This window comes from Sapajus apella, unplaced genomic scaffold, assembly GCF_009761245.1.
Source record: "Sapajus apella isolate SASKATOON/1434 unplaced genomic scaffold, GSC_monkey_1.0 scaffold74, whole genome shotgun sequence".
In the NCBI taxonomy this organism is placed as follows: domain Eukaryota; kingdom Metazoa; phylum Chordata; class Mammalia; order Primates; family Cebidae; genus Sapajus; species Sapajus apella.
Window position 1 is genome coordinate 7,602,906 of NW_022437014.1, and position 70,205 is coordinate 7,673,110.

The following is a 70,205-nucleotide window of genomic DNA, read 5'->3' on the forward strand; positions in this document are numbered from 1 at the left end:
AAATCCACAGTTGCATGCATGAAACTTCTAAAAGTTTAAGATATAAAGTAATTGCTAAAATTTGTGAACTACTCAGAGGATTCAGTGACCTGACATGTAGGGGATTGATCACTGTGATGTTTAGGCCAAGATTTCTCATGATTGTATATGGTTATTGATAATTTTTAAGGGGCCGAACCTGCTGCCTTTATACTTTTGACACTTCTTTCCCTCCCTCCAAATTGTGGCTGTAACAGTGACTCTGCACAGTCAGCATTATACTTGATTTCTTTGTGAATGCAAATAAAATAAAATTTGTAAGTCCACCAAATATTAACTAGGTAAATGTAAATTGATTTCAAATTTGTCTTTGGCCAAGTCTACTTAATAGCTTATGATAATTTGGAAAGAGAGTACATAAATATGGTTGTGAGCATTGTGTGTAAGTCATTGTGGGATTTTTTTTTCACATTAGGAATTAATAATGAACGTTCAAAGTTTATCCTGATGATAGTGGGCAAGTTTCTTAATTTCTCTGAGCTTTTAATGATAACTACCTGATGAGCTAATTGTGAAGAATAAGTGAGATAATTTATATAAATTATCTTAATGCCTAGTAGCCTAGTACATAGTAAACAAATGATAACTATTAATGGTATATATAATGTAGTAATTTATATACAATTTTGTATTTTGCCTATTGAGTTTTATAGCATTATTTAAATGACAGAAGTTACCTAGGTATTTTATTAGATCTTACAAAAATAGCCCATACTGTAGCAAATGAAGAGAAAAATCTTTGCATTTCTAGTATGGCAAATATTAAAATAAGTAGATAGAAGTATGATGAACTCTCCATATACGTATCAATCAGGCCCAATGCCATGGCTAGTCTGGCCCTGTTCATCTCCACCCACTGCATATGATTTTAAAACAAATCCCAGAGATTATATTTATCCATAAGTATGTCAGTACTTATCTCAAATAGTAAAATCTCATTAAAAAAAATCATCTCACACAAATCCTTAATCATATAACCAGTTAATGCTTCAATTTCTAGGAAATTATTTTTAATAACATTGGGATACATTCATGGAGAGTAAATATAATGAATACACAGGAGTGAGTCAAAAATGAAAGATTTCTGTTGCAAGGACAGTAGATCGTAAGTTTAGAGGTACAGACAGATGATTAAAGGAAATGATCAAGTGGAAAAGCAGAGGTGAGGTTGAGAGTAGGGGCTGTGTCCTGCATATCCCAAGTACCTAATGTTTTCCCTTGGATATAATACGTTTTGTTGGGAGAAAAATGGAGCTGATAAATATGGCAACATTACCAACAGTGACTCAAGAATGACTTTTAGGAGAGAGGTGGTTGTGTTTTGAAATATAATCAGCAAGGTATGGCAGAAAAGATAATGGGGTGAGTCAAAGAGAAAAAGGTGGTAATATATCAACAAAGTTTTAACAGAGATGATTAAGCAAGTGAAGACAGTTTAGGTGAAAACCAGGATGCAGCAAAGATAAACACCCTATCATCAAATACTCCAATTACCATGGTCAGAAGGGAATCAGTAGAGGATAATTCAGAATAATTTTACTACAAACATTATCTGAATTTAAAAAGAAATCCGAGGCCCGGTGCAGTGGCTCATGCCTGCAATCCCAACACTTTGGGAGGCCGAGGTGGGCAGATCATGAGGTCAGGCATTTGCCTGGCCAACGTGGTGAAACCCCATTTCTACTAAAATACCAAAAAATTAGCTGGGTGTGGTGGCATGCACCTGTAATCCCAGCTACTCAGGAGTCTGAGGCAGGAGAATCACTTGAATCGGTGAGGCAGAGGAGTTTGCAGTGAGCCGAGATCATACCACTGCACTCTAGCCTGGGCGGCAGAAAAAATCCGAAACCATGCGGCTGACTAGAGTTTCCAGAAATGAATAAAATTAAGACATGATTTTATGAGTTCATTGTACTGCAGCTACACAAAATATATTGAGTATGAGTCATAGTGTCATTCTCAAACTAGTGAGCCCAGTTTTCTTTTTTGTTTATAAAAGCACCCAACTAGAGATGCAGAACACCTTTGTATCACCCACTAGGAGGAGGAGTTCACTGTGATCTGGCCTGATTGCATGCTTGCAGTTCTTGGGATGTTAGCTCCTCAGTTTGGGGTGGTGAGACCTCTAAGTTTCTGTGTCACCAGAAGGGGTAACCACACAGTGAGATTGCCTTCTTACAGTTTTCAAGGTACTTTAACCTGCCTTTGTTCAGTCTTTAAATGGATCTTTAGAGATGGAACGATACTTTCATTTCACAGATTAAAAACGATACTCAAAGTATTTAAATGACACCTTTAAGGTCACACATCAGTGATGTGACCTGAATCCAGCCCTCCGGAGTCTCCTAGATCTAGTTTTCTTGCACACATAGTGCTTGATGAAACCCAAGGAAGATAGAGCCCAATATGTTTTGTTGGGTAAATTAAGACTTTAATAAATCCTATGAAATTATTTAAATATGGTTTTATTCAGCATAAAATTTAAATGCTTTCCAAAATATTTAATACGTCTAATTTGTAAAATCTGTTAAGTGATTTTTCTTAACATCTAATTGATTTCCAATGGTTAGGTCTATAATATCTTTCAAGGAGACTGGGATTTGTTTCTTTTTCAGAATAAACTTTCCTTGTGTATTGTCTTGTTCTGTGAAAGTTGAAATGAATAATCTTTATTAAATCATTTATATTTAATTTTAAATTTATAAATATTGTACTCTAGCATGTAGCATCATTTTTTAAAATTTTACTTGGCCAAATTTCAAGTAAGCCCATGGAAATACATTTATAAGGGAAAGAAAAGAGTTATATGGTGGGGCCGGGGGGACCTATCTTGACTGTTAATCATATCTGAAGTATAATTAAAATATATAACAATAATTAACACGATGCAAAATCAGGTCATATTAACATCTTTCTAATAGGCCTATAAACGTATACACAGGAAACATATATGTGTATATGTGTGGGTGTGAATATATTTATACATATATATTTTTTATTTTTTGAGACTGAGTTTTGCTCTTGTTGCCCAGGCTGGAGTGCAATGGCGCGATCTTGGCTCGCTGCAACTTCTGCCTACGCAGTTCAAGCGATTCTCCTGTCTCAGCCTCCAGAGTAGCTGGGATTATAGGTGTCACACTGATGCTTGACTAATTTTTTGTCTTTTTAGTAGAGATGGGGTTTCACCATGTTGGTCAGGCTGGTCTCAAACTCCTGACCTCAGGTGATCCACCGGCTTCGGCTTCCCAAAGTGTTGGGATTACAGGCGTGAGCCACCATGTCTGGTCATATATATTTAAAAAAAAATTTTTTTTTTTTTGAGACAGAGTCTCACTTTGTCACCCAAACAGGAATGCAGGATGCAATCTCAGCTCACTGCCACCTATGCCTCCTGGATTCAAGCGATTCTTCTGTGCCAGCCTCCCAAGTAGCTTGCCTATAGGCACATGCCACCATGACCACCCAATTATTGTGTTTTTATTAGAGAGAGGGTTTCACCATGTTGGTCAGGCTGGTCTTGAACTTCTGACCATAGGTGATTCGCCCACCTCGGCCTCGCAAAGTGCTGGGATTTCTAATCCCATAATGGCCTGAGCCAATGTGCCCAGCTGTATATAATTTTTTAATGGGCTCTTTCCCTGGTGGTGAAAACTTTTTAGAATATCAACTGGTGGTGATACAATGTTAAATTATTGGATTGATCTTCTATAATTATAGCTGACTTCAGTCAGAGTAGGCATATGCAAAGCCTGTGCCACTTAACCACTGGATAGGCAGGGATCTCAAGCATACTATGAGAGAAAAACTTTATCATTTACCTACTCATAAAAATGAACGTCGGATCAATATTTGTCTTTTAGGATCGTGATGTAGATTCGCTGGAGAATAACTCCATGACAATAGGGAAATTGTTCATGGCTGTATGTGTTCACTGTCCAGAACAGTGCCTGGAATATATTAGGCATAAAACAAGTACATTGATTTTATGCAGACAAAATCATTTTATGATGCAGAATGCTGTTAAGGTGAACAACAGAAAGGAGTTCTTAGACTTAAAATTCTTCGAGGTATCAAAGGTATTGACTGGCAATCTCCATATCACCCTTCTTTTCTTTCTCCCTTTTTCCCTGTGTTATTCATGAACGTACACATCTTCTGCTAATGTTCTTTACATCACAAGATCATAAGAGATTATTTTCTGCCATGAGGTAGTTTTGTTCAGTTATTTATTAAACAATTATTGAGTCCCTGCTCTGGACCAGGCACCTGTGCTAGGCACTAAGAAAACAAAACTTGATGAATGGCTGCTGTGGGGCTCACGGATCTACCTGAAGCTTGATGTGATATGCAGAGGTGGTCACGAAATTGTTTTTTAGGAACGGAGCGATGTTGGCATGACAAAAACTTGGGAGAATTACTAAGAAAGATGTTTTCCTTTCTGAATACTTTTCTGACATTTAAAACAATTTTGTGACTTTTTTTTTAAAGAAACAAGAAAAGATTCCCCATATTTGTTATGAATATAAAGATTTAAAAAATCATGTCAGACATTTAATTGCTCAGACACATAAAATCCAAATTCAATTAAATAACACTGATATATAAAAATTAGACCTAAGAATTTGAGTAATAAAGCTTTACAGAAATTGAGATGTTTATTTTTTTCCCAGACAAAATCATTTTTTTATGAACATAGTGCAGCTGGACACTTACTTTATTTTACAATCTATTTGTACATACCTTTAATTATGCGGTGTAACTTCAGTGCTTTTAAAAGTTTGCAGTGTCCATCCTCACGTTTTATTAATCTGTAAACTAAATTCTCTGATTCCTTGACCACCTGATACTCCACTTCTCTCTCCCCCACCCAAGGAACCTTGCCAAGGTAGCTATAAAGTTAATTTACTGGCAAAGCCAAGAACATGAACACACTTTTCAGTCAGAGTAGCCTACTGACAGTAGTGAGAATCTAGGCCAAAAAGCAGGGCCATTTTAAAATGAAGGCAAATTGAGGCAAAGAGACTCCAACTAGCTCGGGCTGAGTTTGGTTATTTAAACAGGCAGAGGAGGTGAAGAAATATTAGCAGAAATTTTGTGAATTGAAGGAGGGGCTTCTGAATCTTGGTCTAGAATAATTTCATTTTTACAAAGAGCAGTTTTTAAATATAAAGATATTACCTTCAATGATAGGTAGCTTTTTTGCAAAGTTTAATTTGCCTTTACCAAGGGGGGGGATTATGGTTGGGGTGTGTGTGTGTGTGTGTGTGTGTGTGTGTGTGTGTGTGTGTGTGTGTAATTGCAAAATATTGGATTCTCATTGAAGAATTATATAACTGTGTAAGCCTCACCTTTTTTTGCCCCTCAAGGATTGAACTAAATTAACTACCAGATTATGTATTTGGATATCTGGGCAGAGGGATGCCTGAGAAGTGATCTTAATCCTTTTGGTTCTAAGTCAGCATAACTTCTGGAAAATGTTTTGGGTAGACAATGGGAAACCACAGCACAAATACTGGAAATGTTTGTCAGCATCAAAGGATAAGTTTAAATTCCTAACAGGAAGACACCATTTAGTGTCTTCTCATTAGTCAGCTCACTGACTGATACTTATTGAGCACTTACGTGCCAGATGTTACACGTGGCACTGTAGGAGAAAACAGATACCTCGACTCTTGTAGCATCAGTCTCTGAGGTCCAAGACCGCAGAAGTTTAGGGAAGCGAAGATAAACTGCTCATTGAAGACCTGTGAAGCCTTGGAGATTACTGTGTTCTGTGAGCAGACAGCAGTCCGAATTATATTGTGAACTTGGGAACACTTAAATAAGTATTCAGATGTGTGGTGAGTCAGAACTATCAAAGGCAAATTTTGAAAGATGAGTTAAAATGCAGGGGATAGTTGGTCTTCCTAGTAAGCAGTTTAAAACTACTTAACTGCATAATAAAAGTAATGCAAATGTGATTAGGTCTTTTCAGCAGCCTAATTTTCTCTTTTCAGATCATAGTATTTTGTAGCATCTTTCTGTCCCTTCTCTTAAAAATGTTCTAAGAGGCATTGGTGAGTGCCGTGGATTTTACGTGTGTGTGTGTGAGAGAGAGATCCCCTTCAAATAGCCTGTCCCCCCCTGCAGGAATGAAGGCCTTAAAATCTGCCCACTGCTGGTATGGGAGTGCTACGGGCAGACAGTCCTCAGACATCAGTCCCTTTAGAAAGTACACCGGCCAATGACAGCTCCTTTGCTCAATGTTGTGCAAGTCCAGGCCTGGTTGATGTGGATGTGTAAAGGCTTGGCTCCCCCACGAATCTGAAGGGCCATCCAGTGCCAGAACTCCCCAAGGGATTGGCTGAACCTTCACTGAGACTACATCTCGGCTTAGCTTCCCTTTCTTCTCTACCCTGTTTCCTATGAGTACTTCCTACCAAAACCGAGTGCATGCTGATCTTCATCTCAGAGTCAGCTTCCCAAGGAGCCCCTCTTGCACCATATAGCATACCCGGAAGATATAAGGGATTTGTAGAGACGAGGAGGCCCTTTGTACGAGTAGCTTAGATAAGAACTATCTTTGCATCTCTTTCCATCAGGGACTGACGGGATATAGGAGGACTGTGGCAGGTAAACTAGAGTGGCTGTCAGGGTCTAGGCTTAGGACGAGGGCAATGAAAGGTCTTCGCCACATCAAAACTAAGACTTAGGGTTAAAAGCACTACTTGGGACTCAGAGAGATTTGAGTTCAAATCATGTCTGACTTTTGGATGAGTTATTTAAATACTTTAAGCCTCAATGTTCTCATCTGTAAAATAGGAGTAACAAAAGTTACTTCATATATTTGTGGTGATGATTAAGTAGCCTTTGTTATGACATGATTAAGTGCTCAAATTTATCTTCATTGTCATTATTATTATTCAAAGCTTGTATATTCAGAGCCTATTTCACACAGCAACCAAGAGAAGACCTTCGAGATGGCATCCCCCTGTCCAGCTCTGGGTTGTGAGAATACAAGGGCAGAACCTAAATACAAGAAAACACAGCAGTGGCTGCCACTTGGGCTGAGAAACCTATCCTGGCATCCTGTTAGACCTTGGCCCCTATTCTTTCTTCTTTGAATCAAATGTGGCTACCAAAGTTGGGCCACCAGGGCCTGGATGAAAATGTTCTACAGCTGGGAAAAGTCCTGTATGTTCTTTCTTTTTTCTTTTTTTGAGACAGAGTCTTGCTCTGTCGCCCAGGGCAAGGAGTGTCACCCAGGCTGGAATGCAGTGATGTAGTCTTGGCTCACTGCAACCTCCACCCCTGCTGCCATCCCCCCACCACCTAGGTTCAAGCCATTCTTGTGCCTCAGCCTCCTGAATACTTGGAATTGCAGGCATAAGCCACCTAGCCCAGACCTGCTTTCAAGTTCAACAACTATTTCTTCACTACCGTCTTAGGCAAGAGTGGAGAATTTGTAGGGTCTAAAAGGTTTCTCAAAAAGCAGTGCTGAGTAGAAGATCCTAGAGATGGAGCCTAAGCTGTGTGCCCAGCAAGTCTAGAGGGCAGGCTGAGGGGTCTGTGACCTTTGTATCAAAGACCGTGGACCCTCATGGAAAATAACATCCCAGGAGAGTAGAGAGTGTGGTCAGTTACGATATCTGGTCTAAGAACCAGTGGTGGAGGAGGGTCACCTGATTTCAACACAGCATTATCATGTGGTCCTTCTCCAACTTTTCCAAAAATGGGGTTATGATCCACAGAGCAGAGGAAATAGAAGGAAACTACATCAAGCATATAATTTCTTCTGTCTCTTGTATTTAACAACTAGCCATTATCTATGTGATTTTTGCATTCTTCTTGATATGTCATAATCATTTACCGTTTAAATGGCTTAACTATTGCACTGTTGCCCTCAAATCTAGTAAAATGTAGGCTCCAGAAGTTTTGCCATCTATACCCATGTCTTTCTCTCCCCAGCAGCACACCATCTTGAATCCTTGGGGAAGCAAATGCTCCAGTTTGAAATGCACAGACTTAGTGCACACTCTTACTCATTGTTCTCAGTCTTGCTCTTGTGAACTTGCGTCCAGGAAAGAGAAATGGGATGGATTATTTGCATAAAAGAGCTGTTTCACCAAAGCATCCGTTTCTTAAACTGAAGGCACAAGGGCTTGGCAACAAGTCGCACTACTGTGTTGGTGCAGGAAAGGGTTCTCGTTCCATATCACCACGAAAAGTTATAGACCACAGGATGGAGAGGCAGAAGAAAGTGGTGATGGCAATGCAGGCCATCTGGAAGCGCAAGCAAGATACTCTGGGAAACCCATCATTTTTACAGGGAGTAATTCAGAAGGGATTTGGAGCTAGAGTTCATGCTGCAGATTTTAAGGATGAGCCAGAGAGAGCCTGTTTTGTGAGCTGTTCTGGTGATCCTTTGTGCCTGCCCTCTCCCCAGGATGTTAGGACTTGAGCACGTAGCACCCTCAAGCTCTTGGATGTTTCCAATTTGTTTCAGTGGACACTATTCAAGAGCATCTATTTGACATATTCACAAATTCAATTTAGGAAGAAAGCTTGTTGATTAACCAAAAATCTCAATGTGACTGTCTTTCAAACATAGCAGCAACTAAATGTTGGAATATAGGATGGCAGTAACAGAGCCCAGTGTAATGGCAGGCCTTCTACTTCCTGTTTGGGGGAATTGTGGGAGCAGATAAGGGATCTTAAAGACAGTGGCTTCCCAAGCCCTGTTCACCACATTCTAGTTCTCATCATTCCTGTCTCACAGCTGACAAGGGAGAAGACAGACTCTATAAGTGTAAATTCTTGGACTGGAATGATGCCTGCCTCTGCTACCCTTCTCTCAGATCTACTATGGTGCGATTTAGGTAAAATGAAATAATTGCAATAGAAGAGGGGAAAATGGAATAGCCCTAAAAGGAGGCAACAATCAAATTTAACCTATGGGTAGGAATGGCAGCGTAGGCCTGTAATCCCAGCACTTTGGGAGGCTAAAGTGGGAGAATCAGTTACTTGAGGCCAGGAGCTCACTAGCCTGGGCAACACAGCAATACCCCATCTCTACAGAAAAAAATTAAATAAATAAATAAAAAGGAATAATTTATCCTAGAATATATACAAATAACATATATCTCTTTAGAGGTACTTGTGACTTGTCACTGTTAATAATTGACACATAAAGTTTATAAGTGTTTACTAGAGTCAACAGCATCCCTGTAATAATGTCACTTGAGCTGACTTGATTCTGATAGCCTTTCCTATTTAAAAGAGAATGGATAAGGTTCCAGCTGATCCTCCAGAAACTGAGCGAGGGAGTATGTCACACCACAGGGATCATCCATTGAATATTGAAGCAGGAAATATTCCTGAGAGCCCCTGGGACAGAACTAGGAAGCAAGGATCATGATTTTTTCTTCTACTTTGGTCCTGGCTCTTAGATGCTCCTATTTTATTTTTGGAAATATTGTTCAGGAGTAGCTGTTTGACATATTTTAAAATTCAATTGAGGAAGAAAGAATATTGATTGAGTCAGGAATTTCTCATTAAAAACATAAAGGAAAATTAAAGTTGGAGATTCGTATTTTTCAGCGTCTCTTCTAAACAACCTATTCCTTCTGCCTTTTAATCAAAAGAACAAATAAAGATAATGAAACACGAGTTTGCCACAACAGTGAGGCAATCAAGGGCAGTAAGCAACACGATGTGAGTCAAAACGATGGCCCAAGGTATCTTTTATTGGTAGAGCAGTTCTGTCTTTCTTGGGTTTGTATTTAGATGGCTACCTTAAATGGTTTTTGATTTGGGGACCTCAGAATTTTTTTTAACTGACATGGTGTATTTATTACAGGATTTTGACCCTACATTATTACTATATGCCAGAGGCTAGAAGGAACCACAGAATGTGGAAGCATAGTGCAGCATCTTATATAGTAGTTAATTAATTAATTACGTAGGCTTTTGCATTGGAAAGCCTTGGTTCAAACTGCGGTGCAGTCACTTAACAGCTTTGTGATCCTGGAGAGTTTAATTGCTCAGAGCACTGGTTGTCTTATCTATAAAATTAAGAGAATAATAACTGTCCTTACTTCTTAGGAAAATGGAGATGATTAAATAAAACAGTGCAAGTAATAGAAGATCCGATCCAGAGTGAGTACTTAATACATGTGGGTTGCTTGTATTACTGTTATAAGTGGAAAATATCAGCACTTTTATTTTGCAAAATAAAAGGACAAGGACCATTATTTGAACTTGAAGACCTGAACATTATGTTAATTTCCAAAATAGGATAGGGATAAGAAAATTGGACTTTGGACATGAGGTCATCTTTGCAATGGATAGCAACTGCAGAGCTTTTAGCCGGCGTGGTTACTTTGCACTCTCAGCCTGAGATCTCCTGTCTGACAGGAAGGGCTGCATTTCTTACTGAAGAGCTCTAAGGATCCTGGATAACACCCTTGCTTCACCTGGGTTGAGTCACTAACGTTCCTTCCAGGGCCCTCTTCCTCAAGTCAGATGCTTACTACTCACTTATTTATGGAAATGAAGCCTTTCCTTCTACATTTAATTTGCCCTTCAGAGTTAGCACCTCTTTAATAAAGCAAATGGCTGGCAGCATTTTTTAAAAATTAAATTTCTAATTTATGAGGATGGAGTGTGTATATCTTTTAAAATTTTTTACTTTAAAGTAATTTCAAATCTACAAAAAATTTGCAAAAATAATACAAAGAACTATATATTCTTCACTGAGATTTCTCTATTGTTAACTTTACCACTTTTGCTTTATCATTCTTTCTCTCTCTCTCTAATTTTTTTCTGAAACATTTGAAAGTTATAGACATGACACACATTGCCCCAATACTTCAGTGTGTATTTCCTAAAACTAAAGACTCTGTTACATAACCATAGGAAAGTAATGTTGAACAATACTATTACCTAATCCATAGATCACGTTAAAATTTGTCCTAACAATACCTTTTATAGGTCCAAAATCCAATCTAGCATCATAGGTTACATTAAAATGTCATTTCTCTTTAGTCTCCCTCATTTTTGTCGTATCTTATATGACATTGACAGCCTTTAAAATTTGCTGTGTAAAATATTTTTCAATTTGAAATGCAAATCAAAACCACAATGAGATACCATCTTACACTAGCTAGAACCGCTATTATTCAAAAGTCAAAAACCAACAGATGCTGGTGAGGCTGTGGAAAAAAGGGAACATTTATGCCTTGTTGGTGAGAGTGTAAATTATTAGTTCAGCCTCTTGTGGAAAGCAGTTCAGAGAGTTCTACACTTAAAAATAACCAAGCGCAGTGGCTCACGCCTGTAATCCCAGCATTTTGGGAAGCTAAGATAGGAGGATCACTCGAGCCCAGGATTTCAAAACCAGCCTAGTCTGGGCAACAAAGTGAGACCCCCACACCCACCACTGTATTTAAAAAAAAAAAAAAAAAAGAAAGGAAAAAAATAAGCAGGCATGGTGACATGCACCTGTAGTCCCCGCTACTTGGAAGGCTGAGGTGGGAGGATTGCTTGAGGTCAAGGCTGCAGTGAGCCATGATCGTGCCACTACACTCCAGCCTGGGCAGTAAAGTGAGACCCTGTCTCAAAAAATAAATAAATAAAGCAGAACTACCATTCAACCCAGCAATCTCACCCAAAGGAGTATAACTCATGCCACCATAAAGAAACTTGCATATGTTCATTGCAGTAGTATTCACAATCGCAAAGACGTGGAATCGACTTAGGAGTCTGTCAGTGGTGGACTGAAAATGTGGTATACATACACCACAAAATACTATGCTGTCATAAAAAAGAACAAAGTCATGTTCTTTGCAGCAACGTGGATCAAGCTGGAGGCCATTATTGTAAGCGAATTAATAAAGGAATAGAAAGGCAAATACTGCACGTGTTTATTTATAAGTGGGAGCTAAACACTGAGTACTCGTGGAGATGGTGACAGTATAAACTGGGGACTACTGGTTGAGGAGGGGGAGAGGAGAGCAAAGGTTGAAAAACTACTGAGGACTATAATCAGTACATAGGTGACAGGATCATTGATACTCCAGACCTCAGCATCATGCAGTATACCCAGGAATCCTACCTGCACATGTACCTCCTGAATCTAAGATAGAAAAAAACAAGGGTGGAAATAACGAAAATAAAGTATTCCTCAATTTGAGTTTGTCTGATATTTTCTGATGATTAGATTCAGATTGTGCATTACTGGCAGAAATACTACAGAAATGATGTGCTTTTCTCAATACGTAATATTAGGAGGCACATGATATTCGTCCTTCTGTTGTTCACTTTTATTACTTGGTTAAGATGATGTCTGCCAAATTATTCTAATATAAAATTAATCAGTAACAATTATGTATATATTTATTAATAAGCAATGAGTAAATATATTGTGGAGAGATTCTTTAAGATTATATAAATATTCTGCTCCTCATCAAATTTTCACTCATTAGTTTTAGCATCCATTGATGGTTCATGACTGAATCAATTATTACCATGAAAGTTGCTAAATGGTAATTTTGTGTGTGTGTGTGTGTGTGTGTGTGTGTGTGTGTGAGCAACATGACTGTTTATTCACCTGGGTCAGGTGGGCTAAGGCCAAAAAGGGCATTAGCAAAGGGCAGTGGGATAGGAGTTGGTTTTATAGGTTTGGGTAGTTTTTTGGGGAGCAGGGGTGTTGCAGAGTAAGTTCAGCTACAATGGCAGAGTTAACGGTGAGAGGTATTTACATTATCATAAGAACAGTTAAGATGGCATGGTTGGGTGAGGGGCTGACGTGACCTTCCAAACAGGCTTTGTGTGAGCAACATGGCTGTTTATTCACCTGGGTGCAGGTGGGCTAAGGCTGAAAAGGGCATTAGCCAATGGTAATTTTTTAATTCCCACATTATGATTTGGCCTTTTGTCGTAAGGTAGAGTTTTCATTTTCCTCCCATTTCATGACATTTTAATTCATGTATTAATATAAATGTGGACTCATGGATTTTTATTTTGTTCAATGTTTGTTACTTGTTAGTATTATTTATTAGCCTCTTCAAGCTGGCTCACATGTTCCCACTATTCTTTGAGTACTTCTTTCTGGTAAAACAAGAAGTTCTAGGCTTATTGGCTATTTCCCTATCAAAGCCCTGGATTCAGTCTTTTCTTTAGAGTTCTGGCTCTTTTCAGTGAAGAACGTTATTTATAAACCACGATCTCAGTGTTCATTGCTGTTAGGGTGTCATTGCTTTTAGGCCTTCTCAGTAGACTAGAAAATATGTTTATACACACACACTCACACACATTCACATATATACACACATACACATCTTTCTGTATCAATCTGTCTATATTAAAAATTACCATCCAACATCACAGGGTTTATCTTAGCCTCTTTTACCTACTTGTAACTTCCTTACTCCACAGTGAAAAATCTGGCTCCCATTAGCTGCAAAAAATTCATTTAGATGGCTGGTACCCATGTCCCGAGCATGCAGGCTGCCTCTTTGGCTCCAGCCCCACTGACCATGCTAGATATGCTGGCCAAATTTTTGCCCCTGACTAAGGGAAATGGAAGGGAAAAAGATGGTATATATGTTTTTCTGTAATTGAGGCTGAAATGGAAGTTCTGCAACTCAGTGTAATGTAAAGTGTTTTTCCTACTTACCTCCAATTCAAAGTTCAAAACAGACAAGTAAAACACCAAAGTGAGATGTTCACATTCAATTGTTTTTTATTATTATTATTTTATATCTATATATTATTGCATTGTATGTTTTGGGGTACATGTGAAGAACATGTATGATTGTTGCATAGGTACACACATGGCAGTGTGGTTTGCTGCCTTCCTCCCCATCACCTATGTCTGGCATTTCTCCGCATGTTATCCCTCCCCAACTCCCCATCCCCCGCTGTCCCTCCCCTAGTTCTCCCCCTCTGATCCCAGTGTCTGATGCTCCCCTCCCGTGTCTACGTGTTCTCATCGTTCTACACCCACCTATGAGTGAGAACATGCGGTGTTTGATTTTCTGTTCTTGTGGCAGTTTGCTGAGAATGATGGTTTCCAGGTTCATCCATGTCCCTACAAAGGACATGAACTCATCATTTCTGATGGCTGCATAGTATTCCATGGTGTATATGTGCCACATTTTCCCTGTCCAGTCTATCATCGATGGGCATTTGGGTTGGTTCCAGGTCTTTGCTATTGTAAACAGTGCCACAGTGAACATTCATGTGCGTGTGTCCTTATAATAGAATGATTTATAATCCTTTGGATATATACCCAGTAATGGGATTGCTGAGTCAAATGGAATTTCTATTTCTAGGTCCTTGAGGAATCACCACACTGTCTTCTACAATGGTTGAACTAATTTATACTCCCACCAACAGTGTAAAAGTGTTCCTATTTCTCCACATCCTCTCCAGCATCTGTTGTGTCCAGATTTTTTAATGATCGCCATTCTAACTGGCATGAGATGGTATCTCAATGTAGTTTTGATTTGCATTTCTCTAATGACCAGTGATGATGAGCATTTTTTCATATGTTTCTTGACCTCATGTATGTCTTTTTTTTTTTTTTTTTTTTTTTTTTTTTTTTTTTTTGAGGCGGGGTTTTGCTCTTGTTACCCAGGCTGGAGTGCAATGGCACGATCTCGGCTCACCGCAACCTCCGCCTCCTGGGTTCAGGCAATTCTCCTGCCTCAGCCTCCTGAGTAGCTGGGATTACAGGCATGTGCCACCATGCCCAGCTAATGTTTTGTATTTTTAGTAGAGACAGGGTTTCACCATGTTGACCAGGATGGTCTCGATCTCTTGACCTCGTGATCCACCCGCCTCAGCCTCCCAAAGTGCTGGGATTATAGGCGTGAGCCACCTTGCCCGGCCTCTCATGTATGTCTTATTTTGTAAAGTGTCTTTCATATCCTTTGCCCACTTTTGAATGGGCTTGTTTGTTTTTTTCTTGTAAATCTGTTTTAGTTCTTTGTAGATTCTGGATATTAGCCTTTAGTCAGATGGGTAGATTGCAAAAATTTTTTCTCATTCTGTTGGTTACTGATTCACTCTAATGACTGTTTCTTTTGCTGTGAAGAAGCTCTGGAGGTTGATTAGGTCCCATTTGCCTATTTTGGCTTTTGTTGCCAATGCTTTTGGTGTTTTAGTCATGAAGTCCTTGCTTATGCCTATGTCCTGAATGGTTTTGCCTAGATTTTCTTTTAGGGTTTTTATGGTGTTAGGTCTTATGTTTAAGTTTTTAATCCATCTGGTCAATTGTTATAGCTAGTGATTGACTTGGCAAATGATTACTGTGCTTATTCTTATTATCAGAGACTAATGTAATACCTACTCTACTGAAGCCATTAAAGTCAGGCATTTTATTGCACAATGAACAGATATATCTATTTTAGTGCAACCAATGCACTTGATTAATGTGGGTACTTCCCTGATGACTTGTGATATAGGAAAAAAAATTTTTTTTTAAATGTGGATAGAAATCCAAAGATCAAATTTTAAAGTCTTTTGCCACAGTTTACAGTTCTTAGATTGCACTGCTTTTTAAAAATCATAACTAATATTTAAGAATTAAGCATTTCAATATACTTAAACATTGTCCTGGATGGAAGTATTACCTCTTGTATATAGTCCTTGAAAGCTTTAAGAGTTTGGATGATAACCTTGAATTTGCTCAACCAGCCCTCACTTTTGTGATCATCAAAAATCCTGTGGTGCTTGTTAACAGTGCTGATGTCTGGGCTCACCCCAAAATTCTGATTAAGTAGCTCTGGGGAAAGTCTGCATTTTAATGAGATACCCAGGAGGTTCAGGAGCAAGTGGCCAAGGGACCACAGCAAGAAACACTGGGTTAACATGTTTTCATTCAAGCCTAGAAGAGTTCCCAAGCTGTGGTCAGTCATTTTTGGTCATATGCAAGTTTGAATTGGTCATTAAGACCCAACAAAGCTGTTAAAATCTAGAAAATCACGTATTGACCCTTGGCTGCCAACGCCTGTAATTATAGGACAGATGTGTTGGTTTGCTTATCAACATTCATTTGTCAAGTCTGTGCTAGTGTGACTTAAAGGGATGGCAGCAAAGTTAGAACTCTGGTAGACCAGACAGAGCTAGTAGCAAGCTGTTTCCCAGGATGCCAACCGGATGGGCCAGGCCTTCGAGCAGAAACATATTTGGATTTGGCTGGCTAGTATGCTTATTAAGTAGGACTGAGAAGTGACTAGGGACAGACTGAGGATGTGTGCGCCCCAATTGCTGGTGAAAGTCTGTTTTCTTCTTCATAGGATAAGGACAGATGACTGAATAAATTATACTCTTCAGCAGAAAGAAAGCCAATGATTAGTCAGCACTTATTTAATCAGCTATGCCAAGTGCTTTCACAGAGTATTGCATTCGATCGTTGTAAATTACGTGGTGGATAGGTGCCTTTATCATCACATTCCACAGATGAGGAAAGGGGAGGGTGGAGCAAGATGGAGAAAGAGAAGGCTCCACAGATTGTCCCCCACCCCCTCTGCAAGGACACCAATTTAACAACTATCTATACACATACACACACACGCGCACACACACACACACACACACACGCACACACACCCCTTTATAAGAACCAAAAATCAGGTGACCACTCACAATACCTAGTTTTGGTTTGTATCACTGGAAGAGGCACTGAAGAGGTGGAGAAAACAGCCTTGAATCACCAATGCCACCTCTTCCCCATCCTCTGCGGTGACTGCATGTGCGGAGAGCATCTCTGGGTACCTGGAAAGGAGAGCACAGCAACTGTGAGGCATTGAACTCAGTTCTGTCCTGTTACAGCAGACGGGAAAACCGGATCAACCTTAGCTGATGCCTGCCCATAGACGGCTTGTTTAAACTAGCCCAAGCCAGGGGGCATTGTTGATCCCAACGGAGGAACTTGAGTTCTCACAAACCTTGCCACCAAGGTCTAAAGTGCTTAGGGGCTGTAAATAAACTTGAAAATTAGTCTGAGCCACAAGAACTGCAACTTTTATATGAGTCTTAGTGCTGAACTGGGCCCAGAACCAGAGGACTGAGGGGGCATGTGACCTACTGAGACATCAGCTGCAGTGTCTAAGGGAGTGCTGGCATCACCCCTCCCCAATCCCAGGCTGCATAGCTCCCAGCTCCAAAAGAGACCCCTTCCTTCTGCCTGAGGAGAGGAGAGGTAGAGTGGGGAGGACTTTGTCTTTCAACTTGGGTACCAGCTATGCCACAGCAGGATAGAGGCACCGATTAAAGTTGTGAGGCCCCCATTCCAGGCTCTAGCCCCTGGACTACATTTCTAGACATACCCTGGGCCAGAAGGGAATCCACTGCTTTGAACAAAAGGACCTAGTTCTGGCAATTTTGGAGAAACAGGGATAGGTGATTTTTTAGACAGAGAATTCAAAATAGCCATTTTGAGGAAACTTGAAGAAATTCAAGATACCACAGATAAGGAAAGGGAAATGAGTGTATGACATTTCCATATGATCACACAGCTCATAAGCATCATGAAGAGTTTGGCCCTTGGTCTTTTGTCTTTAAATTCAGTCCTTTGTGCAATAAACACTATACGGGGCAACATCTTGTATTTTGACTTTGTTTTTCCTCCCCAGAGGTAGCTATTCAGGAAAACATAGACACTATCTTACATGAAAGTGTAAAGCTAGGAAGACCTGCGACATAAGCCTAACAATAGCTTCACCCCTTCCATGACTTTTGCCACAACTTAAATATAATCCCATTGAGATATCGATTCACAATATTCTTCTGCCTTGTTTCCGATACAGAGGGACAAGATTGTCAATAAACTGCATGTATTAAAGCAAAATGGTGAGTTATAGATACTACATGTATCCTTACATTGCTGCAGAAAAATCATACATACCAATAACAGAGGGTCTCAGACTCCAGGTAGGAAATTCTTCTGAATTAAATTTTTATTGAATAATCTTACTCCATGGGGTTGAGAAGATGAATGAGATAATCCATCATGCTTGGCATGATGGCTGGTGCAGATTGAGTAATTGACACTAATATTATCAACAGTAATGTTATCAATGTTAATTTTAGCCATAGTTGTTTTTAACACATTATTATTGTGAAAGAATGTAAAAATACATTATACATTATTTGGTTTACTAAAAATGTTTCTTTTTAAGTTTTCATTTTTGTGCATACATAGCAGGTGTATATACTTATGGGGAACATGAGGTATTTTGATACAAGCATACAATGCATAATAATCACATCAGGATAAATGGAGTGCTCATCTCAAGTATTTATCCTTTGTGTTATAAACAATCGAATTACATTCTTTTAGTTATTTAAAAATATACAATGAAATTATCATTGACTACAGTCACCCTGTTTTGCTATCAAATACTAGATCTTATTCATTTTTTAACTATTTTTTTGTACCCATTAGTCATTCTCACTTCCCCTGGACCCCCCACCCTTCTCAGCCTCTTATAACCATCATTCTACTCTCCCTCCATGAGTTCAGTTGTTTTAGCTTTTAGCTCCCGAAAATAAGTGAGAACACACAAAGTTTGTTTTTCTGTGCCTGGCTTATTTCACTTAACATGATGACCTCAAGTTCCATCCATGTTGTTGCAAATGACAGGATATCATTCTTTTTTATGGCTGAATAGTATCCTATTGTGTATATGTACCATGTTTTCTTTATCCATTCATCAGTTGATGGACACTGAAGCTGCTTCCAAATCATAGCCATTGTGAAAAGTTCTGTAATAAACGTGGGAGTGCAGCTATCTCTTCAATATGCTGATTTTCTTTCTTTTGGGTATATACCTAGGAGTGGGATTGCTGAATCACATGGTAGCTCTATTTTTAGTTTTTTGAGGAACCTCCAAACTGTTCTTCATAGTGGTTGTACTAATTTATATTCCCAACAACAGTGTGCAAGGGTTCCCTTTTCTTCACATTCTTGCCAGCATTTGTTATTGCCTGTCTTTTGGATAAAAGTCATTTTAGCTGGGGTGAGATAATATTTCATTGTAGTTTTGATTTGCCATTTCTCTGATGATCAGTGATGTTGAGCACCTTTTTATATGCCTGTTTGCCAATTGTTTGTCTTCTGAGAAATGTCTATTCAGATGATTTTTTTTTTTTTAGCCTACTGATTTTTGAATGCTGAACCAGTCTTGCATACCTGGGATAGATCCCAGTTGGTCATGAAGTATAATTATTTTTATGCATTGTTGGATTCAATTTGATAATGGATTATTGAGAATTTTTGCATCTGTAATCATGAGAGATATTGCTCTGTAGTTTTCTTGTAATGTCTTAGTGTGGTTTTGGCATTAGGGTAATGATGGCCTCATAGGATGAGTTAAGAAGTATTCTCTTTGATTCTATCTTCTGAAAGATATTGTAGACAATTGATGTAATATCTCTCTTAAATGTTTGGTAGAATTCACAAGTAAACCTATCTGAGTCTTCTGCTGTTTTGGGGTTTACTAATTAGTGTTTCAATTAGTTTAATAGAAATAGTGCTATTCAAATAGCCTATTTCTTTTCTTTTTCTTTTTTTTTTTTTTTTGAGATAGAGTCTCACTCTGGTTCCCCGGCTGGAGTGCACTGGCATGATCTTGGCTCACTGCAACCTCCTCCTTCTGGGCTCAAGTGATTCTCTTGCTTCAGCCTCTCTCAAGTATCTGGGATTACAGGTGCCCACCACCATGCCTGGCTAAATTTTTTGTATTTTCAGTAGAGACAGGGTTTTACCATGTTGGCCAGGCTGGACTCAAACTCCTGACCTCAAGTGATCCACTCCCCTTGGCCTCCCAAAGTGCTGGGCTTACAGATGTGAGCCAGTGTGCCTGGCCTCAGATACTCTATTTCTTATGTTAGTTTTGACTTATTGTGTCTTCAAAGGAATTTGTGAATTTCAGTTAGGTTATCAAATTTGTAGGCATAGAATTGTGTATATTATTATTTTTTCTCCTTTTAATGTCTGTGATTTGCAGTGATTTCTCCTCTTTTGTGATATTATCAAACCTGTGTCCTCTCTTTTTTTTCTTTTTGCTTAGACAGGCTTATCAATTTCATTTATTTTTTCAAAGAACTTGCTTTTGGTTTTATTGATCATTGACTTTAGATTTTTCTCCTTTTCTAATATATACATTTAATGCTAGACATTTTCCTCATGGCATTCCCCAAATTTTGATATATTGTGTTTTTATTTTTATTTAGTTCAAAATATTTAAAAAAAATTGAAGTATTTTTCCCCATGTGTTATTTAGAAGTGTGCTGCTTAATTTGCAAATATTCTGGGATTTTCCAACTATTATTTTATCAACTTCTAGTTCAATTCCATTATGGTCTGAGAGCATGCATTGTATAGCTTCTATCCTTTTAAATTTGTTGTGTTTTATCACCCAGAATGTGTTCTATTTTAGTGAATGTTTCATGTGAGCTTCTATGTATTTTGCTGTTGTTGGATGAAGTAATCTTACATGTTCACTGTATCCTATTGATTTATGGTGCTGTTGAGTTAATTATGTCCTTGCTGATTTTCTGCTTCCTGGATCTGTCCATTTATGATATAGGGGTGCTGAAGTCTTCAATGGCAATAGTGGATTCATCTACTTCTTGAAGTTCCATCATTTTTTGCCTCATGTATTTTGACACTCTGTTGTTAGGCAGATGCATATTAAGAATTGTTATGTCTTCTTGGAGAATTGACCCCTTTATCATTGTGTAATGCCCTTTTTTGTCCCTGATAATTTTCCTTGCTCTGCAATTTCCTTTTACTGAAATTAATATAACTACTACTTTTAAAAATTAATGTTAGCATAGTATATTTTTCTTCATCCATTTATTTTTAATCTATCTGTCTTTATATTTAAAGTCTGTTTCTTGTAGGCAACATATAATTGGATCTTTTTTATGATCCACTCTGACAATCTCTGTTGTTTAATTTGTCCATTTAGACCATTGACATTCAAGGGGATATAGTTGGGTTAAGATATACTATATTGTGACTGTTTTTTATTTGTTGCTATTATTCTTTGTTCCTATTTTGACTCCTTTTCTTTTTCCAACTTTTGTAGTTTTCAACTGAGCATTTTATGATTCTATTTTCTTTGCTTTCTTAGCCTATCAGTTATATGCCTTTTTTCACTTTTTTAAGTGGTTGCCCTAAAGTTTGCAATATACATTTATAACTAATCCAAGTCTACTTTAAAATAGTACTCTCTACTTTTTTAAATGTATTATGAGTATTTGATAAGAACAAAATAATTCTAATTCCTTCTTCATGTCCCATGTGTCATTACTGCTGTTTATTTTACTTACACATATACATAAACATACATATGCATAGCTATCTATCTATTTATCTATCTATCTATGCAAGTAATCAAATACATTGATGCTTTCATTAGTTTGGACAAACTGTTTTCATTTAGATTAATTAAGAATAAGAAAAATCGATGGTTCTATTTTCTATTCATTCTTTGATGCCCTTGCTTTCTTTATGTAGACCCAAATTTCTAACCTGTGTCATTTTTCTTCTCTCTGAAAAACTTTTTTTTTTTTTTTTTTTTTTGAGACGGAGTTTCGCTCTTGTTACCCAGGCTGGAGTGCAATGGCGCGATCTCGGCTCACTGCAACCTCCGCCTCCTGGGTTCAGGCAATTCTCCTGCCCCAGCCTCCTGAGCAGCTGGGACTACAGGCACGCGCCACCATGCCCAGCTAATTTTTTGTATTTTTAGTAGAGACGGGGTTTCACCATGTTGACCAGGATGGTCTCGATCTCTTGACCTCGTGATCCACCTGCCTTGGCCTCCCAAAGTGCTGGGATTACAGGCGTGAGCCACCGCGCCCGGCCTGAAAAACTTTTAAACATATTTTTGCAAGGTATGTCTACTGGCAACAAATTCCTTCCAAGTTTGTTGGTGTGAGAAGGTTTTTATTTCTCCTTAACTTTTGAAGGATAATTTCAGAGTATAGAATTCTAGACTGGTGGTGTTTTTTTCTCAGCACTTTAAATATTTCATTCCATTCCCTTCTTCCTTTCATGGCTTCTGAGAAGACATTGGATATAATTCTTATCTATGCTACTCTATACATAGGTAGGTAAGGTCTATTTTTTCTTGGTGTAGGGTTTTTTTTTGTTGTTGTTGTTTTTGCATTTATCCTGCTTGGTGTTCTCTGAGCTTCCTGAATCTGTGGTTTTGTGTTTGGCACTGATTTGGGGGAAAGTCTCAGTCATTATTGCTTCAAACATTTCTCAGTTTCTTTGTTGCTTTCTTCTCCTTTTGGTATTCTCATTACATATACTTTCATCTTTCCTCCTGTGCCTTTTTGTTTTTCTCCTCTTGTTCATGAACTTCTCTGTGAAGCAGAAGTTAAAATTGGTGTTGAGTGGTTAAGAAAAAGGAAAACTACCTCCAGCTTCTTTTTCTAGTTTTTCAATATCCACATTATATTGGCCAAGCTACTTAATCTCTGAGGCTGATTTTTCACCTATAAAAAGTAGGGGAAAATTTTAGAAATAGAAAAAATAGCTACTTCTTCATAGAATTTTGAGAAGTAAATTACATACATGTCATGCCTTGGTATATGTGACGGGATGGTTCTAGGACTTCCCCTCGACTCCCACGTATACCCAAATCCCCATATGGTCAAGTCTCTCAGCCCTGTGGAAGGAGTTTATTGGAAAATCAGCCCTCCAGATATTCTGGTTTTGTATCCTGCAAATACTGTATTTTCCATCTGCATTTGGTTGAAAAACTCTGTATAAATGAACCGTTGCAGTTCGAACCTGTGTTGTTCAGATCTTTGCAGTTTAAACCAGTGTTCAAGGGTCAACAGTGTATATATTTATATATATGACAAACATATGTTAGCTTTAAATCTCTGACCAGAGACAGTGGGTTTCTGTTTAGGGTTTCGTGTAGCTGTGTTTCATCAAGGATTTCTGTTGTCTTACCATTTAGGCCAAGAAACTTTGACAGAAAATCACCTATATTCAGAAATTTCTGGCTTTGACAATATTTTTCTTCACTGTATCTGTTGCAATCTCCCTATTCCTGGCCTTTGAGACTCCGTGTAGTTTTGCTAATGTAATTTTATTATCACAATTATACCCCTCCAGAAGTGATAGTTCTTATATGACAATCTTTTTTTTTTCTTTCTTTCTTTTTTGAGATGGAGTCTTCCTCTGTCACTAGCTGGACTGCAGTGGCATGATCAGCTCACTGCAACCTCTGATTCCTGGGTTCAAGCTATTCCCCTGCCTCAGCCTCCTGAAGAGCTGGGTCTACAGGTGCATGCCACCATCCCCTTTTTTTTTTTTTTTTTTTTTTTTTGTATTTTAGTAAAGGTGGGGTTTCACCATGGCCAGAAGGATCTTGATCTCCTGACCTCGTGATTCGCCAGCCTTGGTCTCTGAAAGTGCTGGGATTACAGGTGTGAGCCACTACATCTGTAGTGGCTAGTTATTAACTAGTTTTCATTTATCAAAAGCCTTTCAGCTTATTTATATCTGTGCAAATTTTTTTAAAGGTTTTTTGGCTGTAAGTTTATTCAATGCAAAATAATCCTCTCCAATTTTACTGAGGTGGGTGACTACGTCCATGACCAAATCTGCCTCTAAACTGGAATTGGGTTGCTGACCCAGCCCCAGCCTCGGCTTTCTTGTCTGCACCAGGCGGCACGGCACTCCATCTGTAGGTGTCTCTGTCGGCTTCCCCTCTTGCGAGTCTTGCAGGTCGTTCACCCTCCAGACCTTTAGGCCCAGGCCTGCAAGTTTCTGGACCGCTGCAGCGTAGGGTGGCAGGCACAATTTCTGGGGGCAGGTGAAGGTAGTCACGGAGATACCGGATACCCTCATTGGTAAGGCACCAATAGAAACTCCTCCAGGCAAACTGTTCCCTCATGTAGCCTCAGGACTTGAGAGACTGCATGGCCTTCATGACATGAAGGTTGGGCATATTGTTATCTGCCAGCTCCAGGTGCTTAGGCATGTGGGCATCCTTCTTGGCCACCGTGGGAGTTCATAAATGGCAATCCATTTCTTCTTAGGCATCAACATCTCGGCAGCTGTAGGGTCTAGCGCTGAGGCTGGAAAGGCTGTGCTGATGTTTTAAATCAATTCTGCAGTGGGTTGATTTATCACCATAGAATCAGATGATCACAAAGGATTTCAGAAATCCTTTAGTCTTGCCCTTGCCCCACCCTAGTAGTTCTGTTATGACACCATCCTTGATATATGGAGAGATATTTTAGTATTTTCCAGTATTTACAGGGAAGATTCTAGCCTACAAGATAAAGTGAAAGAGACACAGAGTGGCCCAACAGATTCTGCAGAGGAAATTGCAAAGGCAAAAAGATTAAAAATGGGGTTAAGGAAGGGAGAATGAGTGGTGGGGACAGACTCTGCTATCGGGATTTGGTGGACAATAACCTGGCGTATTCACAACCTAGTTTGTAGAGGATCCCCATGTAATAACTTTTGGTGCCCACCTCTAGTTACTCTACTAGTAATTAGGCATTGTTTTGAAGACTTGGCATCCCTTTTATAGCCTATATTTGGAACTCCCTGTAAAATATTGTCAGGAAATAAGTCATAAGCTAGATAACAGGAACTGAGCTTGGCCATTTTATGCTTTTTCATATGACCGATTATTGTGGGCCTTTTTTGTGCACCTTTTTGCTAACTAATGCACTGGAAATTCAGAAACGTCTTCCTTTGAGATGGTTACTTGATTTGTGGGCTTGTGTTCAGTCCAAACCTAATTGCCCATCAGTGGATGAATGGATAAAGAAAACACGGTATATATACACAGTGGAATACTATTCAGCCATCAAAGGAAGAAAGTTCTGTCATTTTGCAGCAACACGGATAGGACTGGAGAACATTATGTTTAGTGAAATAAGCCAGGCTTAGAAAGAGAAATATTGCATGTTTTCACTCATGTGGGAGTTTAAAAAGTTGATCTCATGGAGGCAGAGAGTAGAATGGTGGCTACCAGAGGCTAGGAAAAGTGGAAGGCGGATGAAGAGAGGCTGGCTAATGAGTGTAAAATACAGTTAGATGGAGGAAACAAGTTCTAGTGTTTGACAGCACAGTAGGGTGACTATTAGTTAACAATAATTTATTGTATATTTCAAAATAATTAGAAGAGACTTAGGATGATCCTGACACAAATAAATGTGTAAGCTGATGAATATCCCAGTTACCTTGATTTGACCCCTGCACATTGTATGCATATATCAAAGTATCACGTGTACCCCATAAATATTTACAACTTTTATTTATAAATAAAAAAGTTGAATCATCTTTATTGGGGTGCCATAGTATGGATATCCTTTCATTTTTCAATCATTGCTATAGGGTGATATTCATGTTACTTCAAATTTTTTGCTGCTGTAATTAACTTGCATCCCTAGTTTTCAGAAACAAAAGTTGGAGCCTTTTGCATTTTAAAATCTTTTCTTTAGATATTAAGAGCCACAGCCTGGAACTCTGAGAACACAGAGAACATAGTGTTTAGGTTCTGAATACAGGGTAAAGAGATAGCAAGATGATGACTCAGGAACAGACTTCTTACCACACAGAGAAGAAATAAAATTTCTTTGTGGGTTGGAAGAAACTGGGAGAAGAAAGCAAGAGAGCTTTGAAACTAATATGAAAACTTCTTCCTAGTCTTTCCTTTGGTTCAAAGTCTAAGAGGAAAAACATATTCTGATTTAGTAAGTTAGGTTTAGAGGACCATGCTGGAGCCATTGATTGGTTGCTGCCCGTGCTATGAGTATAGTTACATATTTTGACTATTATCCCTGCCTTCAGGAATATTTGTTGGTCTAACAGCAGAAAAGCCTATGTCTCTGATTGCAAGGTGGACAGAAACATGTATTTTCGAGTGTCTTCTTTAAGAAAAAGCGTAGGCCAGGCATGGTGGTTCATGCTTGTAATCCCGGCAGTTTGGGAGGCTGAGGCAGGAGGATTGCTTGAGCCCAGGGGTTTAAGACCAGCCTGGGCAACACGGTGAGACGCCCATCTTTACTAAATAAATAAATAAATAAAAAAAATTCTGAATACAAAATTATACCTGAAAAGAAATATGTATTATAAGAAAAGTTGTAACCATAAATTTTAAAAGTTGACAATTACCACAAATGTCATAGAAAACAGAAAAACAGTATAGTATTTCTATTAGTTAACTGCCTGGTACACCACAGACTGACTAGCTTTTGGCATAACATATTTAAAACTTCATCTCCCTTCTGCTCCTTTCATGCTTCCAGTGCCTGGTGCTGTAGGTTATGTTCATATTGCAACACAACCTCTGGCCTCGCGTCTCTGGGTGAGTCAGTGGGCAGTGGTGGTGTGCCTCCAAGCCTTTCCTTCATCACAATGGTTCCAGATAACAACTATACATGGAAGGGACTGGGAATCAAGTAATATATTCCACCAGGCTCCAACTGAGTATAGCCCCAACTGGACTTCCCTTTGGCCAGATTCTGAGAGCGGCTGGTACTTTTCACATATTACCCAAGGAGAGGGAAGTGTGACAGAGCGGAAATTGGAAGGGAAAACATGACAACATTTATTAACTAAATTTTTTTATTTTTATAGACTTGCTTTGGAGTTTTTGGTTTTATAGAAAATTTGAGACAAAGGTATAGAGATTTCCCAAATAACCTCTGCCCCCACGTATGTGCAGCTTCCCCATTCCCAGCATCTCCCACCAGAGTAGCATATTGATTATAACTGATGAGCCTATGTTGACACATGATGCTCACCCAAAGTCCATAGTTTACATGAAGCCTTACTCTTGGTGTTGTGCATCCTATGGGTTTTTGACAAATGTATGATGACATGTATCCACCATTGTAGTATCATACAGAGTAGTTTCATCGCCCTAAAAATCCTCTGCCTGTGTTCCACCTATTCATCTCTTTCTCTCCCCTAATCCCTGGCAACCACTGATTCTTTTTTTTTTTACCATCTCCATAGTTTTGCCTTAAAGTTACTTTTGTACATTTTACACAAAAACATATAACCAGGTAAGCTCTTGGTGCCCCCATCCATATCCCCACAGGCCTTAATTTGGCGTGGCTTTTAGCAGCATCTGTATCTCTGAGCCTGAGAACTTCCCTCCGCAGATAGACCTGAGGACACATGGCATGTAAGAAGTTCCAGAAAGTTAATTCTTCTTACCTCGTGCTCTAGCAGTTATCAATCAATGACTGACTAAAGGTGGTATATCAGAGCCCAGCATACTTCCTCCTCGTATGAGATAACATTGAGGCACGGAATTCCCCAAGAGGATTAAGCCTGGTATCCAGAATAGTAACTTCCTTGATTGTGCCCCTTGATTGGCAGCTTCCCCAGTCCCACTTGACTCCCCTACTGGTGTTTTGTGGCATCGGCTCCTACATAAACTACTTGCACTTTATCCCTGTGTGCTCCTGGGGGAGCTGTAATGAAAACTCCCAGGGCAGGGGGCTGTGTGCGTGAGGGGCCTTGAAGCTTAAGCTTCCTGAGCTTCATGGTACACTGCCTTCACCTGTTTGCTACTTCAGGAAGGCAACGTGTGTGGACTGCAGCATGGTAATAATGGCAGCAAGACATGTTTTGGTAGAGAGGGCCTGAGATAGGCCTTCCACCTCCCCACCCCACAGGTTATGGAGAATATTTAAAAAGTTCCAAAGCTTTCCAAAGCAGAGTAAGGGGAGAGGAGCTGAGAATTGAGAGCCGTGGGGATTTCTTAACACACCATGAGGCATGGACAGCCTACCCTAGGAACTATATAGAAGATATAGTTGATTATTAAAGGACGAGTCACAGCCTCTAGACTGAGGTGGTAATCACTTCAGCAGGAGAAAACCACTGGGCTTCTTCCTGAGCAATCATTGTACAAGGCGAGTGCTGAGAGAAGTGACGCCAGCCAGGGAGACTGGGTAGATGCTCAGGAGAAGAAGGCAGACGCCCAAGATCATCAAGATGGGTATCGCTCAGCTTGAACAAAGCATGGCACTGATGAGCTCGTCTCCACATGTCCAAAGGATAGCACCATAATCAAGGCCTGTATGTCTTCCCCCAGACATGGACCCTGGCTGGGGAGGAAAAAGGGAGAGTGGGAGAGAATCCTGAGAGTGCACTTTAAGCCAGGAGTGACAAAAGTATCTTGCATTGGTAAGAGGACAGTTTTGAATAGTAATGGAAAGGGGAGCTTGAGACCTGGAGTTACAGAGAAAGAATATTCCAAAATAGTGTACCCTGAGACATCTCCCTTGTGATCAGTGAACTTACTATTTACCCTTGAGCATTTGTCTTTTCACAGTGGTAATTTTATTCTGTTGGATAAATTCTGAGAAATGATTTGCAAAAGCTGTTGATTTTAAAATATATTTCTTTTATCCAAACACCCATTTAATTCTATTATTAATTCAAAAAATGTTTCAGTTGACTCCCTTGGGTAATCCAGGCATATAATTACATCCTCTGCTAATTTTATTTTCATGGTCCCATAGTTATGTACTTCTGGCTTTTGTTCCATGTCTTGTTGAACTGACTAGACCTCTAGAACCACTCTCACACACAAAATCTTATTCTATTCCTAATTTCAGTGGTAATAATATGGCTTGGTAAGTAGTCTGTACTGAGCAGTTATTATGTGTCAGGCATTGTTCTAAGCACTTTACGTGTATTATCTTAGTTCATTGCCACAACACACTGTGGGGTAGGCCTTATCCTTATCACCATTTTACAGTGAGGACGCTGGCCAGACAGGTGAAATAACTACCTAAGAGAGGGAGTGGCCAAGCTGGGATGTGACCTCTGGCTCCAGAGCCTGGTGGGTCTTACTTCCAGCCACGTGTGTCAATAAATGCTTAATATCAACTCTCTGAAAAAAGCCCTGATCTGCAACATTTACTCATTTTTCTAATGTAAATATTCCCACCATGGCCGGCATGGCATCACTGAACACGGACTGGGAAGAGATCCTCACGGTTCCTTTTGAGAACCAGTGCTGGCCACTCATGCCAATTCCAGCACACCACAGCCTCTGGTGTTGTGTAACGAGGCAAGGAGGTGGCTGATGCTTAAGATATCTATTAGTTGATGTTTGATTTGAAGAAGCAGAAATCAGTTGGAGCTGGTTGCAAGCAGAAAGTGCAATTTATGGTAGGGATACAGTCTCAGAATGAGGCAGGAGGCAGCAGGGCCTTGGGCTGGGCTGGGAATGAGGAACAGATGTACTGTCGGGCCTCAGTGGGTCTCTGATTCTCTGTCTGCTACAGGTCAGCATTCTCTGCACCTCTGGCCTACAGGGCAGAGCACTGCCACCCACTGCTCCTGAGTTTCCTCGCAGAACCTCCTGCCACCAGCAGAAACCAAGGCCCCTCTGATTAGCTTGGTGGGTTCAGGGTCAGCTCTAGGTCAGCTAGCTATGGCCATGTGACTTTAGTGGGTCTGTTTGCCTTTGTTCATGATTATATTGGAGATATCAGTCTAGACCAGGAGCAGTCCCTTCTGACTCTCAAATTGTACTATACTTCAAACCCATTGTCATACCGTGCTCCTCTGGGGTCCTCACATCTGAGCCCTGTCCAGCTTGCTGACGTCATCCCTGTTGGTCTCCCCTGTGCTCGCTCTGCCCTTCTGGCCTTCTTGTTGGGCCTTGAACCTTATAAGCTCATTCTCGTCTCAGAACCTTTGCACTTGCTCTTCCGGTGTTTGGAAAGCGTGTTCCTTGGATCTTCCCATGGTTCACACTTACCCTTCATTCATGGTTCTTCCTCAGAGTCCATCCCTGAGCATTCTGCCCCGAGCAGTTCACTCCATCCCTGCCTACCCTGTTACCTGATTTATTTTTCTTAATCATGCTTAACATTACATGAAGTTGTATTATCTTGTTCTTGACTATCTGCTCGTGATCAAAGTCCCTACACTAGAATGTAACCATGGATGGGTGCAGGGACTTTGTCTTGTTGATGGCTGTAGTCTCAGCATCCTTGACAGTGCTTGGCATGTAGTAGATACTCAAACCCACTTGTTGAATACATGATTAAATGATGAATGAATGAATGAATTGCAGACTTATTATAAGGTACATATCTTAAAAAAATCCTTAACTATTGACTTAGTTTCCAATTGTGTTATTGTGTTTTCTGTACTTGAATGAAACAGCATTTCTTTTAAAATGAGATGTAATTCAGATTTTTAATGGTCTGTTTTTTTTTGTTTTTTTTTTTTTTTTTAAAAGACGGGGTTTCGCCATCTTGGCGAGGCTGGTCTTGAACTCCTGACCTCGTGATCCACCTGCCTCGGACTCCCAAAGTGCTGGGCTTACAGGCGTGAGCCACTGCTCTGAGGCTGGTCTGACCACCTAAAACCTGCCCATTAGCATACTTTCTCCCAAGCCTTCCCTGTAGTATTCTAAATTGGTGAGGTTTTGCAGTAATATGTGGAAATAGGCTTTTACTTTTTATTCAAAACAGGAAATAGTTGATGTTAATTATAATTTGATGACCATTATGTTTCTGTGGTAAGAAAGGGAGGGTCGCAAAGAGCTGAGGTTCTATTTTCTGTTTTTAAAGGCTCTATGTAAGCAGAAGACATTATCCATTTGTTTACAAGGCTATCATAGGTGATTTTTACAAAAGCTATCTTTAGTTAAACCCCAGTACAGTAACTCAGAATTATCAAAATAAGTACATGATGAAAAACAGCACTCTGCTTGAAAAAAAAATTGAGAAAACTATATTTCCAAAAGTATTCAAGGAAAAAAAGATATTTATCTTTCTTATGAGAAATTCAGAGCAAGAAGGAAAATATTATTTTCATAACAGAAAGTAAGCATTTAGTCCTAGACAAGCCTTTTTTCTTTCCAAAGCTGGAAAGATTTTCAGCTGAAGAAAATTGACAACTTTGCTTCCAGGCGGAATTTTATAGTTTTTATCAGCAACAGCTGTGCGTATGATGGCCGTACATTGCCCTGAACAAATTTGAGATTAACTGTAGGATTGGTGTTCTCAGAAAATTGCTTACAAAATGAACATTTCTCTTACTGTTTTGTGCAGCTCCAGGCCTAATGTCCTTAACTTCAAAAAATTACCTTAGAAGTTCTTTCTTTTATAGACAGAAGGTGATATAATCTGGTAAAATAGAATGTTCCTATTGCTAAAGCTGTAATTTTCAACCTTAGTTGCGTGATAGATTCACCTGGAAGCTTAAAAAAAAAAAATAACCAACCAACAACCCAATGCCAGAGCTCTACTTCAATCCCAATAAATCAAAGGTGGGGCCCAGAAATCTTGATTGCTATTAGGTTTTGATTATTTGACAGGTGGTTCTCATTTGCCTCTTGAGCCCTTGTCATGGTGTGCAACGGATCCACCTGGAGGGGGCTTCCTGGTGGGAATACTCACCTATGCTGCCCCCAGGCCCGGGGCCTCCAAACCCCTGGGCTGTGGACGGGTGCTGGTCCAGACCGTGGCCTGTTGGGACGGGGCCGTACACAAGAGGTGAGTGGTGGGCGAGGGAGTATTACCGCCTGAGCTCCACCTCCTGTCGGATGGGCAGAGGTATTTGATTCTCGTGGGAGTGTGAACCCTATTGTAAACTACACAGGCAAGGGATTTAAGCTGCAGACTTTTTCTGAGAATCTAATGTCAGATGATCTGAGGTGGAACAGTTTCATCCTGAAACCATCCCCCGCACCCATCTGTGTAAAGATTGTCTTCCACAGAACTGGTCCTTGGTGCCAAAAGTTTGGGGACTGATTCCCTAGGCCAGATTGGGAAGACAGTTAAGACTTCCTTCACTCATCTGCCTTTCTCCTGTGCTTTTATCCTCTCTGTGCCTGCAGTTTGGCTATCAGTTAAGCTATTCCTTGCTAAATAATAATTCCACAAAGCTCTCACCCTTTCTAATGTACTATTACCTCTTCCCCACTCCTCCCAAAAGGAACCACACCATGTAATGCAAAAGAAATACACAATGCCGTGTAATGTAGCCGGTGAGTTAGAAGTAAAATTGAGGAAAGGAGGAAAGAGTCGTTGGCTTCTATCAGGTCACTTTCGGTAAACAATGGTCTACTCCAAAGGGAAGTTCTGCTAGGTGACTCTGGCAACTTACTTAACCTTTTTGTGCCTTAATTTCCTCATCTTTAAGATGGGGATGATATTAACACTGACCCACAAAATCATTGTGAGGATTAAATGTGTAAAACATTTGAAGAATGCCTGGCCCACAATAAACAGAACATGCACATTGGCAATTATTTTTTATAATTATTAGCCCTTTAAAATCCTTGAATTCATAACTGCATTAAGAAGAGTTCTACATGGAGCTGGCAAAATAAACAAAGAAGGCATTAGGATTGATTTTCTTTTGACGCTAACTCACTCTGATAGAGTTTCAAAAAATATTTTGAGCTATGGCATTCTCATTGGCAAATACACATAGTTCCTGTATCCCAAGGCAATGCTTAATTTAGGCCATTCATTTAGATATAGAAATACCAGCAGCTCTTGGGAAAAAAAGTCATTTTCTTTATTGTATAATCAACCTTGTCTATCTAAGATTCCTGGGAAATGATGGAAATGAGGGTGAGTGACTGCATAGCTGAAGAGAAACAAGTGTCTCTCTAATTGACTAGTCAACTCAACACATTAATTAATTCAGCAAACATTTAATGATAGACTCTTTGCCAGCTGTCACTCTAGGAAGCAGGAATACCACAGGAAGAAGACATGGTTTGTGCCCTCATGTAGCTCACAGTTCATTGAGCTTATAGAAGGGGGTTTTGTGAAATTAAATTTCAAGTCAGAGTAGAATGGTGAAGATGTACCTTTGGCTCCACTGTTTTTAGTGTTCAAAGTTGTCCATCCCACTTTTTGTTTTTTAAGCCTTCCAGATTGACCACAATAAGTGAGGACACCATGAAAATGGGTTGGATTTGTTTATCCTCTCAAGAATCTCATTTTTTCGAGAAGGTTGGCTAGTCAAACAATGTATGTATTCTTTTGGTGGAAATATGCTTCTTGCCTACCACAGAAAAAGTCAGAAGAGTACTCACAATAACTGGGAGTAGATATGGCCAGGGGTAATCTAATAGCCTTCTGCCCTTGGAGGAAACATGTATTTTTATTGCCTGACATTTCAGCCTTCTTATCTTGTTAGTTACTGATGTGAACACATTGAATGTCAAATTCAGGTGGTGTTTTTCCCTATTTTTTTCTCTTTTTGGAAGCTTCTCATAGAAGGCAAAAAAAGGTCTTTTTATTTTGCTTTGTTTTAAAGCTTTACTAAATTCTTGGGAACTTCTGGATTGCTTAAAACTTTTTTTTGGATTATTTTAAACATGGAGCTGCATTTTACACAAAAGTTCTTAAAAATTGCCCCAAAAGCTAATTTTTATAAGTGGGATAACTTTTGAATTGAACATTTATAAGATTCCTTTTATTTTTAAGGAGCTCTAAAATCTACATCATAATCTAAGAAGTCTTAATTTTGAACTTAATTCACAGTGATCTTGCACACTTGACATTGAAGTGACCTAAGTAAGCTTAGTGTTTAATGTAGCATTACTGTGACTTTCCTTTAGAAACTCACTTTTAGCTGGGTGTGGTGGCTCAAGCCTGTAATCCCAGCACTTTGGGAGGCCGGGGCGGGTGGATCATGAGGTCAAGAGATCGAGACCATCCTGGTCAACATGGAGAAACCCCGTCTCTACTAAAAATACAAAACATTAGCTGAGCATGGTGGCGCATGCCTGTAATCCCAGCTACTCGGGATGCTGAGGCAGGATAATTGCTTGAACCCAGGAGATGGAGGTTGCGGTGAGCCGAGATCGCGCCATTGCATTCCAGCCTGGGTAACAAGAGTGAAACTCCGTCTCAAAAAAAAAAAAAGAAACTCACTCACTTTTATTTATCTCCAATCTACTTTCTTATTTTTATTTTTTTGGTAAATAGCATTTTTTACTTTTGAGACAGAGTCTCATTCTCCTGGGTTCAAACAATTCTCTTGCCTCAGCTTCCCCACTGAGTAGCTGGGATTACAGACGAGCACCACCATGCCTGGCTAATTTTTGTATTTTTAGTAGAGATGGGGTCTCACCATGTTGGCCAGGCTGGTCTTTAACTCCTGACCTCAAGTGATCTGTTCTCCTCGGCCTCCCAAAGTGCTGGGATTACAGGTGTGAGTCACTGCACCCGGCCCATCTATTTGTTTTATAAGATCTAATTTTCCTTTTAAAACCATGGTGAGGTGGCAGGTCTCAAAGATGGACCCCAAAGGACCACATTCATGCCCTCGTGTAGTCTTCTTCTGTATTAACTGCAAGCTGGCCTATGACTTTAACCAACAGAACTAGTTGGAAGTGATGCAAAGCCAAATCTACGACTAGCTTTTAAGAAGACTGGCAACTTCCATTTCCTTCTCTTGGGACAATTGTTTTTGGGAGCCCTGGGCTCATATGAGAGGAATCTCTGCAGTGTCCTGCTAAAGAGATCATGTGAAGATGCGCTGAGACTATATGAATAGGGAGCAAGGTCCAGCTATCTCAGTGTCCTAATGGGGACTCCAGATTACTCCAGGCCTAGTTGTCCAAAATGTAGTTCAATTTCAATGATGTGAAAGATTTCAAAAGGGAACAGCAGTAGAACCACCTATCTGAGCTCAGCGACCCACAGAAAAGTGAGACAATAAAATGGCTGTTGGTTAGTCCCGATGTTTTGAGGCACTTAGTTAGGCAGCAATAGTTTATAGCACACATAACAGGCTTGTTAACCATAAGACTCTAAAGATATCATTTCTTTTTACCACAGTGATTTGCTTTCCTCAAAGTAATTCATGTATCAGTTTGAAAGATTTTTGAGAGTAAAGGAAACTTTCAGTGCACTCAGTATCTAGGTTAATGAATAGCATCCTTATTCTCGATCAAAAAACTCATCAAAAAGTGGGATTCTCTCTGTCCTGGTCCTCACCAGTGCTCGTGGCTTCTTCTCATCTATCCCCAACTCATCTGAGTCAGAGCTGGAACTGTCCCAGAGGAGCCGTCCCTGGGTCTCTCGTTCATGAAGCCACGTTTCCATTTTGCCAGTTTTCCAGGGACAGTAGTCATTCACTGATTGATGTTTAAAAAATTGTGCATCCTGTGAATTTCCTACAAAAAAATTAAGTTTATTTAATTTAAATTTTCCCCAGCAACGATTTATTTATTTATTAAGTGTCTAGCTTAATATGCAATCTGCTTGGTGGTTTTTCACACTATACATACATAGTTTGGAAAATTATATATATATATAACTTGAGTTACATATATATGAATTCAATGGGTGTCTCTGTAAGCATGAAACGTTGTTTTAGTTATTTTTCAAAAGATTTAAATCTTCCAGAAGTCACAACAATATATCCAATATATTAACATTTTGCCACCATATTGCTTTTATCATATATATGCATCAAAAAATGTTTTTATATATATATATATATATATGCATGCTTTTCAACTGAACCATTTCACAATTAGTTACAGCCACCTCCCCCCTAAATATATCACTACAGATCTCATAAGACCAAGGGCATTTTCTCTACATAACTACAATACAATTATTACACTTAAGAAATTTAACGTTGATTTAATTTTCTAATATTTGGTCTATTTTCTAATATATGGTCTATATTCAAATATCCACGGCTGTTCACAATAATGCCCATTATAGCTGCTTTTTATTTGCTGTTTAAGTTTTATTTTTTAGGTCCAGGAGCCAATCTAGCATCAAACATTGGATTTTATTTTCTCATCTCTGTTTCCTTTAATTGAAAAGTACTCTTCTACCCTTTTCTTCTCTCTCTCTCACAATCTCTATACCCCATCACTGTTTCTCCTCTTTTGTCTCCTCTTCCGTCTTCATTGTCTTTTTCATTTTTCCTAATGCTGACATTTTAAAGAATCCAGGTCAATTATTTTGCAGAATGGTCCTAAATTTCAGCTTACCTTATTGTTTCCTTATGATTAAATTGAAGTTAAACATTTTGGGTAAGAATATCACACAGGTGGCTTTGCCTAGCGTTTTTTATTGAACATCTACTATGTGCTAGACACATAATGTGTACTTCCGACATGCACATCGACTCTGGCTTCATAGCAGAATCACCTGTGCAGGCTTTTAGAAACAGATGTCTAAACTGTACTCCAGACCCACAGTACTGGGAAGTTCACTGTGTCAGGCATTCTGTTTTACTTTATATTTTTTATTAAAAGAGACAATTTATTTTTAGTTTGGGATTTGATTTATGTGCATCTGTATTTACCTTAGCTTTTTATTTAAGCAGTGCCCAGCATTCTTTATAATGCACTCCAGAAAGCAACAGGAGCTCTGTTCAAGGAAAGCTGGCTTTTAAGAAAACAAAATCTTCCCAACCACTTTGGAGCTAGAACAATATTCCTAGGTCAAAGCCCACAGTTTCCCACTAAACTGGTTGAAATGACCATAACTTTTTAGATGTCTTCTTGATGATAATTGTTTATTAAATCTTTTGGCATAGTTTATGTAAGCCCTTGATATCTGAAGTTGTGTACTATTGCATAAGAAAATCAAGCATTTCTTTTTGCCCTGTGCTGTGCATCATATTTTAAAAAACTACTTTATTGAACTACGCTTGACATACAAAAGCTATACATATTTAATGCACACACCCTGATGAGTTGGAAGTAAGCATTTTAATGTGAGAATTCATGCCTTGTGATTTGTTGGGCCTCAGTGAGAGGCTACCAGCTTTTCCCCTTGAATATTATTATAGTGATTGTAGTGGCCTCTTTAGATAGCATTGGCAGATAGCCACGTTGATTTATTTATTTATGATTCAGCCCTGGTCACTCTCCTAAGCTACAAAGGATGTTTTGTAAAACTGGACACCTCCACTTTGATGTCTACTTGGCAATAATACAGCGTCACCTTCTCTCTCACAAAGCTGCTTCTGCTCCCAACTACCCTAATTCAGCAAATGGTACTGCCTTTACTCCATTATCTGCCTAATTCTTCAAGAGAAACCCAGGAATCCACCTGGCCTCCTTAGCGTCTCCATGCGCTTACATCTAACCTGCCACGGGATAATTCTGATCATGCTGTCTTCTAAAGGTCTCATATCTGGCTGCTTCTCTCCTTCCTCATCGTGACCCTGCTCTCCTGGTCCCAACCTCGTCTCCCACTTGCGCTTTTGCTGTGTCTTTATAATTGTTCTTCTTTTAGCCTCTTACTTTCCCCTCCCCCCCGTTCTCCACAGTCTAAATCGAGTGATATTTAAAAATATGAACCTGCTTATGTCATATCTTGCCTTATCAGTGGCTTCCCATTGATCTTCAGATAGAGTTTAAAATTATTCTCTGACATGGCTTACAAGACCCTGTGTGATTTGGCCCCGCCCATGTCTTCAGGACCATATCCAGTGACTCTCTGAATCTCTCATCCACCTGGAGTCCGTTGTGCTCCTTCCCACTGCAGGGCTTTTGCACATGCTGTGGTTAATTATCGTTATGAACATTCCAGCACCCACGGTCCTCACACATGCCTTCCTGCCCCCTTCATACAGCTACTTTGTATCTCAGTGTAAATGTCCCTTCCTCACGGAAACATTCCCTGACTCCACAGATACTAGGTCTACCTGTTATGCTCTTGTTAAACCTATCCCTGTTAAACATCTCTATACAAGCTCCACAAACCAGGAACCACATCTACCTGACTCATCACCTACCATACAATGAAACTACTACACAATGCCTGGCTCTTGGTATGTGCTAAATAAATACATGGTGAACAAATAGATGAATAAATGAACGAATAAACGACCAATCAGAGAATTTTGGGAGATGGGCAGTGTTGGTAACTAGGACATAGGAAAGGCCCCGTTCATTGGGGCTCTGGAGTGCAATCATCTCTGCTCTGCAAATAAGTCAAGAACTACCAGAGGCATCACTCAGACTGGGAACAGGAATTTTCTAGAACATCCAGCTATAGGCAGGAGCTCTGAAACAAAAGAGCGTGTTTGTTTGTGGTGGGATCTAATGAAATATTAATGATAGCCTGAGTCCCACAATACCCTCGATGTTATGAAAATTCAGGTCTAATGTATGAGACAAAATTCAAATATTTAGTTTCATCCTTGAAAATCAATCCCTTGTCACTCATTAAGGATTACATACATAGTTTTGTGTATATAGCATTAAAATTTGAGAGCAGTTGAGCTAGATTTCTTATAGCTTGTTACATTTTTATAAATCCTTGTTTACTTCTCTGTGGTTTATAGACTTTAAAAAATAAAAACACAGTCTTTAAAAACCTAAATGGGTTTCGGGTGAGCAGAGTAAAGGAAAGTGTATCCTACTCCAAAATTAATTTAGGAAGAGATGAAAGCAACAGATGTCAGTAGGAAAAATAGGAAGTGATGTAGGTAGTAAAAGAATCACATAAAGCAGGAAAACTGTTTGATGGTTGTGTATTTTATAATATGTGTTTCAGAAAAATGTATCACTACCATGTCAAACCCAGAATTTCACATTCAGAACTATATTAAAAAATAAAACAAAACAAGATTCTTTATAGAAAGACGGTGCAGGTGGCCAGATAAGACCAGAATTTTGAAGGTGACATTCAAATAATGGATTCAGAGTGACACATCCCCAAAGCATATGAGTGTTTTCACTAGAAAACATCAATTCTATCCTTCTTCAGTTTTGTCTTTATTCCCTTACATTTGTATGGCACTTTACTTTTTTTTTTTTTTTTTTTGAGACAGATTCTGTCTCTGTTGACCAGGCTGGAGTGCAGTGGCATAATCTCAGCTTACCACAACCTCCACCTCCCAGGTGCAAGTAATTCTCCTGCCTCAGCCTCCCCAGTAGTTGGGATTACAGGCAGGTGCCACTACTCCTGGCTAATTTTTTGTATTTTTTGTAGAGACAGGATTTCACCATGTTGGCCAGGCTGGCCTCGAACCTGACCTCAAGTGATCCACCCTCCTCAGCCTCCCAAAGTGCTGGGATTACAGGTATGAGTCACGGCCTGTAAAGTGTCCAGCCATATATTACATTTTACATGTGCTTTCATTCATGTTGATTTTTACATAAAACTTACATGATCTATAATACTTTATTCCCATTTTACAGATGTGGAAACTGAGGTTCATGGAGGTTAAATAACTAGAATTTAGCTATATTCTTTCTCTCTCAAGAATAAAATTATATAGAAAAAAATACAGTTAATATTTATTGAGCGGCTATCACGTGTTAGGAACTATTCTAGGAACAAGAAAAGGTCCCTGCCTTCGTGGAGCTTGCATTGAGTAGATGCACTACTGGGGCTCAGGGAAATGCTTTGAGGTCAGTTCCAGTTTTCTTCCCCCCTACGATGTTCCTTCATACCACAGCTTCAGCAAAGGGTAGGAGCCACATGAACACATTAAAACTCATAGACTTGCACACCAAGAAGGGTGAGGTTCGCTATGTGTTTGTTATATATAATTTGTGTCATATGACTGTGTATGTAATTTATTAGATGAATGCATGTAAAATACATGTAAAGCAAGGGTGATTTCATTTCAAAGATGCCATAGAAAGCAGCGACTGACTTTTATCTCACAAGAGAGCCACAACGCTCATTTCACCTTTCAACAGGGGAACAAGAACGGGCAAATATGACATTAAGTAAGAGGAGACTGCTGCAGAGAAATCTTAATGACCAGACGCTGATAGTAGAATGCTTATGTAAGTGTGTGATCTTAGCTACACTTCACTTGTAGGAGAAACTAAACTACTTTTAGAAGGCAGGGAAAGAAATCAAAGATGCTGTCTGGGAATAAGTAAAAAGGAATCACCGCTAGATTAAATGCCAAGCACAGAGGTGAAGACTGTCTGCTCAGGAGTCAGGTGCCCTGTCTCCAGAGTCCCAGAGCAGCTTCACCGTTCACTGGCTGCTATGACCTTGCACATGAGATTTGACCTCTCTGGACCCAGTCTCTTCATCTGTAGAAGAGAGGTGGTAATAATTTTCACCTTATAGAGTTAATATGAGGATTAAATGATGCATTTAAAATTCTTAGAAGCACTTTATAAAAACTAGCTGTATCCATTGTTATACAGATATCCTACACTTTACATGTACAGTGAAAACTGAAGCACAGAACAGAATGATATCCTTTGTAGGCATGGTAATTTCTCCATCATCAAACAAATTTCCAGTGATATTTGCCTTCTCTTTCTAACAACTTCAATAATAGGCAAGTGAGTTGATGCAGACATGTCATTCTGAGAGTCTAGTTAATTATGATATCATTATAATGGGAAGAGTTAAAATTCTCTATCTCATGCTAGCAAAATCCACATTTTCTAGGCTCATTTTGTCATGTGTATCTACACACACACACTCATATACACACACACACGAGTTGTTACAAAGAAAAAGGTTCCCATAAGATTGAAGTGTTGAAAGGGCTCTCAAGGGTTATCTAGTCTGTCTAAGTTTAGCTAATGTTCAAAATCACTTGAGGAACTCTTAAAAAGTAAAATTCTTTCCCTTCAACCTAGAGATTCATATTCAGTAAGATGAAGATGGAGACAGGACTGGGTGTTTCTTTTGTTTATTTGTTTGTTTTGAGATGAAGTCTTGCTCTGTCGCCCGGGCTGGAGTGCAGTGACATGATCTTGGCTCATTGCATCCTCTGCCTCCCAGGTTCAAGCGATTCTCTTGCCTCAGCTTCCCGAGTAGCTGGGATTACAGGCACCCGTCACCATGCCCGACTAATTTTTGTATTTTTAGTAGAGACGGGGTTTCACCGTGCTGGCCATACTGGTCTTGAACTCCTGACCTCGAGTGATCTGCCCGCCTTGGCCTCCCAAAGTGCTGGGATCACAGGTATGAGCCACTGTGACTGGCTCTAACACTGGGCGTTTTTGAGAAGCTCCTCAGGTCGTTCTGCTTACATCCGAGATTTTGTGCACTACTGATGCAGCCACGCCTTCCTGCCTGGCACTTGAATTGGTTCCTGCCTGAGGTACTCCACCTATCCTCCCTTCTCCACACTCTGTCACTTCCAGGAGAACATGAGCTCCAAAGTCTACCAGCTGCTTTAACTTTCCTTTCAGAAGTCTCAAAGTGCAGCCGTCTCTTGAAAATAAGGTCAAGCAGTCACAACCCCCACATTTGCAAACTTTTCCAAAGCTGTCCTTGACAGACTTCCTAGCCCTCGGTGTGCTGGTGGGGCTGTGTGAGTACAGGTCAAGAAGACCTGGCCTTGAATCCTGGCTCTATCACACTGGAGTGAACAGTAACTCCTACCTTCTAGGCTGTGTGAGAATTAAAAGAGAATGCATTAAAGGCAAACCACAGTACCTGGCTGATAGTAAGCACCCAATGAACCTTAGCTTGAACAAAATGAAGCAGCTTGAAGAAGCATCGGGAGAGCAGAGGAAAACTCCTTTCTCCATGTGCCAGTTTCTCCTTGGTCCCCTCCAGGTCTGAGACATCTTCCAAGGACTTTGCCAATGCTGGTCTTTCTTGGCCTGCTCTCAAGTGATGATTCTTAAGTGTCTAACTTTAGCTGAGGCTTTTTTTCTTGGTTGTTTTGCATATGTTTTTTAAGGTATTGTTTAAATGGTAAAAATTGTTTATGTGACTACAAAGCATATTTCTTTCTGAGACCTGGGAGTATATGTTAAACAGATGCCCCAAGTAGATTTTCAATTATTCAACCCTTTCTTATTTAAAATTAACATATTGATTAAGCATCTTGTTTCTCTGAGCAGGAGCAGTGTCTCTTTCAGCAGGCAATTTTGAATCTTAGAAGCTCAAGACCTCCAGAGATGTAGCCAGATTTTCTGTGGCTCTCTCAGTGGTCAGTCCATCCTGCTCATGTGGGGATGTGGCCCACAGCACAGCAATCTATGTGTGTGAACAATATTGGAAATTTCAACTGTGGGTTTGCCCTGGGGAACTACAAACAAGGGAAACTTAATGGGGCTCTAACTGGTGCGGCAATGTAGCGTAGAAGCTGTGGACAAGCCTGTCCATTAGAAAGCATAGAGCGATCTGAGAGTGTAGAACAATTTGGCCCAGCTGAAATGTGGGGGCTGGGTGTGAGAGCGGCAGAAGACAAAGCTAGAAAGGCTAGGTAGGTAATGACTAGATCCTGAAAGGTTTAGAGTCCCATGTTGAGTTTTTAATTTTATTTTTTTTGAGACAAGGGTCTTGCTATGTTGCCCAGGCTAGGTTTTGAAGTCTGGGCCTCAAGTGATCCTCTCACCTCAGCCTCTTGAGTAGCTGGGACTACAGGCATGAGTCACCACACTTAGCTCTGTGTTAAGGAGCGTAGATGTTGTCTTCAGGCTGACATAGAATCATGGAGGATTTTTGTTTTTCTAAGCAGGAGAGTGACATGGTCAGATTTGAATTTCATAAGATTACTCTGATATTAGTGCAGTGCTTCTAGAATTTTGGCGTGCATGAGAATTCTCTGGCAATCTTGATAAAATTCAGGCTCTCGTTCAGTAGGTCTGGGGTACAATCTCCAATTCTGCCTTTCTTAATAAACTCCCAGGTGGTGCTGATGCTGCTGGTCTGCGGTAATACTTTAATCATCGGGTAGAGTTAAGAATCACTTAAAGTTAAATGTTTCTTAAACTTTAAGGGCATCACAATCACCTGGAGGGGTGGTTAAACCCAGAATCAAAAACTTTTGCAGTTTTTGATTCAGTCACTCTGGCTGGGGCCCTAACAGGTTCCCAGGTGATGCTGATGCTGGTGATCTGGTGACCACATGGAGAGCTATTGAAGTGAAGGGTTGATTGATGGAGAGTAAGACCCAAGGGGAGGGGCCCAGTCAGGAGACTATGGCTGGAGTCCTGGTGTAACAGGACCAGGGCCAGATCTAAGGCAATACTACTGGGAGTGGAAGAGAAAGGGCAGATTTTATTGCTGGTTGACATCAGCAGGGCTTGGTGACTGACCAGCTGTAGGGAGATAGGGAAGACTGACATTGGAGGCCTTGTCCACTGAGCCAGTAGATCAGCAAGAAGAGGAAGCTTAGGGTGGGCAGTAATTGATTCTAGAAATTCTGAATGTGCCAAAGAGGGTTGACCTGCAGGGAAAATGGTGGAGTTGGGGAGAGAAGGGTCTGCATATGGTACGAACCCTGCTGAAGCAAATTTGCCCTGTGACTACAGGTAACGTATATCCACATGATTCATTCTGTTTAACCACAAGATGAGGCTATTTTGCCTTTTCTCCTTCTTGGGTTGAGGCAAGTCTTGAAATGATGCATGCAAAGCATATTAAACCGGTACAAAGGAAGAGACATTTAATTACCGAGCCTAAGCTTCTGTCTTTTCCTCCCAGCCATCCAAAATTACATGACAACATGCCCACTATATTCTGGGAAGTAAAAATCTCAGCAAGAACTCAAAGCTGTTTGCTGTCTTCTCACCAGGCCCCCTCCCTTGGTAGTTTATTTGATGAAGTTTTAAAAACACTTGAAATATTCTACTAAAAAAATGTACATGACTCACCCGGACCTCTGTTCAAGATTTCATCAGGCAACATGGTTAGAAGGTCATGGGCATCATTCCTTGGGGTGCTCCGAAGGATTTTCTTGGCTTTATGGTCCTTTGGACTTTGCTTATTAATTCTTGCCTCCCCATGAAGACTTTCCTTTAACTCCATTTGGGCCTGAAAATCATCAACCATAAATGATCATATTCTTCCCAAGCTACTTTCAGCAGAATAAATCGACAGATCAGCCACTTTGCAAGTTGTAGACATCTGCAGTCTTCTAACCAGAACATGGTTTTCCTTTTCCTATTAGAAGGTATAGGAACTTTCTTTATTCACAGGTTTATTAGGAGAAAGGTGAGTATGCCCAGTCTCAAAAAGGTATGGCTCAATTAGGATGAGGAGCCTTACAAAAATGTGTTTCTGCAGGCGAGCTGATATGACTGGAGTTGCAGAGAGTAGTGACTAAAGACTCATTTCCTAGAGGGAGGAGTTTGGAATATGACAGTTACAGGCATTACTGGTAAAGGGGTTTTGATAAAAAACGTTTTTCTCGTTAGGTAATTCTATGGTATGAATTATAGAGAGAGGCCTAGGTGTCAGAATGAAAAACTCACCCCCTTCCCCTTTCACTAAACCAAGAAAAATGATCTAGCCCCATTTTCCTATGTCCAGGATGTCATAGGAACTGTTCTTAAAACTGTTGTTAAAAATGGAGATTTGAGACATCCAGATACATCCTTGATAGGACTGAAAGCTTAGAAAAGACTCAACAAGGTTATTAGCAGAAGGAATCTTCCTGATTCTTGTCAGCTTTAGTAGTTGAACTTTCAATCTCAATGACTACATTTAAAATGCTAAGTAAAGACTGGCTATCTATGCTTGATATATTCATGTGTCAGGGCAGTGATTATGTGATGAACATTTGGTAAATATAACACTCTTTTCTCTTCTCATATTTACCTCTTGTCTTTTACGGATCATTTCCAGCATTTGCATCTTATGCAAATATTGTCTGTTCTGAGAAGTGTACATTGGAACCTGCATTTTCTTTTCCAGTACCTGCTATGAAAGGCAACACACTTGTTAGTATGGGGTAATTTGTTACTGACTCTGCAATTCATAAGCTTAGATCCTTTTTGAAACAGAGTGAGATCTTAATCAGTCATAACCCAGAGAGATATCTTGTGATGGCAAAAGCGGACCATTGTGTGTCCCTGACAAGTCCTTTCTGTCACTATCAATGAATGAAGTGGCTCTTTGATGTGTATACATGTAGTTTTTAAGGTTGCTATAGAGTTTTACATGCTTAAATGGGAATATATTTCCATATCTCATTTTTGATAAGATATCACTTCCCTTGTAAACAGAGGCTTATTGTTATCTCCCCAGAAATGTGTTCTGGCTTGAGGAAACCTTTCTTTTTCTCCCTGCCTCTTCTACCATTGACTAATTGGCTGGCTATAAAATGAGAGGGAATCCACTGAATGGTGAAATGGAATCTATTTCCATAGAGTGCATTTCCATATGCCAGCCTAAGCTTTGGAGAATATTGCAGTTTAGGGAGGATTTGAGGTTATTTGTGACTCTGCATGTCTCCCTGCCGGTGCATCATAAACTTCTTGGGACAGTGCAGATGGTTATTGAGGGCAGCCCGAGGTGAACATACCTTCATTTGTCATTTGCAGTCGCCAGGAAAGGTGATGTATTTGGTGATACCTTTTGTGTTGCCGTGTGGATAGTGACTGTCAGCTGATGTGAACTCAGGGAGGGGCCATCTCCCCAGATGCTCTCAGCATCACAAACATGGCCTTGAGGACCTGAGTGTACCTGGACTTCTTTACCAAATCAGCCAGCCACACAGCAGCACCTAACTAGCTCCAAAACAAATTAGAAGTGGAAAGTGTTGAAAATCTGCTTCTACCTCCCAGCTTTCATTTCTGTGTGAGGGGAGTTCTAGTCAACAGAGCATTACAAGTGCATAGCGGGGAAAAGATATACAGAAGACATTTCCCAGGATTACTTTTTGGTGAGGTTGTGGCAAATAAAGTAGAAATAACTTGCAGATAAGATTTCTCCTGCAAACCGAGAACAAAGAGCAAGTTTTAAACTGAGAGGAGGAATGAAAGGGAGGACTTATGCTGAATTTTTCACAGATTTGAAAACTTTCAGAATCAACAATTTCTAAGTAAAAGTCTTCTCTCATCCACAATGCCATTTTCAACACAAAGCAGGAAAGGGCACAGAATTCATGTAAGAGGTAAAAGCCACTGCCAGTTGGAGGCATGCATAGAAGAGAATAAATAGCTTTGAAAAGTTCTTACTCTGAATGACTTAACAGTTTGATTTGTCTTTGAACTTTTCTGTGCAGAGACTGCTTGAAAGGATCAGCGTGCTCCAGTGCCCCAATCCTGCGTCGCCCACCTTCAGTTCACCTCCCTGTTAGGTTACTGCTGCAGCTCACCTTTGCTTTGTACGTTGTCCTGGCTTCTCGCTGGCTCAGGAGTCTTCCCGAAGTAATTACTCGTGGCAAGTCAATGGGTTCAAGCTTCTAGAAGTTCAACGTTTAGAGCAGTCAGCATTCCTCATGCCATGAGATGATGAAACACAAAAGCCAGACATTAAACTATCTTAACACTTTGCAAAAGCAGCACTTATTTCTGAGAGCATACAGGAAAGGTGATTCCAACAGCATTACAGTTATATTGGTGCAAAAGGCTTTTCAACCTATCTGGGTTCTCTATTGTTCTAGTGTACTGTCTCCAGTGCCTTATTGATCTAAATGTTGGTCAGAGAGCTAGGAGACTAGGAATCCTCTTCCGTCTGCACTGAGGGACCATGTCCAAAGTTATCAAACCACCAGGATCTTAGAATATTAGCGATAAAAGAGGCACTAGGAAGTTATTTTATTTTACACATCCCTTAGGTACCCAGCTGAACTATTCCAGCCCTTAGGGAAGCAATCCGTTTTAAAGATCCCTAGAGAACCTTTTTGGTAGTGATTACTGGTGATTACAAGACACATTTAAAATGAAAGTGCAGTATGCTAACACATCTTAGAGCTGTCTTTTTCTAGGAGGGACTTGGCTTGATAGAGATCATGTTGGCGTTTCAGGGGGTCACTAGGACTGGGCAGCAATCCATGTCAATAGGTCTGCCTCCAGCCCTTATTGCCTTAGAAACTGAGTACTGAGAAGTGACCAAGCAGGTTTGGGAGACAAAGGCTGGTCTCCTTACATTGACATGCAATGGGGAGCGTGGAGTTGATCGGTTCCTTCAGTGACTGCTACATGCCAGACATGGGGATGCAATGATCAGCAAAAAAGGATGTGGCCCCTCAAGGAGCTTACAATCTATGCATAATAGATATTCTTTTGCTTGTGTGATTATTCAAGTGATAATTACAAACTGTGGTTAGTGCTTTGAAGAAAAAATCTGCAGGGCAGAGCCATGACACTACATAACTGAAGGACTCAAGCTGAAAAATGGGGTGTTAGGGGTTGAATTTTGCCTCCCCACAAAATTCGTATGTTGAAGCCCTAGCACTCCAGAATGTGAACTTATTTGCAAATTGGGTCATTGCAGATATAATTAAGATGAAGTCATACTGGAGTAGGGCAAGCCCCTAATTCAATATGACAGTGTCCTCCTAAAAAAGGGGAAGTTAGAACACAGACACACACAGGCAGGACACAATGTGAAGATGAAGGCAGATGTTGGAGTGAGGGTTCTTCAAACCAATGAATAATAGCGAAGAGTGCCAGAAAACTACCTAAAGCTAGGAGAGAGGCATGGAACAGATTCTCCCTCCCAGGCCTCAGTGAACCAACCCTAGGGACACCTTGATCTCAGCTTTCCAGCTTCCAGAGCTGGGAGGCAGTATGTTTGTGTTGTTTAAGCCACCCAGTTTGTGGTACTCTGTTACAGAAGGCTTAGCAAACTAAGGAAGGAGGGAAAGGGCTAGGGAGGCAATTCAAGAAAGTGCCCTAAGGTAGTATCTTTTCAGTAGAAATTGCAAGATTGAGAGTTTTTAGCAGACTAAGGTATGCTATAGCCCTGAAGTGAAGCGTGATCATGATCTGTTGAAGGAATGGAAAGAAGTTGGTTGGCTGCTGTTTAGAGTAAGTGAAACAGCAGCTTGGAATGAGCTGGGGAGGTGAGGCAGAAACCAGGTCATGTAGGGCCTGGCAGGCCATCAAGATGGTGGTCCCTTAAGAGCAATGGGAAGCCATTGGCATGTATTAAGCAAAGGAGTGACATGATTACATTTGCTTTTTTTTAAAAAAAGGTCACTCTGGCTGCAGTGTGGAAACCAGAAAGGAGTAATTATGAATGTGGGGAGATCAGTTCTGAGGACAAAGATGGTGGACTAGGGTTGAGGGAGGGAAATGAAATTGAGGAGCTCTACAAATATTTTAAGCTGACCAAACAAGATTCATTATGGTTAGTGAAGCGGAGTAGAGTCCTCAGTGCTAAGGAGGGAGGGTATCATTCACTGTAAAGGGCAATCCCGAGGAAGACCTAGTTTGGGTGGGATGTAGAAGGGAAATACAAATTTGATTTGCAGCAGATTGAGTTTGGGACACCTTAGAGACAGGCCAGTGCAGATGTTGAGTTATATAGGGAGCTTGAGAGGAGAGGTCTGTGCTGGAGATTTTGAGGGATAATCCCAGAGTGGAGTATGAGTGAAGCCAAGGTCATGGGCAAGGTCAGGAGTGAGAAGAGAAGAGCCAACAACTGCAGACTCCAGGAGTTCCAGTGGTGAGGCTGGTGGCCAGGGAGACTGGCAAATGATGGCTCAAGAAGGAGGAGGAATACCACGAGGACAGGATGCTGCAGCAGAGTATGATCCCCACTCCCACCGTGGTCCAACGCTGAAGGCGCATGCTAATTTACTTTAAAATGGTTTTGTGTTGGTATGATTTGTTATATTACTAAGGGGCAGATTTGGAAGTCAACTTGGCTTTCAAGGTGACCAGGATAAAAAGAGAGAGTGGAACCAGGGAAGATAGATACTAGATATTCAGCACTGGTAAGAGGAAGAATGACTTGGGTCCCCCACTACTTCCCTGTAGAACCATTTCTATGTCCCTGGTCCTGGACTGGAGAGCACCCAGCAGTCCTTTCTGCTGGAGCAGCTCAAAGTACACCTGGTAAGGAAGAGAAGAAGAGCAAAGGATATGGAGACAGAGAAGAGAACAAGGGGAAGAGCTCATCTTTATGTTAGGCTTGTTCCAGGTAGTGATTTGCATTTGTGGTGGAAAGTGGTTTTTGGTTCCATTCTCACCTCAGAGTAGGAAGTGGGTCTTTTAACAGCTTAGCAAAGATGTAATGAGAGGTGATCAATCCTAGTAAGAGGAGTTTCTCTGTTCCCCTGGCTTTTAACTCTGCAGGACATGAAGAGGCAAAGCAAATGGGACCTGCTGGCACAAGAGGCAGCCGCTGGTCGAGTCAGAACACTGCAAGAAAAGGAGGAGAGGAAGGGAAGGGAGGCCAAAGGAGGGGGGGCCCCTCAAGGCACCTATGGGAGGAAGAATTAGCAATGACTGAAGGGGAATTTCTAGAAGTTGGGGAGAACAAGTGTTTGTGCCATCCTCTGGGCAGGGAAAGTGTTCAGGATTTGGTTCTTTTTCATTAGGCCTGTATGCCTTTGCAGCCATTACTGCACACCATGCCCAGGGTGATAAATATGTCATCTCATTCAATCCTCATGTGAACCCTGTGGATAATTATGATGAGTCTGCATTTCAGACAGGTTGCTGGCTTGTCTAAGGTTGCACAGCTAGAAAGTGGCATCTCCAGGATTCAAGCGCAAGTGTGTCCAGCTCCAAATCCAAAGCTCTTTTCTGCACGATATGTTCTCCAAAATGGTTTATCATCAGACTTTTCAGGGATTAAAAAAAGAAAAAGAAATTCCTGGCCCATTCACTAGAGATTGAGATTCAACAGGTCTGGGATATGTCCTGGAAATATGTATTTTCAAAATTCTCCCAGGGATTCTGATGATTTTTTTCTAGGTTGGGGGCCATTGACTTCCACATCGCCTCCAGTGAATAAAGGAATGACATCAAGGTAGACTACTGAGGATATTTTGTGGAATATTATTGAAAAATTGAGTCTGAAAAAGCCAAGAATTTTTAGCTTTAATAAACTCATTTATCCATAAGTTCATAGACCAAGTTTTTGCTTTGATAGTATAAATATGTAATTAATCACAGATCTCTTTCTTCTATTTTCAATCTTTCTATTTAAACACACAATTATTTTCTTTTATTATTATACTTTAAGTGCTGGGATACATGTGCAGAACGTGCAGGTTTGTTACATAGGTATACATGTGCCATAGTGGTTTGCTGCCCCCAACAACATCTACGTTATCAAGTCAGAACACTGCAGGAAAAGGGGAAGGAGAGGAAGGGGAAGGGAGGAGATTTTGAGCAATAATCCCAGAGTACAGCACGAGTGAAGCCAAGGTCATGGGTAAGGTCAGGAGTGATAGTATAAATATGTAGTTAATCACAGATCTACATTAGGTATTTCTACCTACATCATCTACGTTAGGTATTTTTTCTAATGCTATCCCTCCCCTAGACCTCCACCCCCGACAGGCCCTGGTGTGTGATGTTCCCCTCCCTGTGTCCATGTGTTTTCATTGTTCGACTCCCACTTATGAATGAGAACATGCAGTGTTTGGTTTTCTGTTCCTGTGTTAGTTTGGGGAGAATGATGGTTTCCAGCTTCATCTATGTCCCTGCAAAGGACATGAACTCATTCTTTTTTATGGCTGCATAGTATTCCATGGTGTATAAGTGCCATATTTTCTTTATCCAGCCTATCACTGATGAACATTTGGGTTGTTTCCAAGTCTTTGCTATTGTGAACAGTGCTGCAATAAACATACGTGTGCATTCGTCTTTATAGTAGAATAATTTATAATCCTTTGGGCATATACCCAGTAATGGGATTGCTGGGTCAAATGATATTTCTAGTTCTAGATCCTTGAGGAATTGCCACCCTGTCTTCCACAATGGTTGAACTAATTTACACTCCCACCAACAGTGTAAAAGCATTCCTATTTCTCCACATCCTGTTGGTTCCTAACTTTTTAATGATCACTGTTCTAACTGGCATGAGATGCTATCTCACTGTGGTTTTGATTTGCATTTCCCTAATGACCAGTGACAATGAGCTTTTTATCACATGTTCGTTGGCCTCATAAATGTCTTCTTTAGAGAAGTGTCTGTTCATATCCTTTGCCCTCTTTTTGATGGGGTTGTTTTTTTCTTGTAAATTTGTTTAAGTTCTTTGTAGATACTGGATATTAGACCTTTGTCAGATGGATAGATTGCAAAAATTTTCTCCCATTCTATAGGTTGCTTATTCACTAATGCTAGTTTCTTTTACTGTGCAGAAGCTCTTTAGTTTAATTAGATCCCATTTGTCAATTTTGGCTTTTGTTGCCATTGCTTTTGGTGTTTTAGTCATGACGTCTTTGCCCATGCCTATGTCCTGAATGGTATTGCCTATGTTTTCTCCTAGGATTTTTATGGTTTTAGGACTTACATTTAAGTCTTTAATCCATCTTCAGTTAACTTTGGTATAAAATGTAAGAAAGGGGTCCGGTGTCAGTTTTTTGCATGTGGCTAGCCAGTTTTCCCAACACTATTTATTAAATAGGAATCCTGTCCCCATTGCTTGTTTTACTCAGGCTTGTCAAAGATCAGATGGTTGTAGATGTGGGGTGTTATTTCTTTCTGTTCTGTTTCACTGGTCTATATATCTGTTTTGGTACCAGTACCATACTGTTTTGATTACTGTAGGCTTGTAGTATAGTTTGAAGTTAGGCAGTGTGATGCCTTCAGCTTTGTTCTTTTGGTTTAGGATTGTCTTGGCTATAAGGGCTCTTTTTTGGTTCGATGTGAAATTTGAAGTAGTTTTTTCTAATTCTGTGATGAAAGTCAATGTTAGCTTGATTGGAATAACATTGAATCTACAGATTACTTTGGGCAGTATGACCATTTTCACAATATTGATTCTTCCTGTCTATGAAAATGGAATGTTTTTTAATTTGTTTGTGTCCTCCTTTATTTTGTTGAGCAGTGGTTTGTAGTTCTCCTTGAAGAGGTAATTTACATCCCTTGTAGGTTGTATTCCTAGGTTTTTTATTCTCTTTGTGGCAGTTATGAATGGGAGTTCATTCATGATTTGGCTCTGTTTGTCTTTTATTGGTGTACAGGAATGCTTGTGATTTTTACATATTGTTTTTGTATCCTGAGACATTGCTGAAGTTGCTTGTCAGCTTAAGGAGATTTTGGGCTGAGATGGTGGGGTTTTCTAAATATACAATTATGTCATCTGCAAACAGAGACAATTTGACTTCCTCTCTTCCTATATGAATGCCCTTTATTTCTTTCTCTTGCCTGATTGCCCTGGCCAGAACTTCCAATACTATGTTGAATACGAGTGGTGAGAGAGGGCATCCTTGTCTTGTGCTGGTTTTCAAAGGGAATGCTTTTAGCTTTTGCCCAGTATGATTTTGGCTGTGGGTTAGTCATAAATAGCTCTTATTATTTTGAGATACATTGCATCAATAACTAGTTTATTGAGAGTTTTTACCATGAAGGGCTGTTGAATTTTATCAAAGGTCTTTTCTGCATCTATTGACATAATCATGTGGTTTTTGTCATTGATTTTGTTTATGTGATGGATTACATTTATTGATTTGCATATGTTGAATCAGCCTTGCATCCCAGGGATGAAGTTGACTTTATCATAGTGGATAAGCTTTTCAATATGCTGTTGAATTCGGTTTACCAGTATTTCATTGAGGATTTTGCATCAATGTTCATCAGGGATATTGACCTGAAATTTTCTTTTTTGTGTGTGTCTCTGCCAGGCTTTGGTATTGGGATGATGCTGGCCTCATAAAATGAGTTAGGAGGTGTCCTTCGTTTTTTTTTTGTTTGTTTGGAATAGTTTCAGAAGGAATGGTACCAGCTCCTCTTTGTGCCTCTGGTAGAATTTGGCTGTGAATTTGTCTGATCCTGGGCTTTTTTTTGTTGTTGGTAGGCTATTAATTATTGCCTTAATTCTAGAACATGTTATTGATCTATTCAGGGATTCTACTTCTTCCTGTTTTAGTCTTGGGAGGGTATATGTGTTTGGGAATTTATCCATTTATTTTAGATTTTCTAGTTTATTTGCATAGAGGTGTTTATAGTATTCTCTGATGGTAGTTTGTATTTCTGTGGGATCAGTGGTGATATCCCCTTTATCATTTTTTTTTATTGCATCTATTTGATTCTTCTCTCTTTTCCTCTTTATTAGTCTGGCTAGTGGTCTATCTATTTTGTTAATCTTTTCAAAAAATAAGCTCCTGGATTCACTGATTTTTTGAAGGGTGTTTTGTGTCTCTACCTCCTTCAGTTCTGCTCTGATCTTAGTTGTTTCTTGTCTTCTGCTAGCTTTTGAATTTGTTTGCTCTTGCTTCTCTAGTTTTCTTAATTGTGATATTAGGGTGTTGATTTTAGATCTTTTATGCTTTCTCTTGTGGGCATTTTAGTGCTATAAATTTCCCTCTAAATACTGCTTTAGCTGTGTCCCAAAGATTCTGGTATGTTGTGTCTTCATTCTCACTTTTTTCAAAGAATTTATTTATTTCTGCCTGAATTTCGTTATTTACCCTGTAGTCATTTAGGAGCTGGTGTTCAATTTCCATGTAGTTGTGTGGTTTTGGGTGAGTTTCGTAATCCTGAGTTCTAATTCTAACAAGGGTTAAGTGGTATATATCTTCAAGAACTCTCTCCAGGCTGAGTTTCTTCCTGGCCTTTGAAAAGAGCCTTAAGCAATCACACTATTCCTTCACAAAAGCCACTAGATGGCAGCAACTAACATTGCAACTGGGATTTCTTCATTAAATCATTTGGCACTCGATTTGAGCACTGTAGAAAAAATTGTTGGTGAAATTGGCTTCAGCTAAATAAGCCAGTCAGATGAAATTGCCTCAGAATTCTGGGTTTATATGCGTGCTCCTTTTCCCTGTCCAGGAAGTGAGATGTCTCACTTCATCATCTTCAAAGAGAACACAGTGAAAGGAACTATTGGAGAATCGGTTAGAATGACATCTTATTTTCATTTTATAATATAAATTATCACTTGTCTTAAGACTTCTGGATTATTTGACTTCTCAAACAAAACAAATGGTCAGCATAATCAATTGAAGCGTATTCTAGGAGATTTGGGAATCTGGTGAAGGGCCAACAAGAGTGCTGACATGAAAGTTGCAATGTCAATTGATTGGCCAGGGTGGGTCTTATAGGGACAGTGAGATTTGAACACATATTTTGAGATGAGGGAGTTATTCAAGGAGATCATTTGAGGACACACTACATGTGTGGGGAAAACACCTCCAACTTAAGCTAGACTTGAAATGGTTGGATAAGAAGGTGATCAGGCCAGAGCGGACAGCACAAATCAACTCTTCAATAAAAAGGTACATTTGATTTGGAGTTCCCTGGTGGACACTCTCAGAGCCTCTCAGCTCCAGGTTGGATAATGCTAGTTCATGACTTTCTCTTTATTTGAGGAGTAGATGTTTAGGAAGTAGAAGTTACCAAAAATATAACTCAAATAATTTAGCATACAATTAGATTTGGTTTAATAATTAAAAATACTTTGAGAATTTTCCTTGGCAGAAATTAGGCTATTAATTAGCATGTCATGAGGGCCCAGCATGTATTATTTTCTCAAAAACTCATTTGTGCTGGAAAATGTGCTGAGCTGCATTTGTGAAGATAATTATAGCTGATATCTTTGGGAGTGTCTGCCAAGTTTCTAGTGATTTCCCTTCTCTTTGGGAGCTGACTCCAGAATCTACAGGGGTGACTCCTCTGCCCATGTATCTACTGCATGAGCATATCCTCTGGACATAGCTCATTGGACCAGAGCTGGAATCATGAGCAAAGCTGAGCAAATATCCTTTCTTCTAGGAATCTGGAATTGGAGTCAAGAAGGCCAATCTATCCATTTGAGTGGAACTAAAAGATACAAGCTCAGGGTGGCCATATTTCATTGTCTGCCTGTGCCTGAGGAATAGAGAAAACTGATCATTGGAGAGAAAAATATGGCAAATGCACAGAGGAGAGCTTAGGGCAGACATTTAGAGAGCTCTGCATTTCAGGTTCCAAATCACAATTCTTCCCTGAAGTCTAAGTGTCTCCCACAACTTTGGATCAATAAAACATTTCATATCCTTCTAATTAATCACGTTAGTTATTTTTGCTAGTCAATGAGACTTCTAATACAGAGATGTTACAGTGATGCTACATACTTCTAATACAGTGATTATAGGTCTGCAGTAGCAGGAAATGCACTTTGAGTGTTTTTCTTTCCTTCTTCCAGCAAGGATGATGGGTCTCATTGTCATTCACTCACTCATTCATTTCACTCACAAACTTTTGTGGAGCTCTTATTAAGTATTAACGGCTGAAGACATAAGACTGAATAAGGCATAATCTTTGCAACCTAAGAATGGAAGAACATTTTTGCAATCCATCCATCTGACAAAGGTTTAATATCCAGAGTCTTCAAGGAACTTAAACAAATTTACGAGAAAAAAACCAAACAACTCCATGAAAAAGTGGGCAAAGGACATGAACACGTTTCAAAAGAAGACATATATGCAGTCAACAAACATGAAAAAAAAAGCTCAACACCACTGTTCGTTAGAGAAATGCAAATCAAAACCACAATGAGATATGATCTCATACCAATCAGAATGGCTATTATTAAAAAGTCAAAAAACAACAGATGCTGCTGAGGTTGTGGAGAAAAAGGAATGCTTTTACACTTTTGGTGGGAATGTAAATTAGTTCAACCATTGTGGAAGACAGTATGGTGATTTTTCAAAGGCAGACATGCCATTTGACCCAGCAATCTTGTTATTGATTATATACTGAAAGGAATATAAATCATTCTATTATAAATACACATTCATGTGTATGTTAATTTCAGCACTATTTACAACAGCAAAAACATGGAATCAATGTAAATGCCCATCAATGATAGACTGGATGAAGAAAATGTAGTACCTACACACCATGGAATTCTATGCAGCCATAAAAAGGAACAAGTTCATGTCCTTTGCAAGGACATGGATGGAGTTAGAAACCATTATCCTCAGCAAAACTAACTCAGGAACAGAAAACTAAACACTACATGTTCTCACTTATAAGTGGGAGCTGAACAATGAGAACACATGGACACAGGGAGGGGAACAACAGACACTGGGTCCTGTCAGGGTTGGTGGGGAGGGAGAGCATCAGGAAAAACAGCTAAGGGATGCTGCTTAATACTGAGGTGATGGGTTGATCTGTGCAGCAAACCACCATAGCACATGTTTACCCACGTAACCAACCTTCACATCCTACACATGTACACCTGAACTTAAAAGCTGAAGAGAAAAAAAGACATAGTTTTTGCATTGAAATAATTCATGTCTTGATTCTTTGTTTTTAAGATGGTTAGTTAGGGTGTGTGCATGTGGGGGGCAGAGGTGGCGCAGTGTTCAACTCTGAAATACCAAAGCTCTCTTTTTGACCTTGTTCGACTATTGAGAGAATCAAAACCTAACCTTCTTTGTTTAGAATTGATAGACATAAAAAGTACTTTGTGAACTTAAAGTACTAGACAAATATTTTTCACTAGAGTAATATCTTCTATTTGAACTAATCAGCTTAGAGGCTTCACAGAAACTGTTAAACACACTGCTTTGAAAGGAAGTATTTGATTTAGGAATAACATTTTAAAACTGTCCTGTTTACCTAGAGGATTTGTAAAAACTTGTAAATTAGATATTAATTTGTTATATTTCATTTTATTTTTCTTTATCTAAAGAATAATTTTGTAGTTTCTAATATTTGGGGAAAAGATACTCTTTTGGGACAAAATGATATAATCACTTCAAATAATGGTTGTGAGCTTCTGTAGAAGACAGGCAAATAAAAACCAACTGAGACGGAACTAATCCCCAACAAATGAACTCCGACACACCTGGGATTGGTTCAGGCATCTGGGTGAATTGTGTAGCAGGTGGGATTTGGCTTCAAGCGTCAGTGATAGATCCTGCTCACAAGAAAGCCCCAAATCTTCCTTCCAGTGATGCTCATTTTCAAGGACCACTTTAATCTATCCATTCCCTTTTTAGGTTGAGAGCTCTTAAAATATATAGCTATTTAGAGAGAACCCATTACATATTTATTAAGGTGAATGCATTTAAAGCTCTTGCTTTGCTTCCTTGGGATTCAGTGTCCCCAGTTTAAACAACCAGTTAACATCTAGAACAATAAAAGGTTAAAGATAGATGGGCTATAGGAATTACTTATGCTGATAGTTAAGAATACAGACTTTGGAGATCTGGTTGATATCTGGCCTCTGTGAGTCTTTGGGCTAGTGACCGAACTCTCTGACTAGCATGTATAAAACAGAGAGAATTCTTCCTTTTTCATAGGTGGCTAAGAAGATTAAAGGAATGACATAGATTAGATTGCCTAGCATAGTGTCTGACTTGTAGTGGGGTAATTAAATATTAGTAGCTGTTATTACTTATTACAAGTTATTTTCCCATAGTCACCCAACTAATGAGTGCTAGATTCAAGCTCCTTGAGTTCCATCACACCTATGTCCTTGCTACTAAACTTGCTTCTTTCAGTTGCCAGTCTCAAAAAGCGAAATCTTTGCTAAAGGAAATCTTAAAGTAGCATCATCTTTGCAATTGACAACATTTTCTTTAAGAACATTCTCATTAATAGCTTGGTAATTATCAATATCTCTCTTTGATGATTATAGTTTGAAAAGGGATGTTACCATTATATCCAAGAAATTCCTTATGAAGCCTTTTACATTCATCTTACTTGCAGTCTTTGGGGTGGATGCCTTTTAATAATACTTGTTTCTTTGTGTTCCAATGGGATGTCAAAATACACGTCTCTGGATGCTTGAAGGATTGGAGAAGAAGCAAGAATAAACCATTAAATATAATTTATGATTACACCAGGCAATCATTAGTTACTAGAGTTTGTCAACATGATTGTGTACCTTTTCAGTTATACATGTCTCCAGTGGGTTGAGTGTGGAGATGAAACACAGAAAGCAGGGAACCCACATTAGTGCAAATGACACTATTTTAGTGTAGATCCAGGATTTAATTTCTGCTCTCTTAACTTCCTACTCAGGTTCATATGTAGAGAAAGAGTTACAAAATTACCAGTATGTTGAGTGCAAATATTTTTCAAACAGAATTTGGCCTGCAAAACAGACATTTACGGACTTGTTTTAATTCCATAAAATCTCCTCCCCAAGAGCTGGGGAGAGATAGCAAGGGGAGAAATGCCAGATGTAGGTGATGGAGAGGAAGGCAGCAAATCACACTGCCACGTGTGTACCTATGCAACAATTTTGCATGTTCTTCACATGTACCCCAAAACCTAAAATGCAATAAAATAAATAAATGGGAAAAAAGAATCTCCTCCCCAAAATATAAGACATCAGAAAAAAAATGTAACTTTAAAAAATGAAAATAATCTTCTCAGATAAAATAGATGATAGATAGGTGATTACACAGAGATGAGAAAGAAATGGAGTGTGTGTAATCACAATTAAATAGTCCCTTTAACTAGGAAAGAAATTTCCACAGGTTGCTACTATCATGCAACATAGCAATATTCTTTCCTGATGAAACAAGCTGGCGATACAAAGTTAAGCCTCTATTAGGAAACAGAGAGGCTCAACGGATCCATTATGGATTTTATTTTCCAGCTTGATTATCCTGAGCTCTTGGGAGTGCTACCATGACCAATGCTGCATGAATGAAATTCTTGTCCTTCCCCTTTAACAATCTGGGCACAGTCTGATTTCTAGATTGTTTTGTAGACTATTTTACAGCCCCGCTTTGCATTTTAAATGGAAAAATCCCTGGGTAATTATGCATCTCTATCCCTAAGACATGTGAATGACCATTTTAGGAACTTTGTTCTCTCTAACTTTTAGTGGGATGGAAACTATGTCCTTATTTTCTTTTGAAAAGATGCCAGTATACTAAGCAGGACAGAAACAACAGCAAACATATTGGATTTAAAAATGTAAGTATTTTCAGCTATTTTTTTCAGAAGCCTTTCCTGCTACTTATTTTTTTTATGATTTTAGTGATATTATTTCATTATTTAATTAGATTCTCCTCAAATGGCATAGGCTACGTCAGGCATTTATTTTTACCCTTGATTACAAGTGAAAAAAAATTGATGAAGTAACTTGCCCAAGGTCATACGATTTGGCATTTGATGGAGCTGGGGTAAGAATACGGAAAATACTTATCAGAATCCTCATGATCTCCTTGTTATTTATATTTAATGTGATTTTGTCATTTCAAACATAAGCACATTTTCCAGTTGGGACTCTAAAGCACATGAATCAGCTTTCACCATTTATTCAGTTACCAAAATCTTTTTTTTTTTTTTTTTTTTTTGAGATAGAGTCTCTGTCACCAAAATCTTAAAATTCTGGAAGGGGGTTTGGATAAAAAAGGAATTCCTTAGTAGGAGCATTGCAGACTCTTATTACACATTCATGCTCCATTTTGAAAATCATGTCTAATCACCTATCCATCTATCTATCATTAAAAAAAATATTAAGAGGAAAATTCCCATCCATGGGCTTAAGAACTTGGAGAGTATAAAGAACATAAAAGTGGGTCATATAGAACCAACCAAAGGTTATCAATTCTGAAGACAGTAGCCATAAAAAATCATGCCAGGCAAGATTTACTAGGTACCAAAAGAAAAAGTGAGGCTTTCTGAACAAGGCATCCAATAAGGGAAACTTCTTTGTGTAAATGATCCAGAAGGTGAAGAAAGGGGAAACCAATATACACATATACCTATGTATATATTATAAACATACATTTCTCTTTCTAAGTGAGAATATCTGTTTAATTATCATTGTGGCCATCATAAAACATTTGACATGGCTTATAAAATATCCCAGGATAATTTATAGCCACTTCAGGCTCAGAGCTTCCAATCATAATGGGAAAGAATTCTGTTAGTTCTGCAGACGACCATGAAGAATGTGGGGTTGGGAAAGGGTGACTCATCCACTCCTCTGTACTACAATAAATCAGTTCTGTTTAGGATGGTTTCAAAATTCATGTTAGAATGACTTCACTCCTAAAGTGCTGCTTTCAAAACCACAAAGCCTGGTGCATTAAACTGTACTGGAGAGAATGATTTAAATTTAGAATCTAACTGAAACGTGATTGCTATCGTTTATCACATTAGTATCTATATAATTTTAATGGTCTGGCAAAGCTAGGTATAAACATTGAAAGCATTACAAACTGAGCTGAAACAAAATGATTTTTCCTTCTCATATAGAATAGTGAAAAGTCCTTTGTACAGTTTATACTCTCATTCTAATGACTCAGAATACTTTCAATTGACATTCAGTCTTCATTGAAAGATCTATTTGAGTTTTCAAAGATAGCTTAAATTCCTTTACATTTCAATAATTTAGGAACTTTCTGAGATCATGGAGACAGTCAGATAAATCTATTAATAATGCTCCCTGGTCCAGATACACACATCTCATGCTGGGGCTTATGTTTACCTGCAGAATATCTTCCATACCAGGTTTCTTGTAAAGGTGGCAGCTGCCCTTCCAAAGCTTTATTCCGGTCCTGCAGTCTTGCCAGTGAATATGAAGTCTTTTCTTCCAAATTCTGATTGCATGCAAAGTCCACAGGGCCAGCTGAGGGAGCCTTTACCTCTTTGTTTTGCAAAGGTGCTACTTTAATCACTCTAGGGTGAGCCTTAGAGTGACTCAGGCCCATTTCATGTGAAAGACATTCAGAGGAAAGCTGCAAGCGAAGTGGTTTTGGGGTCTTTAATATAGCTTGTTTTAATCAAGGCATTTCAGAAGTTTACCCTGGCTTTACGGAGCAGTCATTTCCTTCTAGCAGGCACCCTTCTAGCTCTGTTTCACTGCACACTAACCCTTCTGGCAACTTCCTGGGAGGCTGGTTTCCATGGAGACTTCCTTCAACTTTGCCACTTCAGACCCAAAGAATCCAGTTAAACATTGACTTGGTTATGCTACTTTCTGAAATACTCAGTGTTAGGAAAAGAAGCCACTATTGATTATTAAACAAATATCTAACACCAGGAAGGTTATTAACAGAGAGAGAGAGAGAGAGACAGAGAGAGAGAAAGAGAGAGATGTAGAGCAGAGGTTTAGAGAAGTCTAAAGTTGACCCTTTCATTGCAAATACCTTTGTAAAAAACTAACAGCTAAGAATAGCTAAGCCATCTTTGGAATTGAGAGGATGCATGCCAACGACCAAGGCTTTGTTAATCTTTAATTTTAATTAAATGAATTATCCTTCAAATATGAAGGAAGGCAGCTGAGTGGCTAAAGTGTCATTTGATTTTTCTGTTGATGAGTTGCCTTTGAAGGGGATGAATGCATTGCAGGTCAGGAGGATAATAGAAAAATTTTTCCTGGGGACGAGGGGACAAACTTCTTTAATAAATAGTCTAAGTAAACCTTGAGTTTTTAAAGATAGCCTATTTACTATGTTTTTAAATTAAATTAAATTAAGTGATTTATTTTTGAGACAGGGTCTCACTCTGTCACCCAGGCTGGAGTGCAGCGGCACAATCTTGGCTCACTGCAACCTCCACCTCTCTAGTTCAGTTGATTCTTCTGAGTCAGCCACTCAAGTAGCTGGGATTACAGGTACCTGCTACCACCACACCTGGCTAATTTTTCTATTTTTAGTAGAGAAGGGGTTTCACCATGTTAGCCAGGATGATCTCAAACTCCTGACCTCAAGTGATCTGCCTGCCTTAGCCTCCCAAAGTGCTGGGATCACAGGCATGAGCCACCATGCCTGGCCTATTATGATTTTTAAAATAGAAAAAAAGACTGGAAGGAAATGTGCTGAAATATTGAGCAGTGATTTTTGAATGGTGGGGTTATGGGTGATTTTTATTTTATTCTTTATACTTAGAAGTGGGACTAACTTTCCAGTTCTAATTGTTCATGCCCACAGATTACTTGTGTTTTCATTGCATCTCCATAGAGAAATTAAAATTTCATATTTGCACAATCCATTTCCTAAGGGACTAATGTGGTGTTTGGTAAGTCTTAATAGACAATAGCATTTTTCTAAAAAGACGTCTGAGTTTAGTTTTTTCCTACTTAGTCTCTTTGCAGTTTCTACATCAGTTTCTCTGCAGCAGAGAGATTTATAAGTAAAGACTAATATATTAACAGTTTCTGCAAACAAAACCACCTCTGGTAGCTACAGACTAGTTGAATTATAAAGATAAAAATACTTGAACCAGATCTAGTAAGATTCATTTTGGGGTACTATCAATTTAAGTATTTCTTTTTTTTTTTTTTTTTTGAGATGGAGTTTCGCTCTTGTTACCCAGGCTGGAGTGCAATGGCGCGATCTCGGCTCACCGCAACCTCCGCCTCCTGGGTTCAGGCAATTCTCCTGCCTCAGCCTCCTGAGTAGATGGGATTACAGGCACACGCCACCATGCCCAGCTAATTTTTTGTAGTTTTAGTAGAGACGGGGTTTCACCATGTTGACCAGGATGGTCTCGATCTCTTGACCTCGTGATCCACCCGCCTCGGCCTCCCAAAGTGCTGGGATTACAGGCTTGAGCCACCACGCCTGGCTCTATTTAAGTATTTCTAAGGGCAGGGGAATGTATTGCGAGCTAACAAATGAACTAGACATTGTACTGAAAACTGTGGACTTCACGGATCTGGACGAGTAAGAGCAATTCAGCTCTTATTTTTTGTTTTATTATTATTTAATTTTCAGACAATATTTGTGGAGAACATGAGTCTTCATTGAGGAAATTGGTTAGTTGTTAAATAAATGATTAAAGAAATAAAGATGCATTTCTGTTTTTCTCTTTTCTTTACTAATGACTATCAAGCTTTGTGACCTGCACAGATTACTGAATTTCCTGATCTGTGAAATGAGGTTAATAATAATACTTTGTAAGGAATGAACCTGATTTATAGCTCTTAGAATAATACCTGGCATGTAGTAAGCTCATAGCAATCATTAGCCAGTATCCTCCTTCTCTGATGAAGTATTGCTACATATGTGCATGTACATAGGATAGTCCTTTACAGCCCATTGGTCAGACTCTATTAAAATAGACATATTCCTATCTAAAGGAGTTTGCTCCTAGGTATAAAAAAGACCAGTGAGGAAAGGGTAAATTCATGGGGCCAATTTAACGGAGAAAACCACCATGTCTCAGGATTATCATAAGAAAACATTCATATATTGAAAGGATTTCATTAAAATGATAGTGAAACATTTTGATTTCATTAAAAGAGAAAAGGGAGGTTTAATTTCACTCAAGAGTTAGATAGAATATGTAATTTCTTATTATTAGGGTTGTAAAATATTAAGCTCTCACTCAACTAGAACCTTGACTACTTCTCAAACACTTTGTGATACTTTATAATGACCACTCTCTGGTTCAAGAATGACTATAACTATACAGTAGTGTGTGTAAAAATGATAAAATATGCGGTTATTTGTAACAGAATTAATGAATATGGATTGAGAATATTAATTTATGAAACTCTTAAGATGAAGCTCAGAAGGGATTAGCTAAACTTTTCTAAAGCTGAACATAGTGTCCAGAGAAAAAATGTATTAAAAGAAGGTGGTGAGGCCCCAGAGGAGATGGGGAGGAGCAGGAACTCATAGCCAAGTGAGCTATTTCTGCCAGGAAGAATCAAAGCCCCCAGCCTGGAGCAGCTCCACAGGCAATGTGACCTTGAAGTTCCCAAGAAATAGCTGTGTACAAGCTCCGAGTGCTTGGACCTTTCTTGCCTTCTGTAGAAAATGCCTTCCTTCAAGAAACAGAATGAACCAAGCAAAAAATGAGAAGGCAAAATATAATGTATATTTCAAAATATACTTTCATTTTGAAGTTAAAGGTCTTAGCTTTTGTTCTGAGTTCATTCCTAACTAGCCTTGGGAGCAAGATTATTAAGCAATTTTGTTTAGTGGATTTAAGTTCTATAGAAACTCAATACATATTCATAATGAGATACTTGGTTTTTTCTGCTCTCTTATAAGAGAAAGTTACATTTGAATGATGGGAAGCAAGATCCAGGTCTTTAAGTGTGAGTTTGGCGTCATACTTAAGAGAGTAGGTGCTCTCTAAGTTTCCTTGCAACTTCCTATGGCTTGATTTACACTGTAATATCTACTCAGAGCCAGCAAAAGGAGAGCAGCTTTTCTTCCTGTGTAGAAACATTACCTGTGTTTTTCCATTGGATTGTGGTTTGATAGTTCTTGCCTTAGTTTTGATGGATTTCCCAGAGTCATCTACAATCTCCTTCCCCACACTTGGTAAGAGATTGCCTGGAGATAAGGAAAATGCGTGGGATGAACCAAGACATCTATTTTCTGCAGATAGCTTACCAGCTAACAGGAAATTGTGACTGCAGTAGCAGTTCTGAGCAGCTACATAGAGAAAGCCATGCAACCACTTGAGGAATAGTAAATCTTAAAGTTTAAACAACCTAATATTGGCTAAACAAGTTTCTTTTTAAAATGAGCTGTGGGCAATTTTGCTTGGATGTTTTATGTTAAGCAAGTGACAAAGGCTAAGGTGATATTCCTTAGGATCGGATGGTGGCAGTCTGGGTCAGGTTGGTTAAATTGCCTTTTGATCCTTTGGCATACAGTTTTCTTGAGAAGGCTTCAGAAGGGATTTCAATCAACGTGTATGTAAATATTCCATATGGTTGGACTTAATTCAGTCAGTGGGGCTTAAATTCTAAATGCTTATAGGGTTCCTAAACCATGCTTCTAATAAAGTTGCAGCCTTTTTCTGCAATTGATCTATAATGGATAAGCAATCGCTGGAGTCTTTTCAGCAGCAGTGTAAATTATAGGTTTGGGTGCTCACTAAGCAGAGTTGATGTATGACCCGAACCTTAATTTTCCTTCCAGTGATTATTTTCCTCCCTATTTATTTATATATTGACGTAAAGGTGACAGTATAATCAGATCTACTTGGTTTGGAAGTGCTCAAGCAAAACAAATGGAAAAAATGTGAACTGAAGCTTCCTGTATAAACTCTTAGATGAGATCAGTTGTATACGATCTGCATATTTACCCTTTGAATGCAATCTGCAACTGCATCATAGAATGAAATGCTAAAATCATGCCTTCACACACTAGTGCTCGACTTACGACCATGGTCGGGCCCGTGGACGGGTCGTAACACGATTTGGTTGTAAGTTGAGTAGGCTATATGTACAGCTGAAATGGTGCACGTGGAGATGGTAGTGCTGCTGGAAGCTGGTCCGCACTGTTGTATGCCCAGCTGGCAACGTTTGCACTGCCAGACGCAGAGCAGTCATGGCTAGCGATTGTGGTCATAAAGTCGAATGGTCGTAAGTTGCATAGGTCGTAAGTCGATCAATACCTGTATTCTACTCTGAAGACAGCCAGTGCATGAGTTTCTTAAAATGTATTGCCAATGGATTTAACCTAGATAAAATAATATTTGTATATTGTATATCTCAAAGGAACATCAACCTTTGGTTATCACAATCCTTTTTATTTTTTTTAATTTTAATTTTATTTTTAATAGACAAATACTTGTATATGTTTATGGGTTACAGTGTGATGTTTCAATACATGTATACCTTGGAAATGATTAGATCAGGTTATTATATCCATCATCTCAAATATTTATCATGTTTTCTTAGTGAGAACATTTAAAATCTTCTCTTTCAGATATTTTGAAATATACATTATTAATTGTAGTCATCTTGTTGTGCAATAGAACACCAGAACTTATTCCTCCTAACTGTAACTTTGTACTCATTGACCAACGTTTCATCTCTCCCTGTCCACCCCTTATCACATTATCCCCCAACTCCACCTCCCCATCCCCAGCCTCTGGCAACCACCATTCTACTCTCTACGTCTATGAATTTGACTTTTTTAGATTCCACATACAAGTGAAATCATATGGCATTTCCTTCCTTCCTTCCTTCCTTCCTTCCTTCCTTCCTTCCTTCCTCTCTCTCTCTCTCTTTCTTTCTCTCTCTCTCTCTTTCTCTTCCTTTCTTCCTTTCTTTCCTCTTCTTTCTTTCTTTTGATGAAGTTTTGCTCTTGTTGCCCAGGCTGTAATGCAGTGCCATGATCTCGGCTCACTGCAACCTCTGCCTCCCAGAGTCAAGCAATTCTCCTGCTCCAACCTCCCAAGTAGCTGGGATTACAGGCACTGGCCACCATGTCCAGTAAATTTTTGGTATTTTTAGTAGAGATAGGGTTTAATCATGTTGGACAGGCTGGTCTCGAGCTCCTGATCTCAGGTGATCCACTCACCTCGGCCTCCCAAAGTGCTGGGATTACAGTAATGAACCACTGTACCCAGCCGGCATTTACCTTTCTATGCCTGGCTTATTTCACTTAATGCAGTGTTTTCTAGATTCATCCACATTGTTGCAGATGACAGAATTTCCTGTTTTTAGAGCTGAATAGTACTCATAGTACTCCGTTATGTGTATATATATATACCGTATTTTAAAAATCCATTCATGATAATCCTTTTAAAGACATCTTTAGAAAATCATTTTCCTTCCTCCCTGTTCTTTCTTAAAACAAGGTTATGTTTTAACTGCTGGTCCATGAATGTTTGTGTCAAGAATTCACACTGAAATTTAATCTTTTTTTTTTGAGATGGAGTTTCACTCTTGTTGCCCACGCTGGAGTGCATTGCCGCAATCTCTGCCTTTCATGTTCAAGCAATTCTTCTGCCTCAGCCTCCTGAGTAGCTGGGATTACAGGCATGCACCACCACGCCCAGCTAATTTTGTATTTTTTAGTAGAGACAGGGTTTCTCCATGTTGGTCAGGCTGATGTCTAACTCCTGACATCCAGGGATCCACCCCTCTCAGCCTCTCAAAGTGCTGGGATTACAGGCATGAGCCACTGCACCTGGCCAAATTTAATCTTTAGTACATGGTCTCTGTCTGGTCTCAACAGTCACTCAGGATACAGGCCTAAATAGAATAATGTGCATTTTTCTCCTAGGGGAAAACACTTACTGATGCCTAGCTTAGTAAAAACTAGAGTCGTTTTTTCTTTTTTTGGAAACCTTTAAATTATGGACCCAGAAGTGGAGATCCGAGCTTCCAGCTTCCAAGCAGCATAAAGCCAGGGTGGAGAAGAACATGGTAAGTCAGATGTTCCAACGGTCAGGATCAAAGTGGCCAGAGTGAAACTTCAGTTGGTTTCATTGAACTAAATGCCAGCATGGCCAGTAGTAAAGCCTGAGCTCCAGAAACCTTAATTTTCAGTTACGTGTTTTAAAAAACAGCAGCTCTGAGTCTAGCTCAAATTAGGATATCTCTCTGCTTTGGGAAAGTCTGTACTTTGATTTTTAAAAATTGTCTTGAGATGAAATTAAGAGGACACCAAATAAAAAGACCTATCCAAAAGGTTTCCCTTTCTTTTCATTCCTTCTTTGTTCCTCTTATTTCCAATCAAGTGCAACGCCAAGCAATATCAAGATATCACCTTCACTGCTCTGGCCCTCTGCCTGGCATTACACGTTTGTCCAGGTGACCCAGGGCCCCAGACCTGGCTCAGGTCACTTGGCCAAGCAGTGAACGCTTCCTGTCACCTGTGGCTGAGCTTCTGCAGGGCCAGTCGGATGACTGCTCTGGCCCCATTTCTTATTTTCCTGGGGGCAGAAATTATATGTCCATGATGACATCCAATCCTAACTATGATCTCTTTTGGAACTCTGTATGGCAAGTTTCTGCTTGTTTTTGCTGTTTAAACAGAAACAGAAAGCAAATCGGCATGATTGCTAAACAAAAGGATAGAGTCAAAATATTTGCGAATCTTAGGCTTACTTCTTGCTACCAGTTTGCAGCCTAGTGAAGGACACAGATCCTGAGGTATCTAGCTTTAGAACAACAGAATAGTAGAACAGTGGTCTCAGTCTTTTTATTTCATCTACTTGTCAGGAGAACGGAGAGAAGTGTCAGGGGGTCTTAGGTATCACTGGGGAGATTGTTCCCAAGTACCTTCCACAAGAATATCCACTTGGACCCATGCCCTTTCTGACGTATGCAAGTGTAGCATGCAAAGCCATGCCGATGGTTTGGCCCGTTGTCTGATGCTACTTCTTCCTGACATGGTGTGGGTCCCCTTAAGCATGCTCATGGGCATGGCTATTGAAGAGAGACAGAAGGCTTAGGATTCTCTGTATAGAGCAGTGCAGTCTTCCATGCGGCTTTTTCAAAGCTTTCTCTGTTGTCCTGTGGGAGGTAGGTCTCCTTGGTCCTGGACTCACAGTGGCCAGATGATCCCTTAGACCTTAATCCCTTCTAGATGTCCCCTGCTATTGCTGGCACTGTGCTGTCTGCGGGGTTTTACACTTAGACTTCAGACATCTTCAAGTAGAAAGCAACAGTTACTTTCTATTTAATTATTTGCAGCCAATGTGGCTACAACGCTTAGAATGTGTATTACCAAGGTCTCTGTGGGTACTTCCAGCTTTCTTGCCTGTGCTCCTGGTGGGAAGGAGATGAGAAGGCTGCTGTTGAGGAGAAGCTGAAGGCAGCCTCTGGTGCCAGGCACTATGTGGGGAAAAGCTGAAGTGAATGAGACACAGCACCTACTTCTCTTACTGGATTCAAAATCTAGTTCCAATGATGGAAAGGCAAAGGGGGAGGACAGAGCTCAGATCTCTAGAATGACATTATTAGCCAAGGTTTAACGAGCCCTTCAACAGCTTCCCATTGTCCTTAGGGACAAATCCAAACACATTTATGTGGTATCTCAGTTTGGGTTCCCTCAGATGCAACTTCGAGCGTAAATGGTTTGGGAGGTCATCTTAGGAGACAGGCAGCAGGTGAGGAAGTAATTCAGGGGAAAGACAAAACGCTGATAAAGGAGGCATCTTCTAGCTTGCTCCACGGTGAGTATAATTTAATTCTGCTGAAAAATTCTGGGAAACAGTATAGAATACACACTTCAAAGATATCCCACCAGAGGGGTAAGGGAACTGGGATAACTGTCCCCCATCTATCAGAACCTGGCTGAGAACTGTTAAGGGAGGGGGCAGAGGGGTATGAATTTCCATGCATTTCCCAGAAGCATTAGGTCAGAGCAGACTCTGACAGTCAAAGAAAGTCCTAAGGCAGAGAAATGTGAGTGTTGGCAGTGTGCCCTTAAGTGGGAAGGGCCCAGGGGACCAGGCAGCATCAGCCAAGTGTGCTTTTACGTATTCCTACACAAGCAGGCCTCTGGCTGCTTCTCCAGCTTTCACTCTGGAAAAGGGTGTACATGACAGGGACGTGTGCTGGGGAGATGATATTTCCCATAGGATAGGTTAGGTATTATGCAGAGAAGCCGGTAGTGGTAAGCAGGAAGGCCAGGACAGAACCAGACCAAGCTGCTAGGGAGAGGCCCAGCTTGTTAAGCAGTGGATCTCCAGGGCGATACCGATAGCTGCCGCTGATGAGTGCTTAGTATGCACTGTGTACGGTGCTGAAGGCTCTCAAACACTTCTCAGTGGATCTTCACAACAGCCCCCTGAAGTAGAATGCATTATTCTTTTTCTGCAGGTAAGGAAATAAGGCTCAGCGAAGGTATGAACCTGAGGCCACACGCCTGGTTTTTTGTTTGGCGGGAGGGGGTTGTTATACTGAAATGTCAAATATTTGAATCTCAAGCCATCCTCCCACCTTTTTCATGCCACTAACTGGTTATCTGATGGAATATCTTGTGGATTTGGCATCTGAAATGGTTTGGCTCTGACCTTGAATTGTATAATAATCCCCACGTGTCAAGGGAGTGACCTGGTGGAAGGTGATTGCATCACGGAAGCAGTTTCCCCCACGCTGTTCTCGCGATGTGAGTTAAGTTCTCGCGATGTGAGTTAAGTTCTCACGAGATCTGGTGGTTTTGTGTTTGGCAGTTCCTCCTTCATTCGCTTTCTGACCTGCCACCCTGTAAGATAAGATGTGACTTCTTCCTCTTCTGCCGTAATTCTGTATTTCCTGAGGCCTACCCAGCCATGCGGAACTGTGAGTCAATTGAACCTCTTTTCTTTATAAATTACCCAGTCTCGGGCAGTTTTTTACAGCAGTGTGAAAACAGACTAAAATAGGGTCTGATTAGTTTCTCCTGGTGTCATTTTTTTTTTTTTTTTAATCTGTGTCTGCAGTCCCTAGATTTTCTTAAACTGGGAAGTATTCTAACTCTAAAAGGCTTCTGACCGGGCACGGTGGCTCACGCCTGTAATCCCAGCACTTTGGGAGGCCGAGGTAAGTGGATCAGTTGCAGTCAGAGTTCAAGACCAGCGTGGCCAACATGGTGAAACACCATCTCTACTAAAAATACAAAAATTAGCCGGGTTTGGTGGCACATGCCTGTAATCCCAGCTATTGGGGAGGCTGAGGTTGTGGTGAGCCAAAATTGTGCCATTGCACTCCACCCTGGGTGAAGAAGCGAGACTGTCTCAAAAAAAAAAAAAAAAAAAAAAAAAAAAAAA

General features: G+C 39.8%; 1 protein-coding gene and 1 pseudogene across 4 annotated transcripts; both read right to left on the reverse strand.

Annotated features, from left to right (window-relative positions):
* Nucleotides 1-23,569: 23,569 nt before the first annotated feature.
* Nucleotides 23,570-24,176, reverse strand: LOC116532084 (annotated as a pseudogene). The gene has a single exon (XR_004260705.1). The product of XR_004260705.1 is annotated as a 40S ribosomal protein S10 pseudogene (transcript).
* Nucleotides 24,177-34,946: 10,770 nt separating this feature from the next.
* CCDC198 (coiled-coil domain containing 198) lies at nt 34,947-60,615 on the reverse strand. 3 transcript variants are annotated; one of them, XM_032251176.1, is made up of 6 exons: nt 60,238-60,615; nt 57,442-57,571; nt 46,043-46,129; nt 44,542-44,640; nt 43,596-43,755; nt 34,947-35,201 (listed from the first exon to the last, which is right to left on the reverse strand). In XM_032251176.1, the coding sequence occupies exons 2-6, from the start codon at nt 57,481-57,483 to the stop codon at nt 34,966-34,968; spliced, it is 624 nt and encodes a 207-aa protein (XP_032107067.1). In that variant the 5' UTR covers nt 57,484-57,571; nt 60,238-60,615; the 3' UTR covers nt 34,947-34,965. The 3 variants fall into 3 exon arrangements, with proteins under 3 accessions (XP_032107067.1, XP_032107066.1, XP_032107065.1); XM_032251175.1 differs by having other exon boundaries at nt 57,489-57,571; nt 60,238-60,599; XM_032251174.1 differs by having other exon boundaries at nt 44,542-44,643; nt 57,489-57,571; nt 60,238-60,599.
* Between the last annotated feature and the right edge of the window lie 9,590 nt (nt 60,616-70,205).

Excerpts from the sequence above, each read along its gene's own strand:
- CCDC198 (XM_032251174.1), bottom strand. The coding sequence starts at position 60,460 with ATGGGCCTGAGTCACTCTAAGGCTCACCCTAGAGTGATTAAAGTAGCA. Across the intron at positions 57,572-60,237 it reads GTATGGAAGATATTCTGCAG|CATCCAGAGACGTGTATTTT; the intron begins GTAAACATAAGC and ends CAATCCTTCAAG. Across the intron at positions 35,202-43,595 it reads AATCTTGAACAGAGGTCCGG|GAAATTCACAGGATGCACAA; the intron begins GTGAGTCATGTA and ends ATTTTTTTGTAG.